General features: G+C 49.2%; 3 protein-coding genes across 4 annotated transcripts; 1 reads left to right on the forward strand and 2 right to left on the reverse strand.

Moving 5' to 3' along the window:
- The first annotated feature begins 324 nt into the window (after window positions 1–324).
- Window positions 325–10,451, forward strand: Hpca (hippocalcin). Of its 2 annotated transcripts, none has more exons than XM_032897375.1 (4): window positions 325–426; window positions 2,859–3,257; window positions 9,237–9,342; window positions 9,484–10,451. In XM_032897375.1, the coding sequence occupies exons 2-4, from the start codon at window positions 2,880–2,882 to the stop codon at window positions 9,579–9,581; spliced, it is 582 nt and encodes a 193-aa protein (XP_032753266.1). In that variant the 5' UTR covers window positions 325–426; window positions 2,859–2,879; the 3' UTR covers window positions 9,582–10,451. The 2 variants fall into 2 exon arrangements, with proteins under 2 accessions (XP_032753266.1, XP_032753274.1); XM_032897383.1 differs by lacking the exon at window positions 325–426 and adding an exon at window positions 579–669.
- On the reverse strand, window positions 9,971–16,858 carry Tmem54 (transmembrane protein 54). The gene is made up of 6 exons (XM_032897364.1): window positions 16,649–16,858; window positions 13,822–14,015; window positions 11,587–11,646; window positions 11,309–11,497; window positions 11,079–11,213; window positions 9,971–10,714 (listed from the first exon to the last, which is right to left on the reverse strand). The coding sequence occupies exons 1-6, from the start codon at window positions 16,662–16,664 to the stop codon at window positions 10,658–10,660; spliced, it is 651 nt and encodes a 216-aa protein (XP_032753255.1). The 5' UTR covers window positions 16,665–16,858; the 3' UTR covers window positions 9,971–10,657.
- An 18,537-nt stretch (window positions 16,859–35,395) lies between these two features.
- Rnf19b (ring finger protein 19B) lies at window positions 35,396–59,050 on the reverse strand. The gene is made up of 9 exons (XM_032897395.1): window positions 58,188–59,050; window positions 47,087–47,292; window positions 45,242–45,383; window positions 43,439–43,601; window positions 42,905–43,019; window positions 41,011–41,151; window positions 39,676–39,883; window positions 37,090–37,221; window positions 35,396–36,198 (listed from the first exon to the last, which is right to left on the reverse strand). Exons 1-9 carry the CDS (start codon window positions 58,802–58,804, stop codon window positions 35,730–35,732), a joined length of 2,193 nt encoding a protein of 730 aa, XP_032753286.1. The 5' UTR covers window positions 58,805–59,050; the 3' UTR covers window positions 35,396–35,729.
- Between the last annotated feature and the right edge of the window lie 11,258 nt (window positions 59,051–70,308).

Raw genomic sequence — 70,308 nt, forward strand, 5'->3', positions numbered from 1 at the left:
GGAGTTGAGGTGCGGGGGCAGCGAGGGTGCCTATCGGATTCCGCCCTCCGAGCGGAGCGACAGGCGGCCCCGCGCCCAGGTAAGAGTGGATTGTTCCTGGCTTAGGAGAGCAGTCCCTGGACACTGACCCGCCTCTTTCCTTGCCCCTCCGGGTCGGCTTGCAGAGCTGGGGGTCCGGATCATCCTCCCAGGGTGAAGTGCTCCCTAGAGAGGGGGCCGGGGCAGCGAGGGCGTTCCGTTCTCTCTCCCGGGAGGGGGCGGGGGCGGAGCCTAGCTGCCGGCGGGGGACCCCCCCAGGGGAGGGGCTCCGGGCCAACGCTGCGGGGCGTCTCCTTCACAGTCTCGCCCGCCCCTCCGGCCGCCTCTGCCGCCGCGCGCCGCAGCAGCGCCGCCTTCCCTGCGCAGTCGGTGTCTCGGCGTTGCTGGGTGAGTGGGGGCCGCTCCAGCCGGGGTCGGGGATGAGGGGAGGGAAACCTGGGAGCCAGGAACCCAAGTCCAGTGTTCCCCAGCCCGCTCCTCCCCGAGCTTCGTGGAATTCCTCCCACCCGCGGCGCTGCCAGCCCCGGGCTGCCCCGGGGGAAATCGCACGGCGCTCTCCAGGGTCCTGACCGCCAAGTGGCCGGCTCCGGGGAGTCGCGCGTCGACCGTCCCGGGCGCCCCCTCCAGGAGGTACCTCGAACCCAGTGCGGGAAGGATGGAGGCGGGGGCTCAGGGCCGGCGCCGGGGAGGTTTGGAGGGGATGCTAGGGCGGGTTTCTCAGATCGAGCTGTGAGGTTCCTCCTATTTTGGGCACTGGGGGTCTTTGAGGAGAAAACACATTTCTTCCAGCTGGGAAAGGCAATGCCGAGGGTGGCCGAGAGGAAGGGGCACCTAGAGGAGCGCTCCTGCTCAGCGCATCACTCTGCCCCCGCCCCGCTGACCCAGTTCCTTGGACCTTGAGGAGGGGAGTAAGGGACACGCTCCCTTGTTCAGCCCTGCGCATTTCCTCAGTCCCTTCCCACACACTTGTTCCGTGGCTTCTCAGCCTGGGGCAGAAGAGGCTGATCCGGAAAGGAGGGAGCATCAACTTACAGGAACATGCGTGACACACACTACTGAGGACAGACACAGGTCCCCTCACATTCCTGGGGGACGTTCCTCTCTGTGACAGGTGCAAGCCCGCTCAACACGCATATAGAATTCACATGCAGACATGCACGGAAACGCATGGGGAGATAGATGCGGTGCAGAGCCCAGGACCCACATCATGGGTGAGCATACGCATTCAACACGCACCCACACACATGTGCACACACATGTGCATAGAGCTTCATGTACCCTCATGCACAGGAACCCTTTTCATCCTGTCTTACTCGTATCTCCAACCTCAGGACCCACTTGCACACACCCCTACACCTATGCTTATGACTGCCCGGCTACTTCCCCTCCGTCACTTGTGCTCGCCTTACACTTTAATCCCTGCCCTGAGGGGACCTTTTGAAACCAGAGAAAAGGTGAGTGGTGAGGGAGGTTTGGGTGGGCTGGGTAGGGCTCCCCAAGAAAAAGAGTCCTCGTCAGGTCTGAGGAAGGGCTGCAGCTCCCTCTCCTGGGACCTGGCAGCACCTCGGGGATAGAAAGACAAATGACAAGGGTGCCTGAAGGTCCCACGTGCAGCTGGCCATGTGAGAGGTGTCAGCATTCGAGTTGGCGTGTCATGGCATGTGTGAGACATGTGGGGTCGTGGGCTGGTGTGTCTTGATGCTCGGTGTATGGGGGTTGTGCGTGGTGCTGTGTGTCAGTGCGTGTGAGTTGTGCGGGGCAGTGGGATTGTTGCGTGTGGAGGCACGGGTGACCCGTGTGGGGTAGAGGCTAGTCTGTGAGTGGCGGAGACCCTAGGGAGAACTCGGCGATCTGTGAGGCATCATGTGTGCTGGGGGACATGCGCTTGCACATCGAGCTTGCTCTTTGTGGAATCTGGATACATGTAAATCATTTTTTACCCATTTAACATGCATGTCGCACCTGCCTACTCAGGCATGATTCCAACATGTTCATAGGTATTAACTAACTTAATTCCCGAGATAACCCTATGAAGTAAGTGCTATTATTAAACCCCCTTTGCGGTTGAGACAGAGAGTTTAAGGAAATTGTCCAAGGCACACAGCTGTTAGGGGGGAAAGCTGGTATTTGAGCCCAGGAGATCTGACTCCGGGGTCCAGGTTAATACCCCCCTGTTAAGCATATCTTCAGGAAGAAAATCAGTGTCCGAACAGCAAGTCCGCTGTGGAGTCAGCAGACCTCTGGGAAGCCAGGAGTGGGGCAGCAGGTGCAAAGGGCGCGCAGAAGCTTTTCTGCACCCTCCTAGGACACTCTGGGAGTCAGCTCTACCGATAGTGTCCCTGTGACCTGAAGCAGACCACCTTACTTTTCTGAGCCTCCCTTCTCATGTAGAAAATGGAGCCAACCCCATGTCCCCTTGGGAGGGTGAAAATGTGTACTTGTGAATGGGCTTAACACGGACAGCCAGAAGGGTGTCAGTGAGCGTGAGCTGGACCCTTCTTCTTTGGGTCTGTTCCCCAGACATGCACGTCACAGAGCAGAGTGTGTGGTCTGGGGCCCAGCTCTCTCTTTTTGGGTCAAATGAGAGTTTGGGGTATCTTGTGTCTGAGGGCCCTTCTGGAGTAGCGTCAAGGGACTAAGAAGACGTAACCAGGGGCTGGGGATTTAGCTCAGTGGTAGAGCGCTTACCTAGGAAGCGTAAGGCCCTGGGTTCGGTCCCCAGCTCCGAAAAAAGAACCAAAAAAAAAAAAAAAAAAAAAAAAAAAAAAGAAGACGTAACCATTGCTCTCTCTCCTTTCACTTGGTGGGGGGGAACCCAGGTGGGACTTGGCTCTTCTGCCATGGGCAAGCAGAATAGCAAGCTGCGGCCAGAGATGCTGCAGGACCTGCGAGAGAACACCGAGTTCTCCGAGCTGGAGCTTCAGGAGTGGTACAAGGGCTTCCTGAAGGACTGCCCGACCGGCATCCTCAACGTGGATGAGTTCAAGAAGATCTACGCCAACTTCTTCCCCTACGGCGATGCCTCCAAGTTCGCCGAGCATGTCTTCCGCACTTTTGACACCAACAGCGACGGCACCATCGACTTCCGGGAGTTCATCATCGCTCTGAGCGTGACCTCGCGTGGCCGCCTGGAGCAGAAGCTCATGTGGGCCTTCAGCATGTACGACCTGGACGGCAATGGCTACATCAGCCGGGAGGAGATGCTAGAAATTGTGCAGGTGAGCGACCATCGACATTAGCTTCTCAGCCTCCGTTTCTGAACCTCTCCCCCCAACACACACCTTTTTTTTAGCCTCTGGACATACCTGGTCCCGAGTAGTGGCAGGGGGTGTTTTTCTCATCCTATTTACAAAAATCTTTTAGAATAAAACGACTTTCCATTGAAAGAAAAGCAGAAAGCTAAAACTACTGTAGAGTTAGAGGCAGGAGGGTCAAGAGTTCAAAACTAGCCTTAGCTACCAAATGAATTATTTTTTTTAAAGATTTATTTTTATTTGTATGAGTACACTGTAGCTGTCTTCAGATAACAGAAGAGGGCATCGGATCTCATTATAGATGGTTGTGAGCCACCATGTGGTTGCTGGGATTTGAACTCAGGACCTCTGGAAGAGCAGTCAGTGCTCTTAACCACCCTGAGCCATCTCTCCAGCCCAACCAAATGAATTTGAGGCTAGCCTAGACATTATGAAACTGTCTCCCCTCCCCCACTAACCCATCAAAGGAGAGAAAGAAAACCCTAGAAAGTTCCTGAGTATCCTTAGTCCACACTCGTCAGCTAGAGAGTTTCCTGGCGTTTAGTATCGCTGTGCGCCCTGGTTTCTGGTTGTTCTCAGGATTCATCCTTTACCTCTCCGGTAAGAGATGTATTTCCTAAGAATAAGACATTCTCTTACATAAGCCATAGTATGATTAACCAAGTTAAGCAAGTCAAGATAGTTAACATAGAATAGAAACAACACTGTTCCTATGCCATTGTCCACTCTCTTCAGAATGTTCCCTGTTGCTCCCCCCACCCCCTTGCTGGTCTGGGATCCTACATTGAATTTTGTTTCTCGTTATATTTATTTAGAGACAGGATTTCACTCTGTTGCCGTGGCTAGCCTGGAATTCACTTTATAGACCAGGTTGTTCTCCAACTCACAGAGACCTACCTGTCCTTTCATGTTGAGCGCTGGGATTAAAGGCGCTGCTCTGCACCTGGCTTTGTTATTCTGGTTTAATTTGGAATAGTCCCTCCCCTTGCTTTGTCTTTCCCATCTTGACATTTCTGATTCAGGCAAGTTCTGTTTGATTTGGTTTGGTTGGAGACAGGTCTCTCTAAGTAGCTCAAACTGGTTTTGAACTCATGATCCTCTTGCCTTAGCCCCTGAGCCATAAGGTTACAGGCACGTTTCCCTGTCCAGCTATGCTTGCTCATTCATTCATTCATTCATTCATCTGCTAGCTGTGTTCTATCAGCCAACCTCATCCCCAGTTTACAAGTCCTGTTTTATTGATCCTCATTTACTGAGGAGGAAAAATGCTTTGAAAGAAGGCACATGCTGGAGATCTCTGAGTGGGCCACTTGTCTCCAACGTTCACATGCCATCTGGACACCCAGCCATCGCCTAACTAATTGACAGAGGCACCACCAGAAACCAGCACTGCCTGAGATACTGAAACCCCTGAGCTGGGTACGGCCTTAGGGCAGTCCCGTGTGTCTCAGACAGGTAGGGCCACTTGCTTGACGTGGATCGAGCCCAGGCTGGCCATGGCTGCAAGCTGCCTTTTGTGAAGGCTCTGAGCTCTCAGGCAGGAGAGGAGGCTTCCAATTCTGGACAGGCTTTAGCTCTTGCGCTGCTCATCTGTAAAAGTGGAGCAGACACAGCGAGGCTGATTGCATGAGGAGATTTAGAGACTTGTCATGAATGTCTTTTCTTAGTACCAACTTAAGTATGAAATGCATTAGGTTTATTTCGGAAGCCTTCCATGGCACGGTGTCCCCTTAGCTCACTGAAGGCGGTCAGTGCTGAGATTCTATTTTACCCGCCTGCTCCTCGTCCACTTCAGACATTTGTTTTTAGACAGGATCCCCATCCCCCACCCCTCTCTCTGTAGCCCTGGCTGGCCTCTAAACAGTTTAAAATTATATTTTTATTTATTTATGGGTAGAGCTCATGCCGGAGAATCAATCCTCCTTCTCTTTAAGCAGATCCTGGGGATTGAACTAGGGCTGTCAGATTTGTCTGCAAGCATCCTAACAGAAAGTCATAAACCCACTGGCTTTTGCCTGCTACTCCAAGGCACTGGTAGAGATCAAGAGCTCTGTTGAGGGCTATGTAGGTACTCGGTACTTGATACTCGGTACTTGGTACTTGGTACACGGTGGATGTTAGTGACTGAGGGACTCAGACATGGCAAGCATGACTCTGGCAGGCTCCCCCCCCCAACCCTAGCCCCCAATCTCCTCTGCCTTGCTAGATTGCATTTTCAAAGTTAGCCCCCAAGGTCTATTCCCTTATTTGGCCACCCCCTCCTTCTGAGGTTGACTGCAAAGGCCCAGCTGTTAAAGTATTGAAGTCCAGCAATCAAAAGCCCCCTTTGGCTCGCCTAATTAACATGTCAATTAAAATTAAACACCTCATCTTACCAAGGGGTTTCCCCTTTGCCTTTATAAACTGCCATTTTCCTATGGGCCACATCTGTCTCCTCTCTATCCAGAGGCAGTCCTCTGTCCTCTGGGACAAATACTCTACCTCTGTCACCCCCCCCCACACACACACCATGTTCCCCTCCCCTCCTCCCTCATTCTCTATCTCCTGCCTTTGTCTCTTATTCCCTGCCCTTTGTTCCTTTGGAGCAAATGAATCTCTATTGTGCCGAGAACTTGGTTCTAGTGGTCCTGAGCCGGTCCTTTTCCTCTTGGTGACTGTGTCATTCTTCTTCTCACCCATCTCCTGCACTGGCTAACACGGCCTTGTGAGCATCCCTAAGATGCGTGTTGAGAACTGCTGCCGCATAGCTCTGCACAAGGACCCTTCCTATCTCAGCACCCTTTCCTTTTAGCCTCCTCTGCTTTGTGGGCTGATATCCACTCCAGCTCGCCCAGCCCACTGGCTCTCCCTCTTGCTGGGGACGTGGATCTCAGTCTCTAGGTTGAGTGGAATGGCTGCTGCCTGTCTTGGGAAGTGATGTTTTCCACTATGTTGCCTCAGTGTTGGTCCCAGGAGCCTCCGGATCACTCAGTCCTCTTTGGCAGCAGGATGATGGGGAACTCTGGGGGGTCCCATTGGAAAGGTCAAAGCAGTGGCATTGTCATTTAGGGATCCACTGGATATCAACGAGTTCAGAGACAGGCTCATTTTCCAATCGTACACTGGTAAATCTCAGCCCTGCTGAAGCCACCACGCCCAGTGCAGCAGTTAGCGAGCCCATTCCTTAGGCACCCCTGGACATGTTTTTTTTTTTTTAAACCAGTTTCTGCCCTCTAGACCCTGGCCTCCTCTATGTCACCCCAGAGGCTCCAGACAGCTGAAGCAGACGGAGCTTGTGAGCCCCAGGGCCTGATTAATGACAAGTAGGCTCCAGTGAGACTCTGAGCTAGCGAGCGAGCGATCCAGACAATTATTTAGAAGGATTGTCACAAGGGGAATGGCCGCCCTCTAAGTCACTGCTCAGCCCTCTTCCCTTCCCAGCCTTACACTGGGTGGTGGCACAGTGGGAGGGAAGAGGCAGTGTGCTTTGTGGAGCTCCCACTCCAATAAGAAAGACAGGCATGGGCCGTACTGTTTAGGTCCGGGACAGGTATATAAAGGAACACCTAGTAGTCCAGGGCACTGAAAGGCCCAAGGACACAGCAGATGACGAATAATGACAATATAAGCTGCTATTTAGTGACCACTTACTCCAGCTACTGTTATACTTTTCTATCTCATTTAGTCCTCCAGACAGCCCCGATGAGATAGACAGAGCACTCCCATTTTACAGATGGTAACTGAGGTTCATGGTGGCCATGTTTGTTTGTTCTTTCTTTCTTCCTTTCTTTCTTTCTTTAAGATTTGTTTATTTCATTTACATGAGTACACTGTAGCTGTCTTCAGACACAGCAGAAGAGGGCATCGGATCCCATTACAGATGGTTGTGAGGCACTATGTGGTTGCTGGGAATTGAACTCATGACCTCTGGAAGAATAGTCAGTGCTCTTAACTGCTGAGCCATCTCTCCAGCCTGGCCAAGTTCTTTTTCAAGGATATAAAGCAAGTGCAGACCAGGATGTCACTCTGATGCTTATTCTTCCAAATTGTCTAATCGTACATCCATCTGCTCTCAACCTGTGGGTTACCACCCCTCTGGGGGTTGAATGACCCTCTCACAGGTGGTCCGCATGTCAGATATCCTGCATATCAGATTTTTATATTACTATTCTCAACAGTAGCAACATTAGAGTTACAAAGTAGGAACAAAAGTAATTGTGTAGTTGGGGGCCGCGGCAATATGAAGAACTGTATTAAAGGGTTGCTTGCAGCATTAGGAAGGTTGAGAACCACTGTACTTGACCCTCACAGGGAGCAAGCTCTGATCTAGTGTCTTCTATCCCTTCTCTTCCCTTCCCAAACCGTGGTTTCTTATCCACAAAGGGAAGATTTGATACATGGTTTCTCTGAGTGGATGTAGAAATCCTGCATGTAGGCCAGGCACCCTGGTGCACACCTTTGATCCCAGCATTCAGGAGGCAGAAGCAGGTGATCTCTGAGTTCAAGGCCAGCCTAGTCTACAGAGTGAGTTCCAGGACAGCCAAGGTTACACAGGGAAACCCTGTCTCTAACAAAACAAAATTCCAGGCAGAGGCTGTCAGTGTTGGAGAACCTGAAAAGCCCAGAGGTGTTTGGTTGCGGCAGAATCACCCCTCCGGCGAGGTCTGGTGGTAGCGAGGCCGGCAGTGGACAGCTTGTCAAGTATCTTGAATGTCAAAAGCAAATGGTTTGGACTTGGTACAGAGAGTTGTGGGAGGTGACAATGGCCTTTAAACAGGGAGATCCCTGCCGTGTGCCAAGGGACTGTACTGGGATTTGGAAATTTTAGAAGTAGTCAGCAGAGTGACTGTTCTCATCTGAATGCCAGGAAGCAGGTACAAGCCTCCAGGGAAATAATTACTATCTTGAGAAGTACCTACCTAGGAGGCTCTGTGCAGCCAACACGCCCTGACCCAGGCTGGATCACAGATGGCCTAGCTAAGAAAGCATTGTACACTGAACCCCAAGGAGAAGTGGGGACAGCATCCAGAAGGAACTGGTCTGTGTGTGCCGGAAATAAGGGGGCGGCCTGCTGATTTGGCGAGGTGGTAGTGGGGGTTTGTTTGGAACGTTCAGAGGCAGTGTGTGGGACCGATCTGAAGGAAAGAGGCCGGAAAAGAGCAGCGCAGAAACAAAACTGGACAAAAAGAGGGTGGGAGGGTTATGGCGTGGGGGAAGAAAGGAGGCTTCTTGGAGGAGGCGTCGCTGTGAAAAAACTGGAAGTTCGAGGTGACTAGTCTGGCCTTTGAGCTCCGGGGAGCAGAAAGAGCCCCATCCCACAGACCGAGCACTACATGCTCTGTACATTTAGCTCAGCAACTCTCCTTCGTGTTGCCTCTGGAGCTCCTACACGTGGCAGCTGCCGCCCTCAGCCTAGCAGAGCTCAGGCTGTCCCTGGACCCGTGGCAGGTGCTCATTTGCATTCGTTTGCATAATGTTCCCGCCCCTTTTAGGTCCCAGCTGCCTCGACGCTGCTCTGCGCCCCCTGCCGGCCGCAGATCACAGTGCCATCTCCCTCCGCTCAGCGCCCCCTGTCGGTCACCGAGCGGGAGCGCTAACGCAACCCTTACCCTCAAACACACACCTAAATTTGGCGTTCTAGGCACTTTGCTATCTGGGCTCGGTTGTCCTCCAACATCTCCCTTGACTCAGTGACACCCCCCCCCCAAATGCTTGGCACCCACCTGAAGCTTTCAGGTTGTCGTGGCTTTGTTCATCAGCTCCATCAGCAATTCCCACCTGGCCCTCTAAGGGCCCTGGCTCAGGGCACCCTTCAGCCTTTCCAGACTTTTCCTTACCCCCTCCTCCATAACCAGTAAAGCATGACCCTGGGATGTTTATAGAGACAGAGAGCGGGATGGGAGCTTAGTCCAGTCCTCCTCACTCGCTGATGTCCTCTCCCTCTCCCAATCCCCCATCCCACAGGCCATTTACAAGATGGTTTCGTCCGTGATGAAGATGCCTGAGGATGAGTCGACCCCGGAAAAGAGAACTGAGAAAATCTTCCGCCAAATGGACACAAACAATGACGGTGAGGGGCGGAGGAGAGTGGGGGCGGGGCGGGGGCGGGGGCGGAAGAGGGTGGGCAGCCTCCCTCCTTTTCTCTCCTGAGCCACCTGCCTGGCTCGGCAGCCACCTTCTCCTCTTTCTCAGCCCTCCCTTCTCTCTGCAGGCAAGCTGTCACTGGAGGAGTTCATCCGCGGGGCCAAAAGCGACCCATCGATCGTGCGCCTGCTGCAATGCGATCCCAGTAGCGCCTCCCAGTTCTGAGCTGAGAGGAGCCAGCTCGCCTCCCTGCCTTCACCGGCCCTCCGGCTCTCAGCTTCCTCTCCCTCGTGTCTATCCAGGCTGGGGGCCAGACTGGGGAATCCCCTTCTGGGGTCTGCACTGTGGGGGGGCCTCTGGAGAAGCGAACCCTGCAAGGAAGGGGCTAAGCAAGACAGCCGTTAGTCCCCACGGCCCAAGAGGCAGAATCTCCCTTAGTGGGACAGAGATTACCCCCGGGTCAGGTTCTGTATTCTTTCCCCAGACAGCTGGATCACCTTCCACCCACCCACAACCCGGAGGCTCTTCCACAACACGAGGAAGAGGGGTAGGTCCTTCTTGGGTGGTCCTCAGCCTGGAGGGAGGTGGGGATTTGTGCCAAGGTGAAGAGTCTTTTTGTTTGGTGGGGAGACCCGGAGGATTACTGGGCTGTGGGACTTTGAAGAAGTTCCCTGATCTACTTCCCTGCAGAAGAACACTTCCTGTCCCAGCTCTTGCTGGCTGGAGGCCATGGTAAAAAGAAGATCTCCCAGGATTCCAACTGGGGGGTCCCCAAACCCAGCCTGCCTCTTTGCACTTGGATAACCACAGATTTACCCCGTCTGTACTCTGTATTTCTCTCTCCTTCCCCCACCTCACACACGCACGGGCGCGCGCGCACATGCACGCGCAACACACACATGCGCGCGCAACACACACACGCACACATGCACGCGCGCACACAGAGGCCCGCAGACAGATGAGCAGAGCCCCTCCACAGCGTTCTGTGTGGGAAAGAAGTGCAGGCCCCTGGCCAAGCCCCATGTCCCTCTGCATGCGCCACACGGAGCGTCTTTGTTCTTTTTAATAACTTCAAAATAAAGTCTTGTTTCAGTGCATTGGTCGTGGTGGCCAGGGGAGGGCGTTCCAAGCCCTCTCCCACGTCCCCAGGAGCCCTTTGATCTTTCTGGGGCTTGCTGTAGGAATCCTGGATCCGGTGAGCTTCCGTGAGCTTCCTTGAGCTTCCATCGCTGTCTGGGCACTGGTCAGGGCAGGTGTGGTCACATGCCTCAGTAGCCATGGAGCTGCTGAGGTGTCAGGGGTCAGCTGGTGCAACTCAGTAGGTCATGGCCATCCAGGGGCTCTGGGCTTGCTTGTATCTGCAGACACAGGAACCTGGTTGTTTCCCTGGGTCTGAGGTCTCTATTTTAGGACTACCCCCAAACTGGACGAAGGAAGGACTACAGACTTGAGGGAGGACAGCACTATCATTCACTCATAACAGGCCAGACCCCTCCCACTGCCCAAGTGTCTCCTGTTTAATCCCCAAAGACCAGTGCTTCCCTTCAAGATTGGGAGAGCCAGACAGAGTGTGACTTAGCTGGCAGATCTGGCCTCTCTGAACTTTGGAGCCCTTTGATGGTGGTGAGCAAACTTGCTCCAGTTATCTGAGGCCCCGTTCAGAGAGGCACCCCTCTAGAGGTTGACCAGCCAGGGACCTCCGAGGACTATGGGGGAACTTACCGTATGGTGGCAGCTTTTCCCCCACCAGGGCCTCAGTTCCAGCAGCCGATGCACGAGCTGGGCGCAGCGCACAGCAGACATGCTTTCCGCCAGACAGAATATGAGAGAGATGGCCCAGAGGCACAGGCTAGAGCTCTGCGGGGTCCAGGGGCACAGACATCTAATTAGGGATAGGGATGTGGGTAGATTCCAAGAATGGTTTCCAACCCCTTCCAGGATGAGGCACTCACGTAAATTCGAGTAGGGTCAAAAGGACAGTCGGGTGACAGTGTTGGGAGTTCAGCGTTCTCAAAAGTACAGGGGGCCAGGAGTGCCCTGCCCTTGGTGGCGAAGGTCACAGCAATGGAGGCCAGGAGTCCAAGGGCACAGGTCAGAGAGAGAAGAGCACAGGCCACACTCAGGCTAAACACGGTCCAGCGCTAGGCAGGAGGAACACCGGTCAGTGGATAGCATGCTTGGCCCCAAGATGGCTACTGCCCATGGTCCCATCTGAGGAAGTGCCACATACCAAGGGGGTGCTGGGGAGATAGCGTGACAAGACGACAGCCGAAATTCCCGCAAGGATGACCTGTGGGGAAGCTTGGATCAGTGCTGGAGGCCAGCTTGTGGGGTCAGACCCACACTTGGATAAAGATTCTCCCAATGTCTTCCATGGTCCTGCAGTCTCCACTCCCACCCTGGCCTCTGGCTTTGGTCTCATAAACCCCCACTTCCCACGACCTTCCAGGGTTCTCCGTTGCCAAAAGCTAAGGTCCCGTGTTTTTGCGGGCATAAGTCAGGGCGTGTGCTAGGCCGCAGGACATCTCCTTGGGATGGAAAAGTCTGAAAGGAATGCATTCCACTAACAAGGAACTAAGCCCCAAATTATATTAAACCAGAAACCAGGCATGGTGGTATATACCTACAATCCCCGCACTGAGGCAGGTGGACTGCCGCAAGTTTAGAGCCATCCTGGTTTATATAAAAAGTCCTTTTTCAGCAGGACTATGCAGTGAGGCCACATCTCAGACAGACAGGACACATCATGAACAGAAGTCAGAATCTTTAAAAGAGGGCCAGGGGTGGAACTTGGGAATAGAACACTTGCCTGGCACGTGTGAAGCCGGGGCTAAATCCTAAGTACCACAAAAGAGAAAGAAACTTCTAAGAGCATCGAGTTATCCCAAGCTCTTAATGACCTAGCTCTGGCCCCCTCTGGTCTAGCCTGTGCCACTATCTTCCCTCATTGCACTGGACCTGGGCACTCACGCCTAGCCGCTCAGATGCTACCCACAGATCATCCTTTCTAAGATTCCTTGAATGCCCCTACACCCCCAGAGACAGGATTTCCTGTGCACCACTTAGCTCTGTGGCTGCCCTCTCCCTAGGGCTCCATTTAGCCCATCTGCCTTCTTAGTGTTGGTCTCTGTATTGGGCACAGCACCATGCGAGTAGAGTAGCAGTGTTAATTCACTGTGCAGTCACAGGAAAGTATCTCCACCTCTCTGGGCTGAGCCCCTCTCTTCAGGATGTGCTCACAGGAAGACAATCACATCCAAGGGAGTGGGGTGAATCCCCCCCCCCAGTCCTGGGCAGCTGAGGAAAGCAGGGCAAAGGTGAAATGTTCCAGCCCAGAGCCTCCTGACCCCGGACTGGCCATCTTCTATGCCTTCCTCACATGGCTGCCACGTAAAACAGATACTGATTGGCACACAACACTACACTCTTCCTGCTGTCGGAGCTCCCACAGATCGCAGCCTGGTTTACCATGCCTGGAGGTCACCAGGCTGTCAGAGCTTCATTTTGTTTTTTTTTTGTTTTTTGTTTTTGGTTCTTTTTTTCGGAGCTGGGGACCGAACCCAGGGCCTTGCGCTTCCTAGGTAAGCGCTCTACCACTGAGCTAAATCCCCAGCCCCAGAGCTTCATTTTGTAAGCAGAGACCAGCTCAGAGGGAGAGAAGAGTCCCTCAGCCAGGAGTCAGCAGGTCTCCCAGAGGTGAACACATCAGCTGACAGGCAGAGAAGAGCTTTTCAAACCCAAGAGCGCCAGACTCTTTCATTTATTCATTCATCAAACAGGGTAGATGTCCAGGTATCACCATGGCTACCGATTATCAAGTGGCTCATGTAGTCTACCCTCATGCTAGGTTCCTGTTTTACTCGGTGTCACCAGAACAGATCTCAGCCATTCCCAGCTCCACACATCTGCACCTGCCACACAGCCTGAACATGGAATGCCACCCTGACATGCTTGCCTGCAAGCCAGTCCCAGCATGCCGCATACTTGGGTTGCTAATTACAGTCCACTGGGGACGCCTACGCATCCATAAATACCCGGCTCAGAGGTCTACTTCTCTGGGAAACCCTTACTGACCCTCCCTAGCTATGCTGACGTTCACTCCCTCTGTACCACCACACGGAGGATATCTGTCACAGCAGATCACACTAGCCACCTGCCAGGCCCCTCAGTAAGCACCTTCTGTGGATGACTCCCTCAGATACTCACTGGGAACCTCTGCCCTGCACGCATACTCCCGCCACCCCCATTTTTACAGAGGAAAAAAGTGAGGCAGAAAGAGACAGAGAGACGAGAGAGAGAGAGAGAGAGAGAGAGAGAGAGAGAGAGAGAGAGAGAGAGAGAGAGTTAGTTTGAGTGGCTGCACAGTTGGTATATGGTTCTATCATTTATGGTGTAGGGTTAGCGCTTGGGGCTCTGACTGGGACACGGTCCCTCCCTCCTGCTGGCCTCCCAGCCAGGACATTACCACAATGGCAGAGGTGACGGAAAGGATGTCTACCACACAGTATTGTAGAACCACGGCGTCCCTGGTGGTGGCTACGAAGCGCAGCATGGTGCCATGGAGCACGGCGGCCGCGATGAAGCTCACGTGACCCAGCACTACCAGCACCAGACCCGTCTTCATCAGCAACTTCCGGAACTCATCCACATTCAGGCCACCTGCGGGTGTGTGTGTGGGGGGACACAGGTGAGGATCGTGGGGGAGGCGCTTCCTGCTATGGGGTGTGGGTCCTCTGAGCCTCCCGTTTCTTCGACTCTAAAAGCCTCACGGTTGGTTTGTAAGCCCTTGAATTATGAGATTGGAAAAGCACGCAGGAGATCCACACGACTGTCCCTGTTAACCATGGTGTCCTGAGTAGCAGAGATCCAACATGATCCTCTCGCTGAGCCATCCAGCCAATCATTCACTCAGCTGCTCCACGTAAAAAGCGCCCTGCGGGGTTGGGGGATTTAGCTCAGTGGTAGAGCGCTTGCCTAGGGAAGCGCAAGGCCCTGGGTTCGGTCCCCAGCTCCGAAAAAAAGAACCAAAAAAAAAAAAAAAAAAGCGCCCTGCACGCCTGCTCCATGCCATACACTAGGATACCTATGAGCCCTACAGGTACTGCCAGGCCTCGAGGAGCCTGCAGTGTACTGGGCAGTGTCGGGCCTTCCTCAGTAGTTCGGTAGATGGGGTCCGGCACACTCGGTACTTAACATGCAGCCGCTCAATGGAGCCGTCTATTCTCTACTTCTCTTCCTGGAGAGGAAGAGCCCTTGCTTCTCAGTGTGGACAAAGTCCATGGGTGGACAGGAAATCGGGGACTCTTAGTGCAGGCTGCACTTAACTGGGGCTGGGACCAGGATCCACTCTGGCCACAAAGACGCTTTCTGAGTGACCAAGTCCTATCCTAGCTGGAAGCCCTCCTCCTCTGAGCTGCTCTCCGCCACAACGTCGCACACGGCCCTGCCCCCTGGACCGGGGGTGGGGTGAGGGGTGGGAGTGAGGTGGGGGTGGGGCCTCAGGTTAGCCAGCTCTGAGAAACTGGAAGAGTGTGATTGGCCCTCTCAGCTAAGCAGAGCCCTTCCTTTGCTGCTTCTAATGGACGCTGGCTCTGAGACCTTGCTAAATCCCGGTGTCTCCAGGTGTGGCGCAGAGGCTCGACCCTGTTCGCGACAAGTGAGCTCTGCAGCTGAATGAAAACAAGAAAGGGGGAAGAGTCATTAAGGGGACATTCTCTGGGCAATCGCAGGAGTCATGGGGTGGGGAGGTAAGAGGGGGGTCTATAATCCCTGTATTCAGGAATCTGAGGCAGGAGGATTGCTGCAAAGTCGGGGCCAGCTTAGGTTACAGAGTAAGACATTGCCTAAAAAAGAATATTACTTTTTTTTTTTAAATTTCAGTGGTGTAGCCACCGGTAAGTTGCCTATGTTCCAGTAAAATTCCCCCTCGAACTCTTGTAATCAACCCTAATTAAACTCAAAAACACACACACACACACACACACACACACACACACACACACACACACACACACACACACACGGGGGGGAGGGCAGTTGGTAATTTTGGGGAGCAAGGAGAAGCCTGTCCAGACAGTCAGAGACTCACTGTGGACCTGGTACCAGCCCCTCCTCCCCTCTGAACTCCGGATTCTTTAGGCATAGAGCCGGGCCGGGTTGGCCTAAGTGGTCTCCGAGCTCTCCTCGGGCTTGCAGGCTCTGGGAATGTCATTGCGTCGGAGGACAGGCCATAAACTGGAAAGGCACGGGGAACTGGAAAGGGCTTGTGAAGATGAACAGCCAGCCAAACAGGAAGAGGGATTGCAACCTTGTTCCAGGGGCCTCACGGGTCCCACCCCATCCACCCAGCCCATCCACCCACCTATCAGTCAGTAGCAACCCAGAGGCTAATGGGTTTTGACTAGGCTAAAAATCATCTCTGGACCAAGGCTTTGGTCAGACAGGAAGGCTAGGGTCCTGCATTAGTCAGGGAGCCCTAAGAAGGCTTTATTTCTCAGTTCTCACGCTGGGACCAGTGGACAACGTGGTTAGCATGATGCTAAGCATTTATTAGCAGACAGGAACTTCATCCTGGTCACGAGGTGGGTGCAGCGGTCTTCATTTTACCGAGGAGAAAGAGGCATGGCTCCTAAGACGTGCGTGCTGGAAGAGTGGGAACGCCTTAGATCCCAGAGTTTGCCCACGGCGTGGGGGAGGGGCACACTAGTCTACTCTGTCAACGATCCTGGTTAACTGGTCTTTCCCTCCAGTCTGGCTGGAGGAGAGGAAGGTATGGAAATGGGGCCTTCGGTAAGGCTAAGGACCCGTGGTCCTGGACCCTAGGTCCTTATCTCTTCATCCTCCAGCATCCTTTCTCCTCTCTGCGGATCTCGGAACTTATCTAGCCTTGCCCCTTAGAAAGGGAAATTGGGCCAGGAGATGGAGGTACCACTGACCGCATCAAAACCAGACTTACTCAGAGCTGGGTCTCACTGGCCCAAACCTGCAGTCCCCAGCTGCAGGAGATTGAGGCGGGAGGAGTTCACAGTTTGAGGGAGCTAAGTACTGAGTTCTGGGTAGTCCCTGAGTAACTTCACTGCCTCGAAATCTTGGGGCCGGCGTGCAGCTCAGTGGTAGAGCACTAGCCTAAAGCAAATAGAACCCAGCCGCTTGTCACCGCTTCTGAGAAAACTGAGGCTGAGAAAAAGGTGACCTGAAGCAGGCCAGTACGCGAAGCAGGGTTAGGTGAGGCAAGCGGCCTGACTTCAGGTTGGGCAACCCCAGGAGTGGGTTTCCCGTGTGGCCCAGCTCACCTATGCGCAGACACATGTTGATCCCAGCCAGTGTACCCCGCTGGCCTCAGCGGGGTCTCTCTACCATCCCTCTCCTCCTCGGTCTGCGCTCCTCTTCCCGCCCAAGCCGGCTCCTGGAGGCTCCCTTCCCTGCACCCCTCCGGTCGCCCAGCCCGGCGCCCCGCGCGCGTTGTGGAGGCCGGTCCGACCGGCTGGGCGACCCCGGGACTGTGCGGCTGAGTCACGGCCCCGCCCCTGCCGCTGAGCCAGTGCCCGGCGCCAGACTGCCCTCGTTCCCTCTAGCACGCCCATTCCATCGATGGATATTGAGGCTCCAAGGGGTGTCCTGCTGGGAGGTGGTGGCGTTAGCCACCTGGATGTGGGGGCCGGACGGTGGGGACGAGGACACGGACACCTGGGGCAGGATGAAAGCTGCGAGTGAGCAGGAGCCAGCAGGGGTCTGCTTTTAATCTACAGTGTGACTTCAGAACAATCACTTGCCCTTGCTAGGTCTTCCTTCCACTGACAGAGAGTGCCTCCTGGTCTCAATCTGGTCTTAGCGGTGGTGGGGTGATGTCTCTGTTTGCTCCTTGGAAAATTAAGGGTAATAATTCTTGTCCCCTGACAAGAAAATGCAGCTTTAAAAAACAAAAAAGAAAGAAAAAGAAAAGAAAGAAATTACAGGGGTCAATGAGCTGGCTCAGTCAGTAAAGTCTCTTGTCACTAACCTGCTGACCCGAGTTCCATCCCTGGGATCCACATGGGAAGGAGAGAACTGACTCCTGAAAGTTGTCCTCCGATCTCCACGGGAGCAGCATACAGCACAGGCACAAACACACACACACACACACACACACACACACACACACACACACACACACACACACACTATGTAGTCCTAATGCGGTCCTGGAACTATGTAGACCAGGCTGGTCTTGAACTCACAGAGATCCTAGAATGTCCATTGCTGGGCCTGGAGAGTTGACTTTGGGTTATATCAAGTGTTGAATGGACACTTGCTTCATTACACTGTCCCTGCTGCAGACAGAAGTCCTGTCTTCCTCCTTCCAGTCCAACATAGGACCCTTTAGCCAGAGGTGGAGAATAAACAGTGGAAGGCTCTCAACCATGTGTCTGCCAAGCATTCTGCTATGGTCATATAGCATAGCACCTGTCTGGACCACCGAGGTCTTCACAGCAGGGGTACCCCATCAGTACAGTCTCCGTGGACAAGGCTAGCCTGATGTCTACATGTTCTCAGAACCTGGACCCCAGGTGTCTGGTGAATGTGTGCCTCTAGTGTCACCTGTAGTGACACCTCCTGTGTTCCTTGGGTCAGCAGGTCCAGCTTCTGAAGTTTGGAAAACACATTAACATTAGGGGAAGGAGCTGAAGCCCCAGGCGCTGCTGGTCAACCACAGGTCAGGCAAGCTGCTCTGGTCACTCCCAAAAGGTGGGTCGGTGGGCTTTCTTATCGGCTGACATCTGAAGGGCACACTGTGCAATGGGCAAGGGATAAGGAGACAGGATGGATGGAAGGGAAGATGGAGGCAGGTCATTAAGCCATTAGCTGGCGTCTTCCCTGGTGGCCATTAAAGGTTATGTCCACATGTGTCCTTTAGCGGTTACTTGGCCAGCAGTAAGCCCTATTGCAAATGGCTTCATACTCATAATTGGAGCCCAGAAACTCTATTTTTGGGTCTTTATCCTGCAAGAGATGTGACTGTGATGATGTTTGTGGATACGGAAGCTGCTCCTAATAGAAGCAGGGCACCAGAGAGGTAACGGTGGTGAGGACCTGAAGAAGGGCAGGAGACCTTCTGCTCTTTTTTTTTTTTTTTTTTTTTTCTTTTCTTTTTTTTTTTTCCGGAGCTGGGGACCCAACCAGGCCTTGCACTTGCACGCAGCGCTCTACCGCTGAGCTAAATCCCCAACCCCACATTGTTGCAATCTTACACGAAACATTGTTGCGATCTCACAGGAACATGTGTTGCTTTTGTTGAAAAGGAAGGGCTCCTGCCCACGTCCCTCCACCCCCTACCCTAGCAATAGCTCTCAGAGGACACAGCCGGCCTCCCAGGGCTGCCCTGGGGAGTGCCTGTGGTCACTGCTGCGCTGGGGGCAAATCTCAGATCTCGGGGTATATGGTGTGTCTCTGTGGGTGCAGGGCACTGAGGACAGTTGGAACTACTGGAATTGGGTTTTAGGTGTCTTTGATAGGGCTGGAGAGGTAGCTCTGTGGTTAAGAGCACTTGCTGCTCTTGTGGGAGGAGCCGTGTTTAATTCTCATCACCCAGATGTCAGCTCACAACCATCTTTAACTCCAGCTCTCGGGGATCGGATGCTGTTTTCTGGCCTTGGAGGGCACTGCATGCCTGTGGGGTACATGTACGCAGGCAAGTACATCTACATACACACGAAGATAAATATAAATAAATGAATGAATAAATTAATTAATTAAATAATTAAATGTCTTGGCTACCAGACGCACAGACGGTTTCTTTGTGTCCCCAGAACGACAGCGTGAAAGATAATCACTCCATTTTACAGATAAGAAAAGTGAGGGCCAGAAGACGAAAGGACGCTCCTACGTCCTTACTACACACAGCACAGGAGAGCAGAGGCTTGACTCCACGTTGCCTGCGTGACAGCTCCTGACTTGTGTGTATTGAAGGCGTCCACCACTGTGCTCAAGCCTGGGGCCTGTGAGTTGGGAAGACCATGGCCCCACATGCTCCCTGAGACTGTAATTTCCCAGCTATCATCCAAGTTTAGTGACCCAAGGTTATCACCAGCTCTTTTCCTGGTGACTAAAGTCCACTGTCCCAACACCGTGTGACCTACCTCTTTATACACTGCCTTCCATTCAGGAAAAAGACAAACAAAACAAAACAAAACAAAACAAAACAAAAAAGCCCTTCTAGACCAGAGTTGTTCTAGTGCCTTGCATCCCGCCAGCTTGCTGTGGCCTGCTGGTGGATCTCTGTGGTTCCCTGGGCCTCAGTTTCCTTGTCAAATGGGATGGGGATGTGTCTTCCAGGCTCCCTTCATTACTGAGGCTCTAATGACTTGAGAGGTGTAAAAGGTTGAAAGCAGGCCAGAGAAACAGGAGGAGGAGCAAGGTCCCCTTCCTGGAACATTGTACCAGGTGTGGCCCTGAGGATTTGCACTATAGCCAGTGTTTCCAGGGCGTGACCTCCTGGTGGCCGTTCTGCTGGGGACCTGTCTCCTCACTTTAATAACTGTCTTAGTGACTTCTCTCATTGCAGAGCCAAAACATGCTACAACTTAAAGGAGAAAGGCTCGTAGAAGGTGCAGGCTGGCAAGGCAAGGAAGCGAGGGCAGCAGGAGCTTGAGGAGACGGGTCTCATGGTATCTGCGGTCAGGAAGCAGAGAGAGGAATGCTGGTATTTAACTTGACATCTCCTCTTTATTCAGTGTAGGACCCCAGCCCTTGAAGTGGGACCACCTACATTCAGGCTGGCCCTTGGAACCTCGCTTACCCCACCTGGAGAATGCCACGCACATTCAGAGCCTTGTCTTTGGCGATTCTAGCTGTGTCAAGTTGACAATCATTATCTGCCATCCCAAACCCCTATCCCGCACTTCCTCTGTGCAAGTAACACAACACACACCACCACACCCCGTTCTGTTTTACATACGTGTACTCATTGACGTCAAACTAAAGAGAAGTGTGGTAGAGATGGCCCAGTGGGTAAAGACTCCTGCCACCAACCCTGATGACCTGAGGTTGATCCTGAAACTCAGGTGGCAAAAAGAGAGAACCAACTACCACAGTCGTCACAGGAGTCCCTGAGCTCTGCATGTGTGTCAAGTGCCATGCGCACCCGCACGTGCAAACACATAGACACAGACACGCACACAAATAAAAAAATGTTTTCTTTTCGGGGCTGGTAAAACAGGGAAATTTTTTTTCTCTGCTTTTGTTTTGAAGACAGACCCTCACTCTGTAGACCAGGCTAGCCTCTCACTTACAAAGATTCACCTGCCTCTGCCTCCTGAATGCTGGAGCTAAAACTGTGAGCCACCATGCCCATCTGAGTAAAGGATTAGCCACTGAGCTTAAAGTTGACCGTGACTCCTCCCTCAGGATGCCCGGGCAAAGAGAATTGCCCCAAGTCCCAGAAGCTCATCTAATTACTTTATCTTCCCAACGTTATCCTTGCGTCTCATGTGGTGGCTTCATATGTCCCTAGACAGAAGCCTGGGAGACCTCTAGTCTTCCCGAACACTGTCACCAGCTCCAGCCCCTGCGGGCTTATGCTGTGTTTCCTGTCTCTGCTGCACATGCCCTTGGTCCCGCAGCGTCCCTCGCTCTCCAGTCAGCTTCCCACAGTTTTGAGCAATCTCTTTTAAAGTATAAATCAAAGTCAGCCATTGCACTGAGCTAAGCAGGCCTCTAATCCCAGCATGCAGGGAACCAAGGAAGGAGGAAGCAAAGTTCCAGGTCAGTTTGGACTAAACAGCAAAAGTCTGTCTGAAGTCATAAATAAGTAAATACATAAAAATCCATTCTTCTGCTCAAAACATAAAAGATATTGGGTTGTGTGGACTGGAGAGATGATGGCGCAGCTGTTAAGAGCACTGGCTGCTTCTTCCAGAGGACCCAGGTTTGATTCCCAGCACCTACATTGTAGCTCCCAGTCATCTGTAATTCCACTTCCAAGGTTTTGGTTTTTTTTTTTTTCCTGGAGCTGGGGACCGAACCCAGGGCCTTGTGCTTGCTAGGCAAGCGCTCTACCACTGAGCTAAATCCCCAACCCCATCCAAGGGTTTTGATGCCCTCTTCTGTCGTCATTTGGCACCAGACATAGATGGTGTACAAACATACATGTAGGCAAAACACCTATACATATAAAATATCAAACAAAAATATTAAATAAAAAGAAAGAAACCAAGGGAGCTGGACGGTCCAGAGGCTAAGAGTCTTGCAGAGGACCCGAACACATCCCCTCACCCATGTCAGATAACTCACAATGGCTTATAACGCCAGGTAGAGAGGGTCTGATGCCCTCTTATGGCCACCTCAGGCCACTGCACTTACATGCACATACCCACACAAAAGCACATCAAACAATAAATAAAGGTCAAACCAATAAATATTAATCTTTAAAAAAATTAGCCAGATAATGATAGCACAAACCTTTAATCCCAGCACTTGGGAGGCAGAGGCAGGCAGATCTCTGAGTTTGAGGCCAGCCTGGTCTACAGAGTGAGTTCCAGGACAGCCAGAGTTGCACAAAGAAACCCTGTCTCGAAAAACAAAAACAAACAAACAAACAAAATTAGGGAAGACTTAATGAATGGGAAGATGTGCAAGGGATGAGGACGGAAACACGTGCCGTTGTTAGGATGGCTGTTCTTTTGAGACTGACCCACCCACACACTCCGGACAACCCCTGTCATAATCCCAGCCGCAGACACTGACCAGGAGATCCTACAATTTATGCAGAAACGCCAAAGATCCAGAGTAGCCACAGCAATGCTGGGGCGCTCAGACTTGCTAATTTCCCATAAAGTCCTCAAGACATCGATATATTGGCGGGAGGAGAGCTGTACAGATCGGGAGGGCGAGGAACAAACCAGAAACGCTGGGACAGACAGCCCATGGGTACAAATCTCAATCGATTTCTCTCTGTATTGAAAGAGGAAAAGCCGTGGACTCTATCCCAGCAAAACAAAAACCAAACAAATAAAACACTGAAACAAACACCAGTTAAAAAAAAAATCCCGGGGTTGGGGATTTAGCTCAGTGGTAGAGCGCTTGCCTAGCAAGTGCAAGGCCCTGGGTTCAGTCCCCAGCTCAAAAAAAAAAAAAAAAAAAAAAAAAAAAAAATCCCCTCCACAGCCCATGTCATCTGATGTAGCCCATGCAGGGTAGCGGGGTGAGGGGGTGGGGTGGGAGGGTGTAGTTCAATGGCTGCTGGGCCAGTGAGATGCTTCAGTGTGTAAATGCACTTGCCACTCATGATGATATGACTGTCGTCATAAGAAACCACAATTGACTTCCACATGTGCACCATGACAAGCACACACACACACACACACACACACACACACATACACACATACTGGTGAGGTGGCTCAGCGGGTCAGTGTGTTTGCCACCAAGCCTAGCAACCTGAGTGTGACCCCTGGGACCCACACGGCGGAAGAGACAACTGACCCCTTCAACTTGTCCTCTGACATCTGCATGCATGCCATGATACACGAGTATCCACACACATACAAAAAACAAAACAAAACAAAACAAAACGGATACATACATACATAAACAACTGTGATTTTTCTTTAAATGATGCCTCTGCTCTTTGCTGTCTCCCTGTTTCTCAAGCCTATCTTCCCTGCATTTTTAAAAATCTCTTGGTTGCCTTCTAGTCACTTGCCTTGAGGGATTAATTGAAGGTTGACACCGACGTGCTGGAAAATAAACCTCGTTGCTTTTGCATTGGAAAAAAAAAATCTCTTTGCAGTGCCAGGAATCAAACCTGGAGCCTGGTGCATACAAGGGAAACCCCATACCACTGAGTCACGCACCCTCAGCGCACTGCTCCATTTAGCCTCAGAGAGCCACTGTCTCCCTAGTTACATCCAGGAAAGCCATGCTCTGTCTTTTCCACTTAGAAACCACAGGATAAATCTGTCTGTATTTTCTTGGAATTCCAAAAGAGTTTGGGATTTCTGCTAATTGGCTCCAGCTTGGTTCTTTGTAGCTTTTTTTCCTTTACATTGTGTGTGTGTGTGTGTGTGTGTGTGTGTGTGTGTGTGTGCATGTGCCACACAGCTCATCTGTAGAGAACAGAGAAAAGTTAGCAGGAGTTGGTTTTCTCCTTCCATCGTGTGGGTCCTGGGGTTTGGTTGCAAGCGCCTTTGCCTGAAGATCCACCTCACAATCCATGGTTGTGTTCTTTAGCCTTGCAGCTCGCAGAGTGTAATCCCAGAGTGATATTGCACGTGGCCTCAGACACCGGAACTTGCAAGGCTATGTATGGCCTATTATCCCCTATTCTGTACTAGAAAATTTCCATTTTCTCAGTCAATCGGCTACATTTCTAGTGTCCTCCACTCCCCTGAGCAGGAAGGAGACCATAGCCGACCCCTCTGTCTAAGATCATCCCTCTCTCTTCTTAGGACCAGAGACCCACCTTTGCACATGCGCATACTTTCTTCCCGGCTCTGACCCACTCTTATGCACGTGCGCATGCTTTCTCTCTCTCTTCCCTCTCTTACGCATGCGCGCGTGCTCTCTCTCCCCTCTCTGTACTCTTTTTAAGTTTTTTCCATTAAAAGACAAGCACAGAGCAGAGAGCGGCTGTCTCCTCCTCCTCAACTCCCACTCACTCCTCAGCAGAAGGAAGTCAATTTCTGTGCTGTCCTCTCCTGAAATTGCTTTCTGGAAACTTTCCATTTACTCTCAAATCCATCCTCAGCCTACAAGACCTGTCTCCTGTGCCAGCTGCCCTGCTGGAGCCCTTGCCCACTTGGTTCCCATGATGCTCTTGTTCTGGTTCTTCGCCATCACTGGCTGTTCTAGTTAAGGTAAAAAAGACAGGAATGTTGATTCCTCTCTCATGGAGCAGGAGGGAAGGGTTTCGGGTGTCATGTTTTTTGTGAATGATCTCCTAGTTGACATTGTCTGGGCCAGTTTGAGGGTAGCAATTCCTGTCTCCTGTGCCCTAATACAGGGCCTGTGCTGTGGTTTGAATGTGTCTCCCCAAAACACATGTATTTGAGGCCAGCCTGGTCTATAAAGTGAGTTCCAGGACAATCAAGGCTACACAGAGAAAACAAAAATACAAAACCACATCTAACACACACACACACACACACACACACACACACACACACACACACACACGCATACACGCATACACGCAGTCATGGTCATGTTTCTTGCCCCTTCTACCTTCTACCATGAGACAACATAGTAAGGATGTTTGGTCTGTGGATATGGCTCACTTGGTAAAGTACTTGCAGAACATAAATGAAGGCCTGGTTTGGATCTCCACGTAAACTGGGTGAGGCGCTGCACACCTACAATCCCAGAACTCTAGGGGCAAAAGGATCAGGAGTTCAGTTATTCTTGGCTGTATAGTAAGGTCAGGGCTAGCCTGGGCTACATATCAAAAGATAAGGAGGAGAGGGGAGGAGAGGAGAGGGAGAGAGACGAAGAGAGAGGAAAGAGGAGGAGAGGGAGGTGAGGGAGGAGAGAGTGGAGAGGGGAGGGAGGGGGAGAGAGGGAAAAGGGACGTGGAGAGAAGGAGAGGGAGAAGAGGCCATGGGATCCCACCCTTCAGAAGATCTTTTTTCTCTAATTTTTGTAGATTTTTTTTTCAGACTCAGGTCCTGTGTTATAGCAACAGCAAACAGATTAAACCCAGAACTGATGAGCTGTCAGAATCTCATTAGCAAGGAATTTGCTTCCTACTCAAAGACAGGTACCTGAGGCAGGGCACAGCAGAGGGCGGAGCCTAGGCTTAGGGGCGGCTCCCCCTGCTGCACATGCGCAGACCTTAAAGCGAAGCTGAGCTGCGTCTCCTGAGCGGGCTTGGAGGTAGGCCAGTTTTCCTGAGCTGCTGGCCCTTCTGTGACTGTCAGTTTCTGTGCTTCTACAACTCAGGCCTCAGGACTCAACCACACAGTGTCAGCATCTTCGCGGATTTTCGCTTTCCACCCACGGAGCCCTCTCTCAATTCACTCAGCCAAGTCAGAGTGGGAAGACGGGGCTGTGTGGAATTTCAGAGCTGAGCCTGGGGTGTGCTCTTTTCAGGTCTGGCCGTGGGACCTGGCCTGGGACCTCTCAGAGCCCAGCAATTCACTGCTGTTTCATATACACCTTGTAGGCATAGCCTGGAGGTGATTCCACAAAATGCGGTCAGGGGAGCCTGTTCTTTGTCTCTGGAGCCCTGAAGAGTCTGTGGTGAGCTCGGGGTGAGCGGGTGCTGCTGGAGCTGGTCTTAAACTTAGTGACAGCCGAGCCCAAGCAGCCAAGGGAACTGAAGCTGGTGGTTGGCAAGAGATCGTAAACTTCGTCCTAGTCCTTCCACTAAAATAGTTCAAGAAAAATCTAAATCCAATCAGTTTATGAAGTGAGGGTGTTCAGCGGCAAGCCCATTAGAATTAGGGTGCAGCACAGTGGTAAACCATGCACCTAATGTGTAGAGGGCTCTGGATTCAGCCCCCGTCCACAGCAGTAACAAGGAAATGGGCACACACACGTACACACCGGCACACAGAATTCTGACTGTAACTGGTGTCGGTGTAGCCAGGAAGCAGGTGAGTGCACACTTGAACCCTGAACTCAGCCATCACCACTGGTGAACCGAGCCGACAGGGAAATGCAGCTGGAATGGCCCATGGCTGCTACAAGGGGACCCAAGAGCCAAGCACACATATGACATATGGCCCGTCTCACTTCATATATGTGTGTGTGTGTATGTGTGTATGTATGTATATGTTTATATGTGTATGTGTATGTATACATATGTATTTAGATATATAGATATATAGATATATGGATGCAGTTGGTAGACCTAATTTGTATACAGATCCTGGAGCAAGGGAAACAGTGTCTAACCTTACACTGAGGCAGTGGTCGTGCGAATGCTAAAAACCAACTGACCACACCCATTACCTGTCTGACATTTGGCTGGTTCAAGACCTGGACCTCATCAGTCATGTCTGTCTCTGGTGATCTCCATTCCAACTCCGAGGGCATAACTCTTGTCTTGTCAATCTGTAACCTGAAGGACTGAATTGTGCCCCAGTTGATACATTTTACAACGCCACAATTGATATATTTTACAATGCCAGGGTAAAGATGAATGTGTGGAGAGAAACAGGTTGATGCTTAAATAGAAAGGCACGCACAATAGAGCAAGGAAGGAAACCGGAAGCCCCCAGAGTCAGATGCACATAGCCACACTCTCCTTCCTCACTGTATCGTCCTTTTCCACAGCCAGCAGCTCAGCTGGGTGAAGCTATCAGACAGGGGGACCTGTATCCCAGTCTCCATTCCTAAAGCCTTCCATGGGGGTTGGGGATTTGGCTCAGTGGTAGAGCGCTTGCCTAGGAAGCGCAAGGTCCTGGGTTCGATTCCCCAGCCCCGAAAAAAAGAAAAAAGAAAAAGAAAAAAAAAAAAAAAGAAAAAGAAAAAAAAAAAAGCCTTCCATGGCTTGGCTTTCAGGACGTGTGTGTGTGTTCATGCGCATATGTATATGCATGTGCGTGTGTGCGTGCTACATGTGCATGCATGCATGTGTACATGAGTGTATTGAATGCAAGTGTGTGCACATGTGTGTATGCATGCGTGTGTTCGTGCATATGTGTGTGTGCATATCTGTTTATGTGTGCACATATTCACATCTATGCAGAGACCAGAGGTCAATGTCCCAGAGATCAAGTGCCTTCCTCTACCACCGCCCTATCTTACTTTTTGATACAGGGAGTCTTCACTGAACCTTAGGATTTCTGGTTTGCCTAGACCGGCTGACTTGTGGCCTCCAGAGACCTTCCAGTCTCCTCCTCCCCGGCGTTGGGGGTTACAGACCTGTGCTACCTCATTGGGCTTTTACATGGGTGTTGAGGACTGGAACTTTGGTCCTCTTGCTTGGCATGACAAGTATCTTATCCACCTAGCCATCTTCACAACCCCTTAGAACACTTACTCCAGAGGTGCTGGTCACCCCTTTGCATCCCAGACCGACCTCCCCGTGCCACAGCGACCAGCTGCTACCGTGTCACTATTTTCCTGGATGCTCAGGACCAATCACGCCATCTCAGCTACAGGTTCAGTGGAAGAGGAAACCAGGTTGACCCTAAAATTCCCAGTTCAACACGCCCAAGTGTTTGCCCAGGTACAAGTGTTAGTTTAAAACAAACACCAGCCAAGGTCGCAGGGAAAAAGGAGCAAACACATTGTGAGTGGATTGCATGCCCGGTCTACATAATGAGTTCCCAGCAAGCCCTGTCTTAACAAAATGAGTGAGAACTGGCTGCTTCCCAGAGGGCCTGGGTTCGGTTCTCTGCGCCCGCATGGCAGTTCGCAGTCGTCTGTCACTCCAGTCCCAGGGGATCTGATGCCCACTTCTGGCCTCTGAGGGCATCGGGCACACCCGTGGTGCATAGGCACACACGCAAGCAAAATAGTCATAAAACAAAACGATCCTTCTTTTTTTAATCTAAAAAGGGGTGGACAAGTGAGCACCCTGTATGGTCACTGTGTCAGAATCCATTCCTGACCCTGCAGGACAGAACTGGAAGTTTCCACAATGTCTCCCAGTGTGCTGTCAGTGAGTGGGAAGGCCTGCCACTCTGGCCTGTTCCCACGGGCCTAGTTCATTCCCCGTATAATGAATGAACTTAGAGAACTCGTGCATAGCTGTGATGACAATACTTACCAGGAGAGTGAAAGGCCAGGATGCTGCCAGGCACTGCTGCAGACATTTGCTTAAAACCTGGGACAGAGGGGGCTGGAGAGATGGCTCAGTGGTTAAGAGCACCGACTGCTCTTCCAGAGGTCCTGAGTTCAATTCCCAGCAACCACATGGTGGCTCACAGCCATCTGTAATGGGATCTGATGCCCTCCTCTGGTGTGTCTGAAGACAGCTACAGTGTACTCATATACATAAAATAAATAAATCTTTAAAAAAACAAAACAAAACCTGGGACAGAGGGGTCAGTCAACATTGGCCCAAGCCACTCAAATGTCTGGGACTGGAATTCCAGCCTACACTGACCAGCTCCAGAGACTAGCCCTTTAGGAACTATATTGTGTATTCTCAGGTGTGTGCGCATGTGTGTGTATAAACATGAACATGTGTGGGCATATGTACTTGTGTGTAGACATGTATGTATACCTGTATTCACATGTGTATGTGTACTTGTGTGTACATGTATGTTCATGTGTGTGTGCGTGTGTGCAGTCGTGTGCGTGAATGTGGAAGCCGGAGGCCACTGTGTCTTCTTTGGTCTTGCTCCATCTTGTTTTAATTTTTACTAAAATCACACCTTTCATTTGTGTGTGAGGCCATGCACAGGGGCCACAGCACGCATGTGGTGGCTCCAGGACAGATTTTGGGAGCCGACTCTCCTCTTCCACCATTTGAGTCTCAGAGATCAAACTCAGGTCATCAGGCTTGGGGTAAAGACCCGTACACACTGAGCCACCTCACTGTCCCTCTACCTTCCTGAGACAGCCTCATGGATTTGGGCAGACCGCTGGACACTGGGTTCCTGAGACCCACCTGTTGCCAGGCACCGAGGTTATGGGTGCCACCCTCCATGACTTTTATGTAGATGCTGGGGATCGAAGCTCAGTTTCTTGGTTTGAGTGGCAGGCACTTACTCTCCGTCCCTATCCCCAGGGACCTGTTTTGTCCCTTGATTAGATGCCTGCCACTTCCTACGAGGCCAGAGACCTAAAGAGTGTTATTTCCAGGGATGTAGGTGCAGGTTAGACTTGAGCAGAGCCTAAGAGGCCAGGCAACCTAGAAGCAGGACAGAGGGACGTGCGGTTGACTTTTTTCTGCTCCTTGGGCTGGAGGAACGGTCAGTGGTCACATCCCATGGTTGTGGCTATGGCCTGCAGGGTTGCTCATAGATAGATATACAAGGTAACAGCTATGTGTAGCCGAGAGAGGGATGAGTCCTGAACCAGTAGTTCACTTCCTCAAAGGTCACTTTGATGGTGAGGGATGTAGGTCCATTGGTAGTGTTTGTCTAGCATAGCGATTCTCAACCTGTAGGCCACGACCCTTTGGGGGGTCACATGACCCTTTCCCAGGAGTCCCATTATCAGATATCCTGCACATCAGATATTTACATTATGACTCATAACAGTAGAAAAATTAGTTATGAAGTAGCAAGAAAAATACTCATGGTTGGGGGTTACCACAACACGAGGAACTGTCTTAAAGGGTCACCATCAAGAAAGTTGAGAACCTCTGGTCTAGCAGGCACGAAATCCCGGGTTCAATCACCAGCAGCGCATAAAACATGGTGAATGGGGGTTGGGGATTTAGCTCAGTGGTAGAGCGCTTGCCTAGCAAGCGCAAGGCCCTGGGTTCGGTCCCCAGCTCAAAAAAAAAAGAAAAGAAAAGAAAAAAAAAGAAAGAAAGAAGAGAGAGAGAGAGAGAGAGAGAGAGAAAAAGAAAGAAAGAAAAGAAAGAAAGAAAGAAAGAAAGAAAGAAAGAAAGAAAAGGAACCTGGGCCTGGGTCTAACTCACATTGCTGTTCTGTGGTCGTCTCCCAGGTCCTGTAGACTAGAATCTTCCCATTGGCTCAGAGCGAAAGCTATTGTGGTTAAAACAGCAAAGGAAAGTCCAGAATAAGCCAAAGGCACTTGGGAGGGGACAAGTTCTCATGTAACCGCCATTGGCTTCAAACTTCCTGTGTACCTGAGGATGAATTTGAACTGATCTCCTGTCTCCTCCTCAGTGCTGGGATTGCAGACGTGTGCCATTCACCATGTTTTGTTTTGGTTGTTTTTCGGAGCTGAGGACCAAACCTCAGCTAAATCCCCAACCCCTAGGTCCCTTTTCTTAACTGAGCCCTTGACAAAGGGCCAAGGCCATGTGGTTTTATAGCAGGAGTTGGCTGCTTTGGGTCTGGGTGCTGGCAACCTTAGATCCGTGCTGGAAGTTTCTGTGGCTAGAAAGGGGGATCTGTTCCTTGCTTTTAGCAACCCTGGGTCTTGTGATCGTTGGCTCCCCCTGGTTCCCAGGTCACTTCAAATCTCTCTTCCATGTTTACTCTATGCACATATCTGTTCCCCATTTTTTTTTTTTTTTTTTTTTTTTGGTATGTGTGATCTGGTGATCAAGCCCACCAGGCCTTGTACATTAGGTTCATTCTATGAGCCACATCTCCAGTCTCCAATTCCTTTTTAGACTGAACTCATTCATATCGGGTTAGGAGGCTATCCTGCTTCGATGACATCTAAATTATACTTGGGAGAACCCTGCTTTCATTCTGAGGTTCTGGGGGTTAGGAGACAGTTCAGTCCAAAACCCTTGCAGAACATCTGTTCTAATGAGTGGACCACAGAATCCTTTTAAATCCCTGTGGTTGTGACAGCGTGGGGCTGGTTTCCAAGCAGTCCCCGAAGACCTAGCATTTCCACCTCCCTAGGTCAGAAGCGTGGAGCTCTGGGCTTGCAATCTTTGCACTGGATTTTCTAATGTGGTTCTGATGGGGATCCCATGCGTTTTCAGCTCCGGAGACCCAGCACAGCTCTCTGTTTCGGTGGCTCCAGACAGGTTAGATCTTTAGATACACGTATACGTACACTAACTACAACTTCCAGGTTTTGTTGCCTGGAGAATAACGCTTGGCCCTGTCACCTCAGGATCCCACCGTGCCTACCGAATGCCCAGGATTTTGTCTCAGTGGCCACATTCCTTAAAGTCCTCAGGCCCAGCTTTGGGAGGTAGCTCGGTGGGCAAGTGCTTACTTTCCATGCGTGAGAACCTGGGTTTGTCCAATATCACCCAATAAAACGCAGTAGGCATTCCCTTTGCTTCTGACCTTGGCAATCCCGTGGTGAAATGACTGACTGGAGAAATCTGGACAACAGAAACACAAGCTAAGGAGCCGGGATGGACGGCTTGCCTGGTAGGACGCTCTCCTGCATGATGGAGCTCTGCATTCCATCCCAGCATGGCAGAATCCAAGTGGGTAGTGCGTTCTAATCCCACAGCGCCCGGGGGGCAGAGGCAGGAGGATCATGGCTTTTGGGTCAGGTGCCACTGCTCATCCCAGTCCCTCCGCCACTACACCCTTTCTTTTGTTTCCTCACCTGCTAAAAATCTTTTTGCCGGCTAAAATAAACTTTGATTTTAAAATAGGTTGGAGGTCGTCTTTGATAGTGTGTTGAGGTGAACTTCACCTATATAACCTGTCTCAAAAAAAAAAAAAAATACTGGGGTTGGGATTTAGCTCAGTGGTAGAGCGCTTGCCTGGCGCAAGCCCCTGGGTTCGATCCTCAGCTAAAAAAAAAAAAAAAAAAAAAAAAAAAAAAATACTAAAGTCACACACATGGTCTATAGTCAACATTTCTACCTTTGTGCTTTTGATTCTTCCAACTAGACTAAGGAATTTTAGGCATCTCAATTTCTGAGTGTAGGCCACCTTGAAGACTCAGTTTTATCCGGCCACTCAGCTGAGAACCATTCTTAGCTGCCAAAGTCAGGAACCAGACTGGATCCAGAGTGTCTTTGTCCATGCTGACCAATTCGACCAACAAGAACAAAATTTTCATTCTCTCATCTTGGTGACAGCGTTAAGAGTCAAATCCACACATTGCCAGGTTTCTCAGGAGAACCACGGAGGGTCCCAGTGCTGCGATCTCTCCGTCTGATGCTTGCACCTTCTTCCAGAGGCAGGGACCCTGACCCGGCTCTGCTGTGGAGGTAACGAGGGGGAGTAGCTGGGGTGTGGGGATGGGCATTCTCTTCCGAGGTGGTGACCCCAGGGTCTCCACACAAGGGAATCAGGAGTGCTGCTTCTGTGCTGGGAGGTCCTTTGTAGAGACAGCGGTTGATGGATTTACCCAGATCTGAGGGAATATTCCCTCTTCTCATTTCAGGGTCATTACAGGAAACCTGGCCTGACCCCATTTTGTTTCAGATATGTCAGACTTGTGGCTATAAGGGAAAAAGTTTAGGGCTCTACTGTATGTGTCTGGAAGCCCTCATTTTCCCACTCTGTCACCCAACCTCATTCCTTATGTGCTGGCCTTTCCCTGCAGATACTTGGTCTTGCATGGCAGGTGACTGGACTTTACCATATCCCAAAACTATGACAGCTTCATTTCCTTCAAACCCAACTTAGTCATGACTGAGCTAAGGTTTGTGTTGTTACTATTTCTGGTAGAACAACAGAAGTGACAGGGGAAAAAAAAACCAAACAAACCCAAAACTCTACCAATTTTAAGTAGAAACGGTTCAATGCAGGCAAACCAAGTGCTCACAGAAGAGTTGAAAGCCCTGAGTGGCTGGAGACTGTGTTTCTAGGTTCCCACATTATCCTCACATGCATGGGAGCTGCTACATCACCATAGAGACAAGGAGCCAGCTGGCTCTAAGAACACACACCAAACCGCTGCCCATGGCTGGGGCTGCCCTTCCACACCCCAAAAGCTACTGCTGACCCTGGACCACTGAGGAGCAATCTGAGCTGAGGCCATTTTGCAGAGCGTTAGCCAAAGAAACTCAAGGAAGTCTCCCCGTTGGTCACTTCTGTCTACACTGCATTTGCACATCTCACTGGCAGGATGAGTTGCACACAGAGCCCTGGCTTCAAGGACGACACGATGTTCCCAGCTTGCTGGCCTCTGCAGTTTAAGATGAGTATTAGGGACATACGCCAAGCCCAAAGCCTCATTTCATGTCAGGGACCAGATGTGCCCCATGAAAGCTGGCCGCACACACCCCTACACTGGCTTGAGTGCATCTCCTCCTGCCCTCTTCTTCCAGGCTGCTCCGAGGCACGTACAATCTTGCCTTTTAAGCAGCTCTGCTCCCCGACTTGACCCGCAGTGTTTCATTCACAGACGCTGCGCTGTACTCTGTCTTCAGCTGTGGTTTTCCTCTGCCCCCTTCTCCCCAGTCAGGTCTTCGCCAGAGGATTGTACTCCCTACTGTAGTTTGGGCTTGGACTGTCTGTCAAAGGCTTGGTCCCTAGCTGTCATGGTGGTGTTGGAAGGCGGTGGAGACTAAGAAAGAAGGCCCAGTTGGAGGAAATTAGGTCATCAGACACATGCCCTTGAGTGGGATATTGCGACCACATCCCTTCATGGTTCCTGGCTGCCATGAGCTGAGTAGCTTTTTCCACCATGTTATCCTACCCCATCCCCACCATGATGTTCTGCTTCAATGCAGGCCCAATAGCAACAGAGCCACAGGACCACGGCCATTTTTTCCTTCTCAGGTGAAATCTCAGATATTTTGTCACAGTGCTGGAAAGCTAAAATACTGCCCTGCCTGCCACTCTCTCCCAGGAACATACCTCTCCTCATGCGGGTGGCGTCTGTCTCCTCTCACTGGAGTGTAAACTCAGTGAGGATGGAAACCGTGTGCTCCACTCATTGCTACATTCCATAGCTACAGTGGCCTAGGCCTTTCAGTGACCGAATGCTCAATGAGGGAGAGCATTACCCATTTCTTCCTCCAGATGGTGCTAACGAGCCTTCTCAGCTTTTAAAGCCTGGGAACTTCAAAAGGTCTGCGTTTCAGTATCAAGATACCCAGTCTCCTTGACTTTGTTCCTTGCTAGAAACATGGGCCTTTTAAACAGACACGAGAGAGTAGCCCGCCCAGTTCCGTAGCATTACCTCAGCCCAGATAAAGACTACAGGTTTGACTCTAGACCACGCACTCTGACAGACTGCCTTTGATTTTATCCAAGTTAAGTGTTTTTTGATGAGGCTTTAGAAGAATTGCAAATCTTGAGTGGGGATCGTCTGCATTTCAGGGGTCTCCGGACTGTCTGCCTTTCCCCCCAACAGGTTCCTTTAGTCTAGTCGCACAGGGACATCTCTAGAACACTTTCTTACTGAGATGCCAAATCCATTATCAGCATTTCCTGTTCCAGCGTGCAAGGAAATACAAGGTAGCCTGTGGAGGCTGAGAAGATCTTCCCCAGTGGCTGCTGTCTGGACGCCCCATCCTTTACTGCACAAGGCAGCAGGTAAACCTGTGGATAGAAACAGAAAGGCAGCTGGTCCTCAGACAAAGATGCTTTCAGTTTTCCCCTGGGCCCAGTGCTAAGGCGATAAACAAGCTGCGTGATTCTGGCTTAAGGATTGGGCAAGATGGGGGAGTGGGAAAGTAACTGACAGTCACAAAGGAAGTTGTTGCGGCCACATCAGGAGTCTCAGTCTCTTGACCACTTTCCCTGCAGTTCTCTGTAAGAGCTTTCATCCCTAAAGACATTATTATCACTCCTGTCATTATAGTACAGGGATTGAACCCAGGGCCTTGCACACGCTAGCCAAGCATCCTCTGGTGAACTACACCCGCCACCCCAAGGACCTTGTTCTTGACACTGCCCAAATTCCTAGCACTAACAGCTCACCTCTGCTAAGTGTGTAAGATCACACACTTAGTCGCACAGGGAGGGTTCGGTGGCATGGCCCTCTCTGCTCTCACCGGAGGCCTCATTTCTTAGCCTTTCTTAAAACTAGGCTGGCAAACTTGAGCACGGCTTTTGCAGCAGGGAGTGTGCACCTGAGAGCACAGCCAACACTTATGTTATAGCCTGGTGATCTGGCAGAAATCTCTCTTCCTCCAGTCAGGACTGGCTCCTGGGGCTGGGATACAGCTCAGGGGTAGAACACAAGGTTTGGGGTTTCAGCCCCAGTTGGACAAGAAAGGATACTCTGCTCCCTACCGTGTGACCTGCAGGGCTCACCAAGCCCCCTCCGCAGACTCTGCCCGCAACACTGACCATAGAGTGGTGGGTATGAATCTGGCTCCAACAGCAGAACTGCAGAATTGTCTCTGGAGGGCAAAAAGGCACCTCCTCCCTATGTAGAGACTCGGCCTGACCAGTCTACAGCAAGCCTGGTTTTGCTCCCTGTCACGAGGAGTCGCTGCTCTACAGGTTGGACTCCACTGCAGCTGGATGGAGTAAAACCCTTCTTCCCTGGGTTAAACTGCAGGCCTCTCACAGACAGACAGACAGACTACTCTTCCAATAAACACTTGGCTCTGCAGAACTACCCAAGCCAAGGACAGTGACATGAGGTCAGTTACCACAGAATTCTTTATTAAAATGTGTCATCAATAATGTTAGCATACATACAATATACACACATACATATGTACATTCTCTGACACACCTCACAGATTGCCAACATCAGTTTAGCCAATAAATTAAAACTAAAAACAAGAGGATGGGGGAGGGATACTAGAGGCAAATTTCATTTTTTATCTGGTAAGAAATTGCAAATTTCTCAGAACTTCCCTGGGGGAACCCTGACCAGAGAATCTTTGAAACAAAATACATAAATCCCCACCCTCCCCCAAAAAAGATTCCAAAAGATGCAGTTACAACAAGTGTGCTTCTCAGAGCGGGGCCTTCACTCCACTTCACACTCTTCCGGCTTCAAGACAGTCTGGCCCTCGGCTGGAGCAGCGAGGCTCTTGTGGGCACTTGGGCTCGGTGCACCGTGGACTCGGGGGGTGGAGGGGCAGGCCGCAGTGTGGGAGCGGGGTGAGCCACACTCGTCTGAGGTGATGTCCGGCACATCATCCGACTGCGTGTCAGAGCTCTCCAGGTCACTGCGGATGCTTTCAGGCTGCGCCAGGCTGATGTCCCAAGCCTTGCTGGCCAGGCAGTCTTTCTGTTCACAGCTTTGGTGTTTGTAAGGGGGATCGTCTTCACTGCCACCACTGCCACCGCCAGCACCGCCACCATTACCCTCTTCTTCATTCTCTGCCACCTGAGCATGGACATGGAGCGAGTCCTCTGTGCTGCTGCCACTCACCAACTGATAGTGACTTGGTTTGGCTTCAATGTCCACTTGGATTTCCATATTATTGCACTCTCTGTGGGAACAAAATTCGCTGTGCTGAGAGTCACGCATAGGTTATATTATATTATATTATATTATATTATATTTATATTATATTATATTATATTATATTATATTATATCTGCTTGTGGGTTCTGGCTTAAGTAGTTAGAAGAAGTGGGTCCAGGTAGACCAGAGCACTCATTTCTCACTTTCCCCCTTTCTACACGCATGCATGCACGCACGTTCATATACTCCTAAAAACTCTTCTTAGAACATCCAAAGTGTTTCCGGAGGGGCTGGAGAGATGGCTCAGCGGTTAAGAGCACTGGCTGTTCTTCCAGAGGTCTTGAGTTCAATTCCCAGCAACCACATGGTGGCTCACAACCATCTGTAATGGGGTCTGACGCCCTCTGCTGGCCTGCAGGTGCACATACGTACATACTCATTTATAGCGAACACACAGCTTCCAGAATCAACTGAGCGCCTCACCTTATCTCACTCGGAATGGAAATGTGAAAGCGACGTGGCAGCTTTTGCAAGTGTGCCACAAGTCAGAGACCTCCCTCCTGCAGTATGGAGGAGCCATCACACAGGCCAGACACAATGCTCCAAGTGAGGCAGACTATGGAAACAAGATCCAGCATCGGGCAACAGGAGCCCCAGACCCAGGCATTAGCTAACACCAGTTACATGTGAACAGGTACAGTTACAACAACTAGAAAAAAGAAGGCAGAAGAGGTGGGAAGAGACAGTGAGGGGAGAGAGGAGGGAGGGAGGGAATCTCTAGAGTGGAATGCTAACAGGAGTCAGGAGGTGAGCACTCCGCACCACAGACAGAGACGCTCGCTCGAGGGTTCAGCAGCACACCGCATCTCCCACTAGATGGCACGCAGGGCCAGATGGGGCTCTGACTGCCACATACCTGTCCTGTGGGTTGTAGGAGCTGATTATGGAACCGGCCATAGCACGAGTGCTTGCGCTGTCACTAATTGCACCAAGGCTGGCTGTGTCTTTGGGGAAAATTTCCTTTTGGACATCGGCTTGAACTTCTAACCTGTGTAAAGAGGAGACGCTCAAGTCATTATGAGACGCGGTGTTCTGACGGCTCGTTTCCTGGTACACAGCTCTTCATTATTCTCTTGAGAACTGGTAATCTGCTGGATCATCTCCAACTGCCGACCAGCTCAGATACAAGCCGCACAGTCCTCTTCCACATCGACTGAGATTGTCCCTCCTGTCTGTCCCCAGGGCTGCTGCTTAATGTAAATCCTGACTAAATAATCAACACTGGGCTCCTGTCCAGCAGCCCCTACATTCAAGTCAAGTAGCGTTCCAGAGCAGGCGAAGAGCCAACCATCCTAAAACTCCGACTCCTGGCTCCTCCCTCCCTCCCTCCCTGCCGACAGGCGTCTGTGGCTTCCTGATCTGCAGCCCACTCAGGTTCCTAAGTCCAACACCACAGACCCTCCGCCAAGTTTACACCCTACCCTTCCATGGCTCTGTGGATGCTATGCCCTCTCTCAAAAGTGTCTCTTCCTCTGCCTGAAAAACTCATGCCAGGTCTTTAACAACAAGGGACTACCATTTCCTCTTATTCCCTTCCAGCTGAGTGCCCAACCTTCTGCACCAGCTCGCACCCTCCCCACTCTGCCTGCACCGTGAGCGCCAGCCAGGAAAAGCTCACACCTCATTCACTTTGCCCTTCCTACCTGGGACACAGAGGAAGAGCTCACACACTTAGTAATCGGGTTAGCTCCAGGCTGTAAGAATGAAGGGCATACAGGAGCCAACCTCCTCCCTTGTCAACAGCACTTTCCTAATGGGGTTTCAAGACTGGGAACCCCTAACTGCTTCCTTTCTGGTCCAAAACTGTTTTGTTCTGCACTTCATTTCCTCATAATGGGTTTCCCAGTCGAGCCCATCTGACTCACTCACTTCCCATAAAGGAAAGGCTTTCACAGGATGCAGCGGCTGCTGGCTGCACTGCAGTCTCAGCAAGTCACAGTCACGCTCCAACTATGTCTGCGGCTCATTCAGGGGAGCTGGCTTTAGGGGAGCACAGCAGTAAACACTCTAGCATGTGGGGCAGGACCCGTTAGCAAGGGACACCAGTCAGAAGACGCAGCTAGGTCAGCAGCAGCTCCATCCTGCTGCCGGTCTCTGCCCCACACTAGGAAAACGAGGGCAAGGGGGGGGGTGCACTCGGGCCTGTGTCCCAGCTTCAGCTCTGTCACACGTCACTCAGTGGGCACAGCCTTTCTCAAAGCCTACCAGGCCACCTCCTTGGTGGCTGCCAGCGGCTGGTTCATGCCAGTGGCTACACTAGAATCATCTGGGGAGCCTTTTCTAAACATAGACCACCCTTAGGTCCCATCCCAGGACAGCCTAAGTTATTAATTCTGGAAATATGCTCCTAAAATCTATTCTAAGAGGCTCCCAGGTGAACAAAGGACACAAGGTGAAGGATCTCGCCATCTGCCATCTGCCACTGCAACTTTTTTACAGCCAAATAGCCATCTGGTCTCACCCTGACCTCCTAGGACCAGCAGCGCAGGGTTTGGGAAGCAGTGTCCTCTCTGGGGGCTTCCTACAGCTTCCTCCACACTGAAACCAGCAGAGGCTGCTGCCAGTCAGTCCCCAAGTACTAATCCTTTGCTTAGCTGGAAGCCCCCCGGGTACCTGAAAACACGGATCTACCTCCCTTTCCTCCTGGCTCTGCTGTGCTCCATGAGACTGCTCTTCCCACCCTGAACTCAACTGCTTCTCATCTAATGCCAGTTACCCATCTTTGAAAACACACACACACACACACACACACACACACACACACACACACACACACACACACATGTAATTATGGCATTATGGTAGGTCACATCAGCAAAATGCAAGTAAACCAGTTATTTTTATTGACAAGGCTTTAGGTACCCTTAACACAAATTCGTAGAACTGATTTTCCTGCTCTCTCCAGTGGGAATAGGAAGTCGTGAAGTGAACAGCAGCGGGGAGTCAGTGTGATACGGCATAAAGCCAACGACCAGCCTAACAGTGCCTTCCATTCTTCTTGCTTCCTAGAGCAGCAGTGTAATGATGCAGCAGGAAGAGAAAGTCAACATTATTCTTTAAGTGGAAGTCACTATGATGCAAAGAATTTGTAAACTTTGAAAAAAAAATACCACTGATGATTAAATAAAAATGGGCCATCCCTCGGGCTGGAGAGATGGCTCAGTGGGTAAGAGCACTGACTGCTCTTCCAGAGGTCCTGAGTTCAATTCCCAGCAACCACATGGTGGCTCACAACCATCTGTAATGGGATCTGATGCCCTCTTCTAGTGTGTGTCTGAAGACAGCGATAGTGTACTCATATACATTAAATAAACAAATTAAAAAAAAAAAAAAGATTTAAAAAGGAAAAAAAAAATGGGCCATCCCTGGTATAAAGACATGGCTCAGTGTGTGCTCTCTCACAATAATTCCAACTGCTGTTACAGACCTCCTCTTTACTTACCGGCTGTATTTTCCCTTGCCACTGGAGAGAATGCCACCACTCAGCGTGCCCCCTGAAAGGGCAGCAAAGCTGGCTGTTTCGCTGTAGGGCCCCTGCATGACGCTGAGCCCGTCTGTAGGGCTTCCGCTGGTGCTCAGCACACTAGTCAGGCCCTCGATGCTGCTTTCTCCAATACTGGGGTTTTTGAGGGCTCGCCAGGCATCTGCCACTGTGGGTAGAAACAAACATCTCCATTTGAAACACATAACATACAAAGAGGTTGGTAGGCATTTCCTGCAGACTCTTCAGAGTGGAGGATTTCCATGCTGAAAAGTACCACAATATTCACTTAACAAGCAGCTGCTGTGAGACAACGGACACCAGGCTAGCATCTGTAGTTAATCTTCTCAATAACTGAGTGATTGGTAGCCCTTATTTCAGATTGGAATTAAATGACTGCCCAGGGTCTCTTAAGTCACACCACATTTACTGCAAGTGCACTATTATTTCTGTATCAGTCTATAGCAGATATTTTTATCTACCTTAGTGGGTTTTAAAAAAAAAAAAAGAAAAAGAAAAAAAACGAGGCAGGGTCTCATTCTATAGTCTAGGCTGTCCTGAATTTAGTACTTAGCCCAGGCTGGCCTTGTATATCAGCCAGTCTCACTAAGTGCTAGGATTACAGATGTGAACTATCACACTTGACTTGTTTTTCTCTTTCTACTTTGAGTCAGGCTCTCCCTGTGGCCCAGACTGGCCTTGAACACAAGCTCCCCTGCCTCACCACCCCAGTGATAGGAGTGTAAGGAAGTGTCCCAGGCCCTTTAACATATGATTACTCCTGGGCAGCTTCTACTACGAAGCTTCAGAAACGTGCGTTGCAAGTAGGTGAAGACAGTGTTCAGGTAGGAGTTAGAAGACCTGCTCTCATCTCAGGGCTGCAGAAGTCCTTGCTACGGAAACACAAGCTGAAGGCAGTTCCTCCTGAGATGGGGTACCAGCCCTGGCTCTCCCTCTTCAGAGAGCTGCTGTAAACAGCAAGCAAGATAACAGTTGTATAAAGTCCTCTGACACTGACAGTGCAGCCTGAGGCCGAGCTTTCTGATCACCACACACACCACTAGCACATCACTTACTTGAAGTCCTACTGGCTCGTATCTGCCATACATAGGCAAGTAACAGGAATTAACCTGGTAATTCTGGAACCAAGAAACCAAAGGCTAAAAATACTTTACCCCCCACAAAGCTCATTATAAAGAAATCCAATGACAACCTCTCTGTAAATATGTGTTCAATTCTACTGACTTTTATCTTTCGTTCCATAGATTCAAATGGAAATAAAAGTCCTTCCTTTACCTGTGATTGGACCATCATCTTCATCAAATTCAATTTTTACCCCCTTTCCATTGGCTGTGCTAACTCCACAGCCACCTCCACGGCAGAGAGAAATGGGCACAACCCCATAAACATACGCCAGCATAATGGGGACACCAATACCTGGGGAGAGAGATGGAAACATGTCATCAGGTCAATAGGCTACAATTGTCCTGATTCTCCCTCCCAGACTGGGCACAAGCAAGTCACGAGGGCCAAAGGCAAACCAAGTGAGCCATGTCAAGAGGCCGTCTGTATAACATACCAGACAGTCACAAAAGTCTGGGTGTCTTGACTTCAATCCATTGGCTGGCTGTCATAGAACCCTCCCAGTGATAAAGAAAATATACATGTAGAATCCAACGTGTCCAATGTATGTTGATTTTATACTACTCCTTTCACTGTTGAAGTGCTAAGCTGAGAACCAATCAAGAATCAAAGCCTGAAGGCTGGAGAGATCACTCAGTGGTTAAAAGCACTGACCTAGGTTTGATTCTCAGCACCCACGGCAGCCTGCAACTGTCTAACTCCGGTTCCAGAGGATCTAATGACATCCTCTGACTTCCAGGGGCACCAGGCACACAGGTAATAAAGCCCACACATAAAAACAGACATGGGATGAATGACTGTAAGGACTGTGAGTCAAGTATCCCTCAGACTGAATTCTCTAGTCACACTGCTGCGTGTGGCAGAGCAGCTCGGCTGTTACACGCTAAGAAGAAAGACTGCCTGGATTTGGGGCTGGAGAGATGGATCAGCAGTCAATTAGAAGCACTGGTTGCTCTTCTAGAGGACGTGGCTTCAATTCCCATCACAACTGTTTGTAACTCCAGTTCCAGGGGATCTGACGCCCTCAGACAGACACATGCAATGCAGACAAAACAATGCTCATCAAAATAAATTTAGAAACAATAAAACAAACAAGCAAGAAGTCTGCCTGGCTTCATGCATGTCCCAGTGACTTGCCCTTAGCGGCATCCATACAGACTGTACCTTTTTATTTCTAACTGTGCTGTCTCTGTGGCACTTGTGAAAGCTACATAGATTCACATGTGAGACACTCAGCATCACGGCTGACAAATGATAAACTCCTAAGATGATTTCCAATTCACCTTTTCTTTCTTACTTTTGTTTGTGAGACAGGGTTTCTTTCATGTAGCTCAGTTTGGTCTTGACATGCTGAGGGTGGCTTTGAACTCCTGATTAAACTCTTCATCTCCTGAGTGCTAGGATTACGGGCTAAATTTTCCTAAAATAAATTCTCTTACCGTAACCCAGGAGGCTGTGAAGCATCAGTGTCTTGTGCGTGTGTGAATACTTTGACAAACAGAAGAAAAGTAGGAAAACTGAGAGTCAGTGTTAATTTTCATTAATGCAGCCTTTCTGTGTGACAGACTGAGCTGCTGGCCCTAGTCTGAGGCACATCCTGATAATGCAGTCGTAACAGTGTCTAGTAAGACGAATTTCCAGGCTGGGGAAATGGCTCAGCTGGTAAACTGAGGCATGCAGACACGATTTCAACCCCATGAAGGGAGTGCTAGTGCACAGTTATTATCTGGAGCTGGAAAGGCAGGCACAGGTGGATCCCCGAGGCTGGCTGGCTAGCCATTTGGCAGGATCCTGGCCTGGAAGAGACCCTGCCCTGTTTTAAAAACTAGGTGGATGGCTCCTGAGATGGCCCCAAGGCTGACCTCTACTTCCAACTGCACTTTTGCGTTCACAAGTGCCCCTGCCTCCATGCCACCTATATGAACACACAGAGTTAACTTCGGAAGTAAAGTCGGCCCAGAGCGTAGGTGTCTCCACAGTGCAGCCCCTGGCCAGCCGGCTGACCTGCTACAGTACACTAACAGAGGAGCGGAGGTCGCTAGCTCACCAACGCTAACAGCAGCGATGACTGGGGATGCGATGACTGACAAGGTCACTCCTCCTGTGATGGCCAAATTCCTCTTGTGCTTGGAGGTTTTCCTTCCCTCATACCTGCTGTGAATCTAAGAATAAAAAGAAAATCCAGGTCAGCAGGTCAGGACATCAGTATTTTGCCAGGGAAAAAAAGGACAAATGCTCAATTGCAAGCTATATTAAAACATACCCTCCACCCAAAGAGGGCTCTTTCTCAAATTTTAACCTAACCCAGACCTGGAAAATATAAATGAGTATAGGAAAAGTTAATCCAAGAAAAGAAAAAGCAGCTCAAGGGGATTTCACCCTGAGTCACTGAGGCAAACCAGGTCCAGGATGTTAATAAGAGCTTTCAGATCTCACGGGGGTTTATAAAAATCCATTTAAGAAATTAAAGTTATTTTTATCTACACACCAGCTGGTTTTCACACAGCCCTGAAACTTTCTTTCCTTTCACACTGTTGCCAACAAAGCCAAAGCTGGGGCAGGCACAGAAGGCCTGTCTTACCTTCCTCCCCACGTACACGGGGATGCCAATGACCATGGCGGGAATGGCAATGCCAGCGATGAGTGAGATCCCCACCGGAGCACCAATCAGTGTGCCCAACTGCCAAAGAATCTTCTTTTTGCGGCTCCATGGTTTCTTGCCCCAGAATGTACAGCCAGAGGGACTACAGAGAAAACGTGCTCAAGTTAATGGCAGCGTCACAAACACAGTTACTGTCACCAGAGGCTTGACAGGAACAACCACCATCCTCTCAATAGGAGTGACTATGTGACAGGAGGCAACAGAAACAGATCTCTTAGACAAGGGGGAGCAAAGGACAAGGGGTTCTGGGCTTCTCAGGTTTTTGGGTGAAGGCAGACCTCCGAAACTGGAATTCTTTCCTTTCTGTCTGACACATTACCCACACTGACCCGACACCCTGAGCAGCACTACCTAAGATCCTGCACAGGTCTGCACCTGACATCTGCCCAATGGGCTGGGTCCTGCAGCTCACGACACAGATTCTGCCGTTTCATGGCCCATGTCCCTCCAATACCTAACACACACAGGCCACATTCTTGTGCACAGAGTTAGAGACTCACCACGTCTTTTCTATCAGTGTGCTACTGAGAGTGTTGGTTACTTTGACTCCTAGCCCTTCTGTGTCTGACCCTCATTCCACCTCATTCCTTTGTGCTCCCTCCTCTATGTGGTAAGTCTAGCAGGACTATACCAAGGAGAAACCCTGTCTTATTTGGTCCTCTGCCTTTCTAGTCAACATCTGTTACATATAAGCATTTAAATTTTCACTAAACTGGAACAACACAATGCTACACAACAATGTCCATAAATGTTAACACCTTTAGGGTAATAATGTAACATTCACTCTATTCTTTAGAAAATCCTCCTGGATGGAGGAACTGTAAGAAGATCATAGTAATGAGATCTCCTGTGACTGTGAGTACTAAGAAGCAGCAACACTCGCAGGGGAAATGGGAAGCCTGGTGGATGAGGTGCATTTAAGCTGTTTTTCAAGGGTAAGTAGGAACTCTGCAAACCAGCTTAGCAGCACATTTCTGACTGGGAAAGCCGAATCAGGAGGATGTCAAGTTAAGCCCAAACCAGACAACCTGTTTCAGAAACCACACAAAGGCCCTTTAAACAGGAGGCAGAAGCAGGCAAACCTCTTTGAGTGAGGCCTGGTCTACATAGGTAGTTCTGGGCCAGGGCTACACAGTGAGATCTCGTCTCAAAAAAAGGGGATAAGGGGTGGCAAGACAGTTCAGTGCAAGCATTAATGACTTAAGCTCAACCCCTAGAGTTCACATGAAGGATGAAAAGGACTGACTCCAAGTTGTCCTCTGACTCTGCATGTATGGGTGGCACACACAAGTGTATCACACACAAAAGAAAAAAATAAGTAAATCCAAACAAACCCACCAAGAACTAAAAAAGGAGAGATAAAGGGGGACACTGGGAAGCTGAAGTGGTCAGACAGTAACTACGGACAATAAGGTACCATGAACAAATATGGCGGCAAGAGACACAGTGAACAAGTGAACTCAGATTGTCTGGTACAGCAGTGATTGGAAAGGTAGACTAAAACCAGACTGTGGATCGCCGTAAAGGCCATGCACAGGTACAAAGCAAGGTAATGAAGACAGTCACCGAGCCTGCCGGCCAGACCACCAGGTGTGCTGCTTCCAAGGAACTTTGCTGTTTTCTCATTCTTTAAATGAGACCAACTGTGGTTCTTTGGTGTCTCTTTTCCTAAATGAGCAAGGGAATAGAGTGACAAAGTCAGTGGGCACATGTGCCACCCACCTGAGGTAATGCAAGTCAGAGATCTCCTTCATGCAGAGCCAGCAGAACTCACAGCCACATACTGCACAGGTCATGTGATTACAGCTGCCGTCGTTCATCTTGATAATGTAAGCACTGCATCGTGGGCACGGCTTGATGTCATCTGCCAGGTAGGGACGGAGATAAACCCCCAGTTAAATGTAGTCTGACTTTATTATTCCTAAGAGTGTATGTGAGAAATGAGAACAAGGCAGTCAGGAGATTTTGCCTGAACGATTCCAAATTGTTTAACACTTTACTGGAAGGCTGGCTATCTGAGATCTCTTGCTGTGTTTGTGTGTTTTGGGGACAGGGTCTCACTTATCTCAGGCTGGCTTGAAATTGCTCAGGGTGATTCCCAATTTAGGATCCCTCTGCCTTTAGCTTCAAGCATTGGGATTCCAGGCCATGTCAGCATGGCTGATTATGTGGTCTGGAGATCGATCCTAAGTGGGTCTCTAACACCTGCGCTGCACACCCAGACTCAGAAATTTTTGTAAAATGGATCCCGTTTCATGTTCAGCTGCCTATTCCGATAACTAGCATCTCATATAGCACTCAAGTCACATTTGGGCAGGGAGCCTCCGGCAGAGACTGATGGTTCCGAGGCAAATGGAACTTCTACCAGCCAATCAGGCCATTAGAGCAAGAAAATCCTGCAGCCTGGTCAGCTTTAAGTTCTGACAGTGGTCCCCGCCCCTTGCATCTTTGATGATGTTTTATTCAATGAGGCTGTCTGTATTTGCTCTCTGGAATGAAACAAATTTTACAAGTTTATGCAGCAGGCTTTTTTCTTCTGTGATAGGTTTCTTCTCTGCTAGTTTCAGTGGCTCTTTAGGAAGCTAACTTTTGCTGTTAACAAATCCCTTCCAGTAACACTTTCAAAGTTAAAAATCAAATCCCAACCGAGTAACTGTATAGTATGCACCAGGTAATTTTCCCAGGAATTTACCAACTATCTTGTCAAAGTGACAATTCTAGGGATTCTATTGTGCTAGAAAAAAGCTAATGGCATAATTTCTATCCTACTAACTTGCTCAAATGACATCAGTAAGACAAAGGACATCTAAAAGAGGCTGAGGGGCTGGAGAGATGGCTCAGTGGTTAAGAGCATTGTCTGCTCTTCCAGAGGTCCTGAGTTCAAATCCCAGCAACCACATGGTGGCTCACAACCATCTGTGATGAGATCTGATGTCATCTTCTGGCCTCCAGGCATGCATGCAGGCGGAAAGCTGTATGATGTATACATAGTAAATAAATATTTAAAAAAATATAAAAGAGGTTGACACCTTAAAGACTGCTCTACACCATCATAACTGGAAAGTGACTGACATTTCCCCTCTCAGGTTAATCATTAACTTATACTAGTATTCATTTCCTTTCTTAAATCTGTGCCCTACTTCAAAAGCCATGATATACTTCAAGCTAGATGGCAAGCAGGACACGCTTAACGCTAATTAAATGTTTCTCTGCCCCTTATGGAAAAAAAAAAAAAAACAACAACAAAAAAACCAAACAAACCACAGTGCTCTCCAAGCTGAGACGCAGATTAAGACAGCAGCTTGAGAATTCCACTTTGTTGTGTCCCAATGCCACACAGCTAGGACTAACTACCTATCACGGTCAACAGGAAGCAGCTTAGCAGATGCATACTTAGAGGTTCAACCAAGCCAGAGAATGTGTCTGCAGTCTCAGTTATTCAGAAGAATCAGATATTTTTCTGCTCTCTGATCTTAAGGATGCATGGGTAAGATGATCTCTTTTAGTTTTGAAGACTCACATTATAGATACCAAACAAGGAGGCACTGAGACAGTGCCAGCTTATACCTGGTCCAGATTCTTGCCCGTAACTGAGGCCCGAAGTGTGCTTGGTCCGAACTCGTAGCGTCTGAGCCCTCTGTTGACGGGCCATGTCGCAGGTCTGGTTTGGATGCCATATCTGCTTGCAGTGGTAGCAGAACTCAGTCTGGCAGCCCTCCCTCTCACAGGTCAGCTTTGGGCAGCTGGCGCAGCCATAGGCAATGACAGCATAGCTGGGTAAGGAGAAAGAAGAGAGAAGTGTGCTAAGACTGAGCTGACAAAGACTGTACTATCCATCGGCTTACGCTGTTGGTACCACTACCTATGACACAAGGACACACACCCCAGGTACACTCACTGTACTCACCCTTCTGGTGAAGAAGCAATGCATTTCCTAAGGCAGCCTAGATTCCTAGCACATTCAATCAGGTTACGCGCTTCAGGGGAGACAACAACTTCCTTTCAATGGTGTACTATATTTAGAGAGACTTGAACTTGTTTACATGAGAAGTCAGAGCAGTTGTAAAAATAAAGAGCTACAGCAAGAACAGAAGCATGTATGCTCTTCCATTTTAAGAGCCACAGTGTTCCTGGCCTGAAACAATCGTTTTCCACAGACTTACAGTTTACTGAAAGCTCATTCTTGGTTGTCTTTCTTTGTTTTTAAAAGATTTATTATTTTTATTTATGTGTCTGAGGGTCTGACTGCAATGTTACATATGTGCACCAAGGATGTGTCTGGTGCCTGAGGAGACCAGAGTGGGTATTGGATCACGCTGCAACTGAAGTTATCAGTCAGCTGTGAGTCACCACACGGGTGCAGAGAACTGAACCTGGGTCTTATGGAAGACAAGTACTCCTAATTACTAAGCTGTCTCTCTAGACCCTAGACTTATTTTTATTTTTAATTACATATATGCTGTGGGGGGGTATGTGCAAATGAGCACAGTGCACAGAGACAAGAAAAGGCCACTGGACTCTCTGCAGTGGAATTCTAGGCAGCCATGAACGACCCAACGTGGGTGCAGGAACTGAACTTGGGTTCTGTGCAAGAACAGCACATGCTCTTGACTGCTTGGTCATTACTTGAACCCCTTGCTTTTAGTTTTTTTTTCCTTTTCTAATTTAATTCTATACCTTTTAATACCTTCTTTGTTTTCTTTTTTACAATTTATTTTTATATGTATGGATGTTTCGTCTGCATGTATGTATATGCACCATGTCATGCCTGGTGCCCATGGAAGACAGAAGAGGGCATCAGATCCCTGGAACTGGAGTTATGGTCGTCATAGGATATCATGTGGGTCCTCTGAAAGAGGAGCCCACACTCCTAACCAACCACTCGCTCCCTACTGCGTTCTTCCTTAACAGCTTACACAACCTTCCTACTAACCTTTAATCAACACAGTGAAATCACGTCTCCCTCCCCTCTGCTGAGGTATGCTAAAGGTGGGATTGCAGACACTGGCACGAGCAGCAGTCATCCTTACAAGTTCTGTTAGTCCCCATAAATAACCCAATATATTTAAAACTACTGGCATTTTTAATGAACTCTTAACATTGTCAAAAAAAAAAAAATGCTCACGTTGCCCTTACAAGTGGGCATTCGCTTAAAATTAAGGGGCCAGGATGTGGTGCAGCATTTGCCTAATAAGTGCAAGGCCCTGAGTTCAAAACCCCAGGCACTGTAAACCTAATTAAATTTAAAAAGTATTTTAGAGAAACAAATAGTTTTAAAATGATGTTTTTATTTCTAATTATGAACAGATGTGTGGGCATGAGCCTGTGGAGGTCAGAGTGTCAGATCCTCTGGAGTTGGGAGTTACAGGCAGGTGTGAGCCACCTGACGTGGGTGCTGGGAATTGAACTCAGATCTCTGGAAGAGCAGTCTGAGCTCTTAACTGCTGCGTCATCTCACCAGCCCTCAAACACACTGGTGATTGCAGGTTTCTTGCTATCTGTTTTGCTGTCTAGTTCACACTTTTCTCCAATATTCAAAGTCTCAAACAACTTATGTAAGTGCTAGTAAGCTTTCCTATTAATATATACAAGATGTTCATTATAGCAGTTTAAATACTCGGATTGAGTTGAAATTACGCTACAGACATAAATGACAGTGTATACACCTCCTGTCACATAATATGCTTCTTTACTATTCTCAGACAGAACACAGCGAGACTAGGCCAACTGTAAATACAGTGATCCACTGTGGGAGTTCTGAGCATGTTTACCCCAGCTAGCAGGAAAAACAGCTACCAAACAATGTATCTCAGAAAGAAAATGACTTGCTTGCTATTTTGTGTTAAATGAAAAGGTATAGATGGGGGCTGGGGATTTAGCTCAGTGGTAGAGCGCTTACCTAGGAAGCGCAAGGCCCTGGTCTGGTCCCCAGCTCCAAAAAAAAAAAAGAACCAAAAAAAAAAAAAAAAAAAAAAAAAAAGAAAAGGTATAGATGGCTTCTGAAAAGTAATTGCTAAGTTCGAAAACTATAAGGTAAGAATACCACCAATGGGGAGGCCTTAAAACTTCCTAACACATTCCTACCTCACACAGTTCAAGTGCTTATTCATTCTCTCTCTCTCTCTCTCTCTCTCTCTCCCCTCTCCCCTCTGTGTGTGTGTGTGTGTGTGTGTGTGTGTGTGTGTGTGTGTGTGTGTGTGTGTGTGTGTATGTAAGGGTGCTAGGGATTGAACCCAGCACTTTGTAATCACATATTCCACTACTAAGTCAAGTCCTCCAGCCTCAACATTTCTTTTATCCCCCCTGACCCCTTCAATTCTTTCACTGTCAAACCTGGGCATGGGCTGCTTCATCCTCTGCCTGTTCCCTGTCTATGTGACCAGAGTGTAAAAGTATGTGCTGCAGTTTCAGATTTCACGTTACCCGTTTTTCTTTATTTTGACAGATTTGGCATCCTTTCACTGGGTAGTGAGCAGACAGTCCTCACTTTCAAGGCATGACAATGAAGCAGCAGCACAGAGGCCACAGACTGGCACAGCAAACAATGGGAAACCAACTTTAGTAGAATTCAGTTCCAAGGACGTAAAATAACCCCCAATCCCGATGACTCTTCAGCAGTCTATCACTGTGACACAGACTTACTCAGGACATAAGACTTAGAATTCCTGTTTTGGGTACCTACTCTGTGCTGATTCATGCTGCATGACACAGACGAACTTAAGCATCTCCAAACCTTACTTCTCTCCCTCTAATGGAGGTAGAACAGCCTTCTGCCTTCAGGTAGAGCGCCACAGTCTAAAACTGAATTCATAACTTTGCACTGAAAGCCTTTGCCTTCTCCTCCCAACCCCCTTCCAGCGATGTCTTTCCTTTCTTCTTTCTGGTAAATAGCCATTTAAAAACCAACTCAAGTTGGGTGTGGTGGTACAAGCCTTTAATTCCAGCAATTGAGAGGCAAAGGAGATGTATCTCATGAGTTCCAGGCTAGACTGGTCTACAAAGTGAGTCCTAGGAACGCCAGGGCTGTAGTTACAAAGAGAAACCCTGTCTTGAAACCAAAACCAAAACCAAAAAGAACCAGCTCAAATGTCATCTTCTCTGTAAATCTGTAAGCTCTCCAGGCAGACAGGGGCCTGTTTGTGCAGTGCAGTGCTAACAGCACATTACAGCCTGTGCGTGTGTCTGTCTCTCCCACCACACTGGACTCCTGCTCAACACACCTGTGGTGGGCACATGACAAGGACCCCCTTTAGCTTTGGTTCTTTGGCTTTCCCCAGGGCACTCTAGCTCTTCTCCTGGCCATTTTCATCCTAACCGTGTATGGTTGGCTTTTTATATATCATGCTGTATAATTTGATCCTGCAAGTTTATAAAAATTCATCTTAAGGGTAAGGCTTAAGGGAAAATTCCCTAGCTGGAATAAAAGCTCATTCATGCACTTCATCTTCCCTGACCATAGGGTTCCTGTTCCTTTTCCTTTTTTCCTACTCTGACGTTTAGTTTAACCTGAAGCTTAAAGTAGGGCATAAGAAGTTACATGCAGCCTCAAGCACAGAATGCTCTCCCTGAAGTTCACACAACTTTTATTGCTAAATCAATAAAATTCAGAAACATCAGTGTGGCAGGCTATCTTAATTTCAGGCCTGGAAAAAATATCCTATTAGTATAATTTTAATTATGCCTCAACAGATTCCCGTAATTAAAGAAATGTGTTCTTCATTCTTTTTTTTGAGCTGAGGACCGAACCCAGGGCCTTGTGCTTGCTGGGCAAGCGCTCTACCACTGAGCTAAATCCCCAACCCAAGAAATGTGTTCTTATGTCTGTACTTCAGTCCTTAAGTCTTGTAAGTTAACAATATTATCTATTTACAAATGGACCCTAAGGTTCTTTAAAGGAGATAAGCATGGGTTAGGGAGATGGCTCAGTGATTGAGCCTTGCTATTCTCATAGAGGACCCTGGTTTGATTCCCAGCATTCACATGGTGGCTCACAACCAAATGTAACTCTAGTTCTAGGGGATCTGATGCCCTCTTCTAATCTCATCAGGCACTAAGAATGCACTTGGTGAACATATATACGTGCAGGTAAGATACCCATACACATAAAATAAATAAATATAAATACAAGGGGTTAGAAAACCCACGTCCTTACTATTTCCTTTTTCTTGTCCCATTTCATACCTAGTCCTAAGCCAGACAACTGTAAAGGCCTCCACATCTGGACTCCCATTCCTTACACCAACTCACTAATCATTCCAGAAGCATTACTCTGCTTAAGTTCTTTCAACTAAAGAGAGGGGGCGGGGGAGGGAGAGAGGAGGGAGAGAAGAGAGAGGAGGCAAGGGAGTGGGGAAGGAGGGAGGGAGAGAGAGAGACTGAGCAAGAGCACTCTGAATGCTGAGATAGGAGGAGGGTGAATTTAAGAGCAGTGTAAAATACATGTAAGGTCAAATGGAGATGGGAAGGGAGAAGAGGGCTGGAGGAGAGAATGTGGCTCAGTGGTAGGACACTTGCTCATAGCAAATCTAGACATTTGGGTTCAATGTCCAGAACCAAAAGAAAAAGCAAGCGAAACCAACAGTTCTCCTCGCCCCTCAATCTGTACAGTTTAGCTGTGTCTATTAACTTGGACTTGGTCTACTTTTCACTCAAGATCCCAATAATGTGGTTAGAAGTTGACTGAGCCAGACTCTGAAGCCAGGCATGTGATTCTACTCATAGTCTCAAACGCTATGATCAAATACCACTTTCTTTTCAAGGTCTTTCTTGACAGTTTTATGCAAAACTTAATGTTTTTACAGTTAAGATACCTAGGAGCTTCCTTGGCATTTATTCTGTTACAGCTAAAACCCATCTGTTAATTGTCCATCTTCTCTAAGAGCTCAAGTTTATAAAGAGGAAGACTGAAGGCTTCAGGAATAAAGGAACAAGCACACAGAATACGATAGCCTACTCCACAGGAGCTGGTTTTTACTCCAACAGCAACAGCAACAGTCACTGTTTGAGACCCTAACAGAAGGTGAGCTAGAATGGCAGCAATTAAAGCAGTCTAGAAAACGGCAAATAAGGAGGCAGTGGTGGCGCGTGCCTGTAACTGCAGCACTCTAAAAGCAGAGGCAGGTGGATCTCTGTGAGTTAGAGGTCAGCCTGCTCTCCAGAGTGAGTTCAATTGAGAGACAGCCACATAAAGGGGCCCTGTCTGGAACAAACAAATAAAATGGCAAATAGTTAAGCCTTAAAGATAGCATGGATGGGGTTGGGGATTTAGCTCAGTGGTAGAGCGCTTGCCTAGGAAGCGCAAGGCCCTGGGTTCGGTCCCCAGCTCCGAAAAAAAAGAACAAAAAAAAAAAAAAAAAAAAAAAAAAGATAGCATGGATGGTTGGAGAAATGTATAACCCTTGGTATACATTATACTATTATAATACTAATAATTTGCAAAGTTATATCATATACCACATGGCATGTTAGTATGGGCAAATGTATGGTACATATTAACATACTTAATGATGTGGTGACATGCAACATAATCCCAGCATTCAGGATCAGGAATGCAAGGTCAGCCTGAGCTCCATAGGAAGGTAGGGGCCAGTCTGGGCTGCATAAGACCACATATCTTAAAAGTCAAAACAACCACAACAAATCAAAAAACAAAATAAAAACTATTTGTTTTAGTTTATTTCAACTAGTATTTCTCCATCACATCTGATCACAAAACATTTTTAAGTAATATATATAACATACCTTGAAAAACATTGATATAAACAAAAAATAGAAAATAAAATAAAAAATTGGTTGAAATTAGCAGGGTACAGTGTCACATGCATGTGATCCCAGCACTTGAGAGGCCAAAGCAAGAGGGTCTGCATCTGAGGTCACTGTGGGCTACAATGCATAAGGAGACTCCAGTTCAAAGCAAAAGGAACAAAAAGATAATGGGGAAGTTGGAAGCTATAAAGAGGCCTGAAACGAGGACAGATTAAATAGGTAAAGTCGTATTTTTCACAAGATCTTGCTACGTTGTTTTCTCTACTGGGGAACTTGGATGGTAACTGCTCAGCGAGCCAGACTCCAACCTCTGGATGCGGTCTTGTTTTTATGCCCTGCATATTGCTCACTGCACTCAGGCTTCAAATGCTTTGTCTACTTTGGTCTGCCAGGTATGGACTTCTTTAAGGCTAGCCTTGCAGTAATCCTGTCTCTGCCTTTCTTTGGAGTGCATGTGTCACCACGTAAAACAAATAAGTGATTGTATACCCAGAACTTATCTTACAGGTCGGATAAGAATAAGTACTCTGGCAAATATGGGAAAGAAGCCTTACTGAGCTGAGCTGGAACGTGAATGTATACAGAGGCTGAGAAGGACTCAGGCGAAAGCTGTACAACAGGAAGTAAGGGGCCAGATTAACAGAAAAGGTTGAGGACTGTGGGGATGTAACTCACTGGCAGAGTTGCTTATCCAGCACGTACTGAGACCATCAGTTCAGTGCCTAGCATCAAAACAAACACAAACAAACGAATAGTGGCCAGATATTGAGGAAGGATCGGGAGGGAAAGGTCCTAGTTGGGCACAATGGTGCACAATGAGGTACACTTGTAGTCTCAGAGCCCAGGAGGCAGAGGCAAGAGGACTGCTGCATGTCTGAGGCTAGCAAGAGTATACTGTGAAACCCTTACTCAAGCAAACAAAAGAAAAATCCTTACTGATTGTGAAATATCTCTCATCCAGGGAGCTTGCTCTTCTCTCATAGATGAACTATCTATAAATTAATGTACTATATAACTGAACAGAAGCTTCCTGTTTATAAGATAGGCCAGACCAGTAGTATGGGAAAGTCAATAGCTGATACTGTCTGAGAGGATCCGTGGGAAGTAGAACTCTGTAGGGACTGCAGGGAGCAATTAGAGGCCAGAGCCTGGACCTGCAACAGAATTTAGGTCAAGATAGCCTTAGTGCTTCTTGTATTCTGAGGACCTGCCCTTGTGTGACAAGAAATTCTGTTGATGACTCTACTCAACCCTTAGCCTCCCACAGATTCTGAAAATTAAAGATGGACAATAGAACACCTGAGAGAAAAATAATACAGTTATATTGTTTGTGGGTTTCTGAAAGGACACTTAGGCAGACTCAAAAAGGTAACTGATCAACTGTACTACTTATTAGCTAGGAAGCATTAACCCCACATTTAAACTTCTTTGAACTGGTTTCTCCTTTACAAAATCATACTTCCACCACCTATCTGCATGTGGCTAAAGTGAATTTACTGTATCACTGAGATAATACCTTGAAGATTCACTACAAAGCTATTTGTATTTTAAGCTAATATATTTCACTTGAAAACATATTTTAAGATTACACTTGTTACTACAGTATTTGGTATATCAAATAATGTATGTATTTTCCTACAGAAATTGGTTCTATCCTTGATAAAGTCATATGAGAAAAGGAGTATCAGAACTCTGTTCTGCCCCACAAATATTTAAAAGAGAATAGATTTCTTAATTTATGGTGTTCTTAAAATGATCATGTTTGTGAGGTCACTTATATGACCCCTTAGCCTGAAGATATACACTACATACATGGGAAGACTTGGCTGCCAAGACAGATGAGTGGGCAATAAACGTAGTCAGGCGTAGGAAGAGACAAATGAGGTTAGGACCTCTTTTCTAATGCTTACACAAGATTTTTGCCAGGTCCAGAAGAATAAGATAGTTAAAAGAAACAAAGAAAGGAAGAAAAAGAAAATTAAAAAGAAAAACAGCTACACATGGTAGTGCATAAATATAATCCAATATCGGGGAGGCGGAGACAGGAGGATCAAGAGTTTGAGACAGTCTTGGTTAAGTAAGACTGTCTGAAAACCCAAGTTAGGATTAGGAATATCGTTCAGCAGGCAGAAAGCTTGCTTGGCATCCACAAAGCACTAGATTCAATTCCCAGCACTGTATAAACCAGAGGTAGTATTAGCAGTCTGCAGTCCACCACTCAGCAGGTAGAGGTAGGTGGGTTAGAGTTCAAGGTCATCAACAAAGCCAAATGGAGGCTGCAGCAGGTATGGAGGGCCATACCTTTAATCACAATACTCATGTGGCTGAGGCAGGCAGATTTCTGTAAGTTTGAGGCCAGCCTGGGCTACAGAGTGAGTTCTAGGACAGCCAGGGCTACACACAGAAACACTTTCTCAAAACCAAAGAAGTCAGAGGTTGTAGCACTTTCTTGAAGTTCAGCCCAGTAAAGGCAGGGACAGGAGGCACCCTGAGCCTTACTGGTCAGCCAGAACTGACCTCTGGTCTTCACAGGTTCCCAGGCATATCACAAACACAAGTTATTTTTTTTCTGGCATTAAGAAGAGGGGACAGAATAACTGTTCATGGGGAACTCAGACTATTATTTGAAAAGTAAATGAATTATAAAGCAACTCTTTGTGTATCTAACCACCCTCTATTGAAAATCACTTTATAAACATTAATTAATTAAGCCTCTTAGGTCTTAAGACAGGATTAGGCTTCTGTCAGATAAGGAAAACAAAACAGGTAAGTCTATTAACTATAGGAACCTATATCACTATAAGAGAAACTGTGGTGAATCATCCCTGACCCTCAGTGTTGTTCCCAAGCTACACTTCCTAGAACATGCCCAAAATGGGGACTGTGATGACAGGCCAATACTTGAATTGAAAATATTATTGGCTTAGAAGTAAGACTGTTCCAACACTGGTTTGTTTCACTGCCTATCAGTTTGTTGTTGTGTCACCCAACAAAGTATTTAATTTCACTAAATGCCACTGTCCTCATTTATAAAACTATCAAATCAATACACAGGTACCTTTTGCTTTCTTTCCCTAAATTTTATTTTCCTTAAACACATAGATACACAGACAAAAGTGTGCATATGATTGCTATGGTCTAGTTAAAACAGAATCTGACAGAATCTCAAAACAAACAAACAAAAACAAAACATAGAACACAAAACCACACACACAAACTCAGAATCTGGATGAGCTTACCCTAAATCCTGCTCAATTAAGGAAAGTCTAATAACTCTAAACCACTAATGGTTTCTCTCTATTTTTGTCACCAAGCCTTTATATTAATTTCTGTCCATTTATACTGATGTGAGTGAAGACTTAGGTTGACTTTAAAAAAACAGACTGGGGAGCTTTCCCAAAAAGATGATCAGGGAAGTCACACTTCATTGTTAAAATTCAAACTCTTATTTCTAAAAAAAGGACTTAATACACTATTATGCAAATAATCAGGAAGTGCTTTCTTAAACTAATATCCCTTTGGTTCAGAAAATAGACTAAAAAGAGTATCAGCAAAACTTGAATATTCTATAAATTAAGCTCTGAAAAGCCAGTAAGGTCACCAGACACAAGCAGAGTTTTTCAAGTGTCCACAAGGCCCTTCCTGGTATTCGATAAACAGAAAGTGAAAGCAATCTGGGTACCTTTGACCACATCTCCACGTAATTTAGAAAGTCAGTCTCAGTGAGGTTAAACACACCCACTTCTCAGCAAGTCTGGCACTTCTGACTACACAGTTCCTTCTGAAGGGAGACAAACGGCAGCATCATGGAAATCTCAGCTCAGCCTGGATACACGGGCTACAATTAAAAGCCTTTAAATCCTTTGAAGCAAGGGTTCATATACCCGTTTACTAGCATTCCCTTTACACTAGGCGCTGCATGGAGTCCCTAGAACCTTCTGCCCCCAAAACATGACACACACGAGTATAATTAATCTGTCCAAGGTCACAGAACAGGTAATGGCAGTCTGACTCCCCATCACACTGAAGAGCCCCTTCTTGGCTGCATCTGACCATTCATAGATTGGAATGATAAGAGACAACCAAGTTTTGTTTTTAAAAAGAGGGGGCGAGGGACCTCCACTGAAAGCTTCAGATAGAGAAATCAGTAATTCCTGCTTTGAAGAGTATTTTAACTCACTGACCCTTGAAATCAAGCATACACAGGACATTAAAAAGACTGTCACACAGATTTCAAGACTGAAAGGGTAGGCAAACACATTTCCTCCCACCAGATCAACTGGGTACACACCGCCTCAGAGCCCTAATGATTTTCCTTGTCAGAAAGTCTGTCCAGGCAGCATGTTAAGAACCACAGGGTGCCTGCCGATGCCTTAGCACAGCACGCACTGCCCAGGGTGCTCCTAGAGCTGTTAGTGAGCTGCCTGCCTTCTCTCATCATCTGCATCTCAACTTTCAGTAGCGGTTGAGAGGAACACGCCTTCTGCAACGCTGCTGCTTAAGTGCGCCCCTAGCCACATGGACACACCCCTCGGAAGCGCGGCCCCTTCGGTAGGGCATTTTCATTCTCTCTCCTGTAACAAATATCCCTTCTCTATCATTACGATAACACACACACGCACACACCTCTCCCTACCTAGGCAAAAGAAACAAAACAAAACAAAAACCCTGCTGACTGATTTAATGGACAGTTCCCTTCTCTTAACGCACATCCGCCACCACAAGCTCCCAAGTAGGTATAGGATGCTGAGTGCCACCAGGCGGGTTGGAAGGCTGGTCCGAGGATCGGTTACTCATGACCGTCCCTCTTCTACCTCCTGCTGGGCATCCTCATCTCCCCCCTCAAGGTGGGTGACACCCGCTGGACCCCGGACGACCCCCGCGGCCACGCCCCCGCGCTCACCCGCAGTCAGGGGCCGGACACCAGCGGCAGTCCGGGTCCGAGGCCAGGTACCGGCGCAGCATGAACTCTTCATACTTGTGCATGAGCGGCGGGTCGGCCAGCAGCAGACGGATGTCGTGTGGGTTGAGCCGCTCACTGCACTCGGGGCAGCTGATGGGCACGCGGCTCTCGCTGATCTCCAGGCGCAGGTAGTGGCGGAGGCAGTCCCGGCACGAGCGATGCGGGCAGCTGAGGAGGCGCGGGGCCCTCTCGGGCGGTAGGCGCACTAGGCACAGCGGGCACTCCACCTCCTCCGCGCCGCCGCCCTCCGCCGCCTCGTCCTCCTCGGGCCCGGCAGCCACGGCCTCCGCCTCAGCCTCGGCAGCGGGCTCCGAAGGCAGAGCTTCCATCGGCGGGGCCTGAGCTTCAACTGGGGCCGGGGCAGGCGGCGGCGGCGCGGCCGGGGGCGGCGGTTCGGCCTGAGGCTTGGTCCGGGCGCGGCGGCCGCGGGCCGAGGCAGAGAAGACGCTGTGGAAGGTGAGGCGCCGGCGCCGGCCACCGCTGCGGCACTTAGGGTCGGGGGCGGCCGCATGGAGCGAGGTGGAGCGCGGCGACTCGGAGTCCTTCTCGGAGCCCATGGCCGGCAGAGGCTAAGGAGCCAGGGGCGCCCAGCGCCGCCGTAGCTCCCGCCTCAGCGCCCCCCCAGCCGGCGCCCCGGCCGTAGCCGCCGCCGCCTCGGCAGCCCTCCCAGAGACAGAAGCAGACCAGCCGCTACGAAGTGGTTATAAAGCCTCCGCCCCGCGCGCCGCGGGCAACTGCGCAGGCGCCGACCTCAGACACCTCACAACCCGCGCGGCCCCGCGAGAGGGGCTGGGCGGGGCCTGTAGGGCGGGGCCTGCAGGCTGCGGCGAAACCCCGCCTCCTGCGGTCAGGTGGTCCGGCGCAGCCATATTTTTTTGCACAAGCTCCACCCTCCATTCCTTGTCCAGGCATCAGTGGGCTTCTTTGCTAGAAGGGTGTCTTCAGTTCATCCGTAAAAAGTAGACGATCGTTGATCAAGTAGTGATTCCCACCGACCCATCGTCCAACATTTCTATTGATGCTAGCCATTAAGTGGGAGGGAATATGTATAGTCACTCACGGAACATCCTCAAAGTGAGACGCACTTCTAGATAAGACAGTTAGGGTCCCCTGTGTACAAGAATAAGATCAAAGTTTTTATTCTCGCATTTGCTGTTTTCTGTCAACTATGAACTTACTCCTAAGCTCTATCTCCCAGGAGTCCGGTTATTCACTGATGGTAGAAAGAGGCCCTCCAATTTCTCCTACAGAAATGCCTTCTTTCAGTCCCTTCCCCAATTTCTCTGACAAAGGACCCTTAGGCTTGGTGATGACAGATAAGCAAAAACCTTCAACAGCAACAAAGCCATGTCAGGATTAGATTTTGGCTGCAACTTAAAGAAACAAAAGAGGGAAGCTTCTGATAAAAAAATTTCTTTCCATGAAAAATATATCCAAAGATTGACCATTCAAGCTTTGGTCTTAAGCTCACCTCATTCTGGTCCATGTTCTGAACAGTGGGAAGAAGAATGTCTTATTTAAGAAGATGGCTTTGGAAGTTCTGCACATTTTTGCTTAAATCTTATTGGTCAAAACAATCATCTTGACGATCTCTTTCTTTAAAGATAAAAATAGTGCCTTGTTATTAATAAGGAGTGGTAGAGTGAAGGCTCATAGTGATTCACTCGCTTAGCATGCCCTAGAGAGACGGAGGCAGGGGAATAGCTCCATGAAGGAACAGATACGATAAGCAGTTGTTGGCGGGGGGCTTATTGTTGTTAGGGATTTCTTTTTTTTCTGGCAATAGTTAAAACCAGATCCACAGCTCTTCAAACTTTTGAGATTTCAACAACAACGCGGCAAACAGAGCCCGTTGGAAGAAATGTCCAGTAATGAAAACAGAACAGGGTCTGGTGGCCTGAGAAGAAAATCAAGCAGGTATGATGTCATAGATGCCAAGACAATTTGTTTGCAAAAGGGAGTGGTCAACTGTCAATTATGACAAATGCTGCTGGGAACCCAAGAGGACAGAAAAAAAATGACCGATGGAATTTACAACACCAAGGAGTTTCATGCGTGCGTGCGTACGTGCGTGCGTGCATGCGTGCATGTGCATGTTTGTGCATATGTCTGCATGTGTGTGTATGTGTGTGCGCACTCGAGTGTGTATAACAGGTAATAAACATCCCAAATAGCTCCATGGCTTTAATACAGGGTATATTTTCCCACTTGTGAGGACCTGTCATGATGGTTAATGTCTGATGGGTCAGTTTGGTTGGATTTAGAATCACCACAGAAACACATCTTTGGTTGTGTCTATAAGAGTGGTTTCTGAATAGCTGAAATGAAGGTGAGTAGGAGCACCGTCCCACGGGCAGAGGCCCTGGGTCTGAGTAGACATGAGGAAGCAGCTGAACACCAGAGCTGTCTCTGCTTCCTGACTGTGGACAATGTAAGCAGGACCTCCTGTGCCAGGACAGCTCCACCATGATGGTCCACTCAAGCTGTCAGCCAAAATAAGCCCCCCCTCCTGCTGCTGCTTTTGTCAACTGCTTTGTCAGAGCAATGAGGAGAGTAATATATCTGCTCCGAGTCAAGGCATTCTCCAAGGCGAGTGATTTATTTAAAAAAAAATTTTTTTTGAGACAGTGCCCACTCTAGCAACTTCTTCTGGCTATCCTAAAACTCACTCTGTAGACTATTCTGGCCCTGAACTAACAGAGATGCTCCTGCCTCTGCCTCCCATGAGCTGGGATTAAAGTTGTGTCACATCCAGTTGTTTCTTTTACACTTAAGAGATTGGGATCTCAGCTCCGTATCTCAACTGCAGACATTCAGATTGCCCCGCAGAGAAAGGGCTGGAGGTTGCTCATCAATAACTAAAGGCCCCAGCTTCCACTCACAGACTGTTAGCTACAAGTGGTCACACAAGCCCAGTCCAACTTCAAGAGAGGCTGGAGCAGGTAGGAGAAAGGAGATAAATGTAGGCTGTGTAGCACAGGCAACATTCTTTCTGTCATGACTCCCTCTGGCCATGTTTGTCTGTTCTCCTGCCTGTCCTTACCAATTACAGAAGCCCCCAGGAGAGAGGTGGGGAAGAAGACTGCCTTGTTTCTTGGTCAGATTGGGCCAAAGGACAGGGGGAATCCCAACTCTAGCCAGACATCTTGAGGTGCATCACCATGTATGGCTGGCAGGAGCAGCTGTTACACTCTAGTTTGCTGTCTGGTGTGTGGTGGTGCATGCCCGTAACTCCAGCAGTGGGGAGTCCAAGTTCTAGGCCAGCCTGGACCATGTGAGACTGTTGAAGCAAGAAAATGAGTGATCAAGGGAGGGAGGGAAAGGAAGAGAAAAAAGAAGTGAAAGAGAATAAAAAAAGAAAGGAGGAAAAGAATCCCAGCTTGTTGAGAAGTCCAAATGTTTGCCTGTCTTGGGCACAGAGTCCCAAACAGAGTCACCCTCAGTTCCTGAGTGCCACTCAGGGCTTGGGCAGAAAATGGACCTCTTCTAAGTGCCACTGGGTTTTGCAGTGGCCCCATTTTCCAAAGGTTTTCTCCTCTCCCGGATCATCACTGGTGAACAGAGAGACTAAGGCCAGTTCCTTCTGCTTTTTCTTCCCCTTTTCTCCTTTAGAGACTGAGTAGTGACTCAGGCAGATGGCATGAGGGAAAATGGATTCTCACTCATTTGATAAATAGTCATTCTATTTCCTTTGCACAGCTCTTTGCCAAAAGCTGGAGTGATAATAGAGCCAGACCTCACAGTTTTCTAGGGGTTACAGACGAGAAAGCAGGCCATCGGAACACTAAGGTGACGAAGGCAGGGACACAAAGGCTCTGACAGGCCAGTGGAGTGAGTGGGTGGCAGAATTTGCTTGGCGCTTAGGGACTGATTTCACGCAGAAGAGCTCCTGGGGCAAGCTCTCAGTGAGTAAAAGTGGACAAGCTTGTAAGGGGAGGAAAGGAAAATTCCCCAGAAGGAAACACGTAGTGGGAAAGGCAAAAGCATGTACAGTCTGAGGAAGCATGAGCAGCGGGCGTAACTGGACAGAATATTCAAAAGGAAATAACAAGCCAGAATGGAAAGTTCTGTATTATGGTCCTATCAGGTGCCAGAAACAGAAACCTGGTACAAATGACTGGAAGTCCGAAGAGAGAGTTTTGGCTCAAGTAGCCCTGGGAACTATTGGTACCGTGATGGCTTGGCCCAAGGACCAGCTGCATCCAGGGACCTTCAATCCTGCTCCTGCAATCCTCATACATCATCACTTCCTTCCATGTCAGTTGATGTTTTTTTGTTACTGGGGCTAATAACTAAGTCATAAGTCTTCCATTTTAACCAATCCCAAGCTTCCCGCTCAATGCCACCTAGTTTTCCAACTGTTGGGTAGCCATTACCACTGTGCATTTCCCTTCCTTTGCATACACTCCTACTACCTCATCATAAACCCAAAAGCAGTTGGGCCAGTCATGGACAGAGACCTCTGAATTCGTGAGCCAAGATAAAACTCCATCCTTTAAGTTGATTTATCTCAGATTTAAGTACACAGTCAGCCCACAGTGTACAGTTGGTAGGAGGGCTGAGCCATCATGAGAAAAGAAGGGGTACTGGAGACATGGCTCAGCAGTTCAGAGCACTGGCTACCCTTCCAGAGGACCAAGGTTCGATTCCCAGCACCCACATGAGTGGTTCACAATCTTGTGTCTCTAGTCTGAGGGGAATCCAAGGCTCTCCCTCTTGTGCCTTCCTCGGGCACTGTATCTGTGTGGCACATAGACACACATGCAGGCAAAACACCCATACACATAAAAGAGGTTTTTAAAGGTAGGGCAAGTGAAGCATGGAATATGAAATACTCACCAGAGATGAGTTGGGGCCAGACTACCAGAAGTCAGTAGAATACCAGGCTAACGAGCCCAGTCTTTACTCTGCCTGGCAACTAGACCGTGCAGCAATATTTAGATTAAGAAAAGCCACACAGGGCTGGAGAGATGGCTCAGGGGTTAACAGCACTGACTGCTCTTCCAGAGGTCCTGAGTTCAATTCCTAGCAACCACATGGTGACTCACAACCATCTATAATGGAATCTGATGCCCTCTTCTGGTGTGTATGAAGACAGCTACAGTGGACTCATATAAATAAAATAAACCTTTTTTTTTTTTTTTTTTTTTAAAGAACAGTCATACAAAGAAGTTGGAGTAAACGTTGGGCCAGTGCGTGTTCCAATCCACAGGCTCCACTGAGACTCTCTACGGCACAATATTAAGGGATACTGGGATTTTATTTTTGTTTTATATTTTGAGACAGGGTCTATGCAGTCTTAGCTGGCCTGGAACTTACTATGTAAACCAGACTAGCCTCAAACTCAGAAATCTACGTGCTTTTGAGTGATGGGACTAGAAGCCTACATCGCCAGATGTTCTCTAGCAGAGAGGCCAACTGGGTCAAGCCCTAACTCTGAGTAGGAATTCTCTTCCCTGGTCTCTTGGGACTGGCCTCTGAAGATTACTGGGACCAAGCATCGCCTCTACCCATCGCCATCGCCAAGGCTGCACAGAGGGTGAGAGCATCAAGCACAATTGCTGGTTAAAGACAGCTTATAGACCATGGGGACAACTCCCACCCGCACCAGACAGACTCAGCTCCTGATTCTATCTCTCCCAACCCAGAAAAACACCTCTTGTAGAGTACCTTAACTCGACCTACTCCTGTGACCCCTGCGGGGACCACAAACTCCTATTCAAGAGCCACCATGTTCCTCTCTGGCCTGTCTGCTCACCTCATTGTCCAGACCACTGTCTGACATACTTCCATGGACTCGGGTGAACAATATCCTCCCAGTGCACAAATGCAGATGGACCAGTTTGGACCAGTTTGGCATCTTAATGACTATTTAGTGTTTCACAGTGGAAGAGTGCACACTGGTTGCAGGTGCTAGAATCTGTGTTGTAAAGCAAGGGTCTGTAAATAAAGTAACAACCACTTGCATCCAGTGACCTTGGAACCCAGTCTTCAATGTAATCACCCTGGTGATTAAAGGGCCTGTTGGACTATAACAAATGGCTCTTTTCTTACTGGAGGCTCTGGTTTTGCCTCTCTCTCTCTCTCTCTCTCTCTCTCTCTCTCTCTCTCTCTCTCTAGATTTATTTACTTATGTATGTGAACCTACTGTCACTCTCTTCAGACACACCAGAAGAAGGCATCAGATCTCTTTACAGATGGTTGTGAGCCACCATGTGGTTGCTGGGAATTGAACTCACGACCTCTGCAAGAGCAGCCAGTGCTCTTAACCGCTGAGCCACCTCTCCAGCCCCCATGTCTTGCCTTTCAAGGTTTTCTTTTTATTTTACGCTCATTTATTATGCACTGTTGGGAATCAAGCTCAGGGCTTTATTTTCATGCAGGGCTGGTGTGTTCTTGACATTGAGTTAAATCCCCCAGTCATTTAGCCACGTGTGTGTGTGTGTGTGTGTGTATGTGTGTCTCATTGTTATAGCTCAGGATGAACTTGATCCCACTGTGTGCAACCCACACTGACTTTGAACCTCCGATTCTTCTGCCTCAGTTTCTCAAGTTCTGGGACTATCATTGTATATACAACTAAACTTGGCAGTGAAAACTCATTTTATTTTATTTTTATATATATTTTAAGATTTATTTAGTTTTTATGTGTGTGAGTATTTGCCTGCATGTATGTATGTATATCATGTGTGTGCCTGGTGCCCATGGAAGCCAGAAGAGGGTGTCAGATCCCCTGGAAGTGAAGTTACAGAGTGGAGTTAGGGACAGTTGTGAGTCACTCTGTGGGTACCAGAACTGAACCCAGGTGGGTCCTCCCCAAGAGTAGCAAGCGCTGGAGAGCCAGCTGTCCAGCCTTGTGAAAGCTCATGGAATCAGATGTTACCTGAACACTGGCTGGGCCTCCAGCTCCTTCCTCTGGCTGCACCAGGGAGCTACCTGCGGTGAACCTTACCTTTTCTATGGTCAGGCATGGTGAATACATAGCTCCCCCAGCCTGGCTCACCTCTCATCTCCTAGTCTCCAAAGCTACTGAGTGACCTCTCATTCAACTGGCTATGCTCCTGCTTCTGACCTATGCTCGGATTCCTGCATCCAGCTCCTCACTTCCTGGACTTACAGGCCCTGTCCTGCTTGGTTCAGGCCTATTATGTATATTGCCTGGAATTTATCCGCAGTTCTTCAACTGGTCTCCTTTGGAAATCCACTGGTTCAGATTGACCCCGTATAGCTCTCATTTCCTTCCACGCCCCTTGGCTCTGTGTGTGTTGTCTGTTCCCCAGAACTGCCTTGCTAGTTTAGCCCTTCCCAGCCCTCTGCATACATCCCGGCCCCCTGCTCTTGGTGCAGTCCCATGCATACCTCCCGGCCCCCTGCTCTTGGTGCATCCCGCATACATCCCGGCCCCCTGCTCTTGGTGCAGTCCCATGCATACCTCCCAGCCCCCTGCTCTTGGTGCAGTCCCATGCATACCTCCCAGCCCCCTGCTCTTGGTGCAGTCCCATGCATACCTCCCAGCCCCCTGCTCTTGGTGCAGTCCCATGCATACATCCCGGCCCCCTGCTCTTGGTGCAGTCCCATGCATACCTCCCGGCCCCCTGCTCTTGGTGCAGTCCCATGCATACCTCCCGGCCCCCTGCTCTTGGTGCAGTCCCATGCATACATCCCGGCCCCCTGCTCTTGGTGCAGTCCCATGCATACCTCCCGGCCCCCTGCTCTTGGTGCAGTCCCATGCATACCTCCCCGCCCCCTGCTCTTGGTGCAGTCCCATGCATACCTCTCCGCCCGCTGGTCTTTGTGCTGTCCCATGCATACATCCCGGCCCCCTGCTCTTGGTGCAGTCCCATGCATACATCCCGGCCCCCTGCTCTTGGTGCAGTCCCATGCATACATCCCAGCCCCCTCCCTGCTCTTGGTGCAGTCCCATGCATACATCCCGGCCCCCTGCTCTTGGTGCAGTCCCATGCATTCTCTGGCTCATTCTCGCTGTTCTTCAGTCAGACCTCTCTTCCCTGTGTCCCAGATAGCAATACAGACAAGCAGCACTTCAACAATACAGATGACCAGTGTCACTTTTCTTAGCAGCCTACTGTCTAAACCTGGACACCTTTGAGAACAAAAGGAATGCTAAGAGGTGCTTTTTGATTCAACCAAGGTATCCATTGTTTTGTTCCAGGCAAGCTGGTAGGTGTGGCCGCTATCTTCAACATCACTGTAAAGATGGGCATTTGGTACTCCGGCCATCTCATTTATACGTGTAGGTAGCGCCCGTGAGATGATGACACTATCCTCACTCTTTTCAGACGGAAGTTGGAGCCTCAGAGAGCTGGAGACTATGGACAACACCATCAGCTGGCAAAAAGACAGTAGAGGAACCCAGATATCTAAATTCCGGACTGTTCTACATGTATTCCTCCAGTGTCAGGGTCCTGTTGTCTACACATAGAGCATGTGGTTGCCTGAGAAGAGAAGGGAGTGTAGACATGGAGGCTTACTCAGAGAGGAGGCTCCATGTGTGTTTGGTGGATAAATGATCCCTTCAAGGTAGAAAAGAAATGGTGTGTTTCGTTACAAAATCTGTGCCCCACCCCACCCCAGCACTCTAGTTGTTTATCTAGTCACCCAGCCACGTCTTCCATTAACATCTATTACGCACCTACTACGTGTCAGTGGAGAGCCCCAGATCACACCTCTCCTAAATATATTTCCTTGCCATATTTCAAGATGGTTATTCTGAGAAACAGTCCACGAAAATAGCTCTGGAAATCTGCTCTTGGGCTGAAGACGGTTCCATCAATCTGCATCAGCAGAAAAAAGCAGCAGGCAAGGGCAGAAGCACTCTCTGAGAGTCCCTGGATCTGCCCAGGAAAGATTCTTAAACCGGAGGTTTAAACATCAGAGCCCGAGAGCACCCTCCCCCCTCCCCCAGGCAGAGGTGACCACAGGTGGCTGCAATTGGCAGGACAGGCTCTGATCACAGAGCAGCTTCAGTGCTGAAAGCTCTTGGCTTGGGTCCTCACCTCCCTTCATCCAGGAAAGCCCCAAACCCTAGTCGTTTGTGTAACACAAAATGTTTAATAAATGTCAACCACCTGGCCTTTCCCTTATGGCTTACACTTGTTGGCTTTTTCCGCTTGTATACGTGTGTGTGTGTGTGTGTGTGTGTGTGTGTGTGTGTGTGTGTGTGTGTGTGTGTGTTCTGAGAACTGAACCCAAGTCCTCACCACCAACAGGTTTTGCTTGCTTTTTCCTCTTAGATGTGCTGGTAGATGCTTGCATGCCACGGTGTGCGCGTGGAGGTCTGAGGAAGAGTCGGTTCTCTCCTTCCTTTATGTGGTCTGGAGAGCCAGACTCAGGCTGTCAGCTTGACAGAAGATGCCTTTATCAGCTGAGCCATCTCGCCAGCCCTGCTCTTTCTCTTTCAGTCTACCTACTGTTGGCTCATTAATGCATCTCCAGAGTGAGGAGAAAATATAAAACCTTCTACAGACGCAGCGTGCTGCTGTTACAACGATGGATAGAGGAAACGCACGCCCCTCCCCCCTTCGAGGGACCTACATTCCAAGCAGAAACCCGTTCAGCCACAGTCACACAAATAACCCTAATTACAAGTCAGAATGAACGCAAAGGAGGGAAGCTAGTGGCTTAAATATTTAATGCGTTGAATAAAAACGAGATAAATATTTCGTAATAAATGTGACGGGCTTTTTTTTTTTTTTTTTTACCATACAGATTTCACCCCAGCAGCAGTGTGGAGAGAGCTCTCCGGTTTCTGCCCAAGACGCAAAAGCAGACCTGGGAGATGAGGATCGATCTGGTTGTGTGGGCCTTGAGGGGTGCAGAACTACTTGGTATTCTGCTCCCTCTCTCTAGTCTGAGTTAAATCGAAAAATTATAAGGGAAGCTTCAGCCTAGCCCAAATAAAGCCTCCAGGCAGGCTCCTTAGAGCAGCCGGCAGGTGGGAAGAGCAGAAGCTGGGATGGAAAGGGGAAGCGATGTGTTTCCAGACTGGTAGACTGCGGGGGCAGAGCACGGAGGGACCCAACCACGGGTTACATCCCTAGAGAGTGCACGACTCCCGCCCTTCCCAGATTCCCAGACGCGCGGTGCGGGTGCGCCCCGCGGGCCCACAAGGGGAGGGGGACCGCAGCTTTCCCTGGCTCCCTAGCAGCCAGACCCGCCAATCCAGCAACGCCTGGTGGCGGTGCCACGTGATCAGCTTCCCCTCGCCTCCCTTCCAGGGAAGACCGGTATCCCCGCCATCCCCCGCCTTCCCGCTCCCGCCCCTCGCGTGCCGCAGTCGCGTGGGTGGGCGCTCCTGCCAGGCTGGGATTCCTCCGCAGTCCGCTGCATTCAAGAGGGAGGGAGGAGGGGAGAAGAGGGAAAGAGAGAGGAGAGGGAAACCAGCGAATTGTAGCTGCAGCGCTCGCTGTGTTTTCCACCAAGGTCAAGGATACTCCATTCTTTGCCAGGGATGCGTCAAAATCCTTTCTTTGCAATCCACCCAGCCATTCTCACCTCCTCTGGCACGGGCGGGTCCGTGATCCTCCTAGACCACTACACCAGCTTCTCTGTGGGAGGGAGTGTGGGGCCTTATCTCGCTCGCAGAGCTTCCCCGCCACGTTTCTAATATGCACAGTTCTTGGTTTAAACACCAGCAGGGACTACGGGTATATTTCGGTGGTAGAGGCCCCGGGTTTAACGCCTGCAGTTGCAAAAATAAGATAAAACCCGGTAAGAATAAATATCATGCTGGCCCGGAATGCCCCCTCCGGCCCTATTAGCCCTTTCTACTGGAGACTCTAGTTTTCTGGATGGCCTCGCCTTTCCAGGAACAGTTATCATTTGAATACTGTCCGACTTTGAGTCTGGGGGAATTTCAGACCCGAATTCATAACAATAGCAGCGGAAGGTAGGAACGGACCATAAAATGCCTTTCAGCAAAGGCCACGTATTTGAACGCCTGCGGGATTCGAAGAGGTAAATATGGCAGTGGGCAGAGGCATAAGAAGAAAAAAGTGGACCCCCTCCAGGCAGATATGCCACTTGGGAAGAAACCTGGGTTCTGTAATGCCACATTTTCTGAGGGGGGGGGCAGGAAAAGAAGCCAAGTTCAATGGTTTTATTTGTACTCTTTCAGCGTGAACGTTTTTTAAAATCACTCTGGGGGATGAGTTGCTACCTACCCTTAGGCCCTCAGGATATGACCTCCACTTTGGGGAAAAGGCTAATTTGAACTAGGAGAACGCGTAGAAACATTAAGGTGAGGGTGTGGCCTTGAACTTCAGAGAGGCAAATGCTGCGGAACCCACTAAGAGAAGGGCGTGGACTTTGACGTGATCCCCAAATGGCTTTAGATGTTTTGAGCAAGGGTTGGCAGTGAGAGGAGGTGGAGCTCAGATAACCTGCCAGCACCAGAAAGAGGTAGATTTTGGGAATGGGTGTGGATTGAGGACTTTAGGGGTGGGGAGTGGGCAGCAGGAAGCCTGCGGAAAGCACCTGTTGTGAGAGACTGTGCGGCAACTATGTATTCCTATTCTCGAGGGAGGAGGTGAATGGCAGAGCAGGACCTCAGTGCCTTTACATGTGGGGGTAGAGAGAAGGGAGAGAGAGTTAACCCTTGCACCCTCCCAACCCTACAATGATGTGATACTTGGAGTGGGGAATGGAGAGGTAGAAAGACCATGTCTACTGTCAGGAGCAACCAGATGTCCTAAGCCTGAGAGCTGGGAACTGTGTCACTGGAAATAACAGCCATCTGTGAGCTGGGAGTGGTGGCACACACCTGTCACCCCAGCACGCAGGAAGCAGAGACAAGAGAGTCAAGAGATCTAGACCAGGGAGGGGCCAGGGACATGGCTCAGGGGGTTAAGGCTTGCTCCCAAGCCCTAAGGATCAGAGTTCCATCTCTAGGATCCACAGGGTAGAAGGAGAGAACTGACTCCTGCAAGTTGTCCTCTCCCCATGCACACTGTCACACACACACACACACACACACACACACACACACACACACACTATCATACACATATGTGACATACACATGTATATTCTTTCTCCCTTC

This window comes from Rattus rattus, chromosome 1 (assembly GCF_011064425.1).
Source record: "Rattus rattus isolate New Zealand chromosome 1, Rrattus_CSIRO_v1, whole genome shotgun sequence".
Lineage (NCBI taxonomy): Eukaryota > Metazoa > Chordata > Mammalia > Rodentia > Muridae > Rattus > Rattus rattus.

Bases quoted from the DNA above. Each gene is read 5' to 3' on its own strand.
- Hpca (XM_032897375.1), top strand. From the start codon at position 2,880: ATGGGCAAGCAGAATAGCAAGCTGCGGCCAGAGATGCTGCAGGACCTG. The intron at 3,258-9,236 runs GTGAGCGACCAT...CCCATCCCACAG, and splicing joins AGATGCTAGAAATTGTGCAG to GCCATTTACAAGATGGTTTC. The intron at 9,343-9,483 runs GTGAGGGGCGGA...TTCTCTCTGCAG, and splicing joins AATGGACACAAACAATGACG to GCAAGCTGTCACTGGAGGAG.
- Tmem54 (XM_032897364.1), bottom strand. The intron at 11,647-13,821 runs GTAATGTCCTGG...GCTTCCCCACAG, and splicing joins CCGTCACCTCTGCCATTGTG to GTCATCCTTGCGGGAATTTC. The intron at 11,498-11,586 runs GTATGTGGCACT...CCTCCTGCCTAG, and splicing joins ATCTCCCCAGCACCCCCTTG to CGCTGGACCGTGTTTAGCCT.
- Rnf19b (XM_032897395.1), bottom strand. From the start codon at position 58,804: ATGGGCTCCGAGAAGGACTCCGAGTCGCCGCGCTCCACCTCGCTCCAT. The intron at 47,293-58,187 runs GTGAGCGCGGGG...CTCCTTACCCAG, and splicing joins TGTCCGGCCCCTGACTGCGG to CTATGCTGTCATTGCCTATG. The intron at 36,199-37,089 runs GTATGTGGCAGT...TTGTTCCCACAG, and splicing joins TCCTACAACCCACAGGACAG to AGAGTGCAATAATATGGAAA.